General features: G+C 38.4%; 2 protein-coding genes across 3 annotated transcripts; one reads left to right on the top strand and one right to left on the bottom strand.

The window, feature by feature from the left end:
* The first annotated feature begins 22,521 nt into the window (after positions 1-22,521).
* On the top strand, positions 22,522-45,779 carry LOC111924406 (uncharacterized). The gene is made up of 7 exons (XM_023920587.2): positions 22,522-22,764; positions 25,448-25,543; positions 27,353-27,457; positions 27,885-27,980; positions 29,550-29,749; positions 39,422-39,678; positions 42,888-45,779. Exons 1-5 carry the CDS (start codon positions 22,587-22,589, stop codon positions 29,657-29,659), a joined length of 585 nt encoding a protein of 194 aa, XP_023776355.2. The 5' UTR covers positions 22,522-22,586; the 3' UTR covers positions 29,660-29,749; positions 39,422-39,678; positions 42,888-45,779.
* VWDE (von Willebrand factor D and EGF domains) lies at positions 33,643-71,629 on the bottom strand. 2 transcript variants are annotated; one of them, XM_086855819.1, is made up of 31 exons: positions 71,498-71,629; positions 66,010-66,194; positions 64,469-64,700; positions 62,546-62,611; positions 61,516-61,775; positions 60,027-60,116; positions 58,799-58,943; positions 57,914-58,128; positions 57,495-57,568; positions 55,299-55,572; positions 55,009-55,217; positions 53,573-54,558; positions 52,227-52,363; positions 49,063-49,218; positions 48,373-48,477; positions 47,912-48,026; positions 46,288-46,538; positions 45,948-46,167; positions 45,284-45,421; positions 44,632-44,694; positions 42,513-43,193; positions 42,098-42,193; positions 41,916-42,011; positions 41,277-41,372; positions 39,908-40,003; positions 39,476-39,571; positions 38,893-38,988; positions 38,698-38,793; positions 37,297-37,392; positions 36,634-36,737; positions 33,643-35,529 (listed from the first exon to the last, which is right to left on the bottom strand). In XM_086855819.1, the coding sequence occupies exons 1-31, from the start codon at positions 71,583-71,585 to the stop codon at positions 35,509-35,511; spliced, it is 5,583 nt and encodes a 1,860-aa protein (XP_086711945.1). In that variant the 5' UTR covers positions 71,586-71,629; the 3' UTR covers positions 33,643-35,508. The 2 variants fall into 2 exon arrangements, with proteins under 2 accessions (XP_086711945.1, XP_086711956.1); XM_086855830.1 differs by having other exon boundaries at positions 71,451-71,601.
* Positions 71,630-72,089: the final 460 nt, after the last annotated feature.

Below are 72,089 nucleotides of genomic sequence, written 5' to 3'. Positions count from 1 at the left end.
TGCTGGAAATACAGTTTCTACTTTAACTGTCATTTGAGATGCACTGAAAGTGAGTAGTGAAATTAATGTCTATACAAGTAACCCAAGTGTGTTTTCCTGGGGTACCCAGGACAAAGCTTTCCATCTGTTCATGTATAAAATGAGTCTTACAGCCCCACACTGTCCTATTTAGGTACAATTTTTTGTGAATCAGCTGATGGTAGACCTCCAGTGGCTGCCCAGGCCAGCAGCTGGAGTGGGACTGTGAAGGAGGGAGGAATAAACATTAAAACCTTCTATATTTTGTGAGTGAAATATTTGCTACCCACAAAACACATTCACAGACTTGAAGGAAGGAAATTAGAACACAAACCTGTTCCTCCTTATGGGTTTCTAACCTCCCATTTCCCCTCTGTGCTGGGGTGTTTTCCAACAAAGCCATATCAAGACAAATTTTCTTACATTAATTTTTTGCTATTCCCAGCAAAAATAATTGCACTTTTTTTTCTGGCTGGAGATTGCTTAACACATTGCTTTCCATATTGTCTGTTTCTATTTATTCTCATGAATACATATGCCTGTGCACATATCCAGAATACATGACTTATACATCAGATTGTTGTGGAATCTGCAGCAAGAAACCTGAACAGTCTGAGGCCAATAGTATTCATTAAAAGAAATGTTAGCAAAACTTATTTCTACACTTCTGGCAAAACTAAAACATTCAGTTGGAAATATCCTTTTGTGTCACATGCTGCAAATACCAAGGTAAACAGTCAATGCAGAATAATAAAATGTTCATTGCTCTACTAGAAACTAGCTATGGACTAGGTGTAAGCCCTGATACAGTCAGCAGGAGACTCACTAACTGGGATTTTTTGGAGCACAATTTAGCTGAATCAAGGAAATTATTTTTTTTCTAATTTTTTTATGTATTTGATTACATATTTGAAGATAACTTTTATTAGATATCTGATTTTTAAAAACTTTTATTAAGAGTTTTGTGAAGTTTGTGAAATTTTGTTGAGCTCTTTGGTCAAACAAACCATTGTTTGTTTGAAACCATTTCATGTTACTGAAACTTCTAATATAAGTTAAATAAGACAAGAAGCTGCTTTTTTCTTTTAAAGCCAAAAAGAATGTTGTAGATTAGATAAGGAGCTTATTTAAATTTTTGGTTTGTGCAGTCATCACTCTGCTGAGGATTTTCAGGTGATCTGGAAAGGCTGGCACCTCTAGAGCTACGATAACATTTGCTTCCTGCTCAGAAGCAGCATGGAGCTGGGACTGGAGAGGAGTTAAACAGGAGAGGCTGCTGGATCCAAATTATACCCAGAGGTTGTAATGGAATGTGAAGTACTGTCTGGACACTCTGACCCATCCCATTTGCCTGTGCACTGGATGTGACAGTCCTGCTGGACAACTGGAAAATAGCCCTTAGCTTTGTGGTTGCTCGATGTACCTTCAAGCTGCTCATCTGGTGAGCTTGTCAGTCACATTCCCCCGTGGAAATGCAGGGACAGAAGGACAGGGTGGCAGTGCTGGGGTGGCAGTGTCCTTTCAGTTTCAGGTGCAGACACAGTGCCTGTGAGGAGGGTTCTCTGATACATCTTACACCACTTCATGCCTTCTGCCTGAGTGCCTGTGGCTGTCCACACTCTTCTGCCCTTTCCCAGCAGGTGCTCTGAGTGTGCCTGCAGGTGCTCCATGGACCTGGGGTGGCAGGAGAGATGTGCTCTCTTACACATCTTGTGTGCATCCTGCAGCAAAGTCCCTTGAGCCTTTCCTCAGGAAACCTCTAACCCAGTGTGACAAACCCTGCTTGTCAGACCCCATCAGTGTGGGGTTTCATGTCCACAAACAGAAGTTGTTTGTTTATTTAATCTGAATTTCATGCCTGCATTCAAGGCAATGGCTCTGTGCACGTTTACTCCCTCAAATATGCACACTCACATTCTTGTGCACTTGGGTCATTGTGCATTTAGCTGGGAAAAAACACATGTATGGGTAATACACTGCTAATATTTAATCAAACCCTATTAAGATTTCTACCAAACTAATTTTCAGTAAAACTGAACAGGTTAAAAATAAAGGGCAACCATCATTATTTTTTAAAGTCTCAGGTGAACTAGGTTTATATAATATTATATATGATGGATAAAATACTGTACAGAAGATAATCTTTGCCTTGTATCTATATTTTCAGAAATGACAATTGAAAGAGCTGTGGGGGCTTTGTTGTGCAGATATGGTTCCCATGCTGTTTTATATTGTTAAACAACATGTGCTTGGATGAGTTAGTGTCCTGTCATAAATTCAAGCCTTCAAGCAAATTCTGACAAATCCTACACAGAATTTAATTACATTAGGAGGAAGAAACAAAGGTATTTCTCAGATTAAGAGTTTGCAGAGAAATGTAAATTCAATTTCTCCTAGGGCTAGCTTGATGCATTGTACTCACTGCAGCCCCAGCTTGTACCAAGCACTACAATTGTCAGTGGGCTTTTTATCCCAGGTCTCTTGCTGAAAAAGTTACTTTTCTTGCAAAAAAAGTCAGTTATGACTGAACTGTGAATTAACATTGCAAAAGACTGTCTATAGTCTCTGGCTCCTCACTGTACAGCGCCTGTTTGCACAAAGTGTCCTCTGAACTGTGGAAGAGCAGGCTGAATCTATCCACACTTGGACAATAAAAAACATTGCTATTTTTAATTTTGTGTGAATAAACACTTTAAAACACTTTATTACAGCTGATGAAAATGAAAGGAGTTTTTCTCATGTAGACAAGTTGGCATGTCACATGTGTGACCACATTGACTGAACTTGAGATTTCCATTTTCTTAGCCTCATCTTCAGTCTCTCAGGTTACAGATTTCTTCAGATTACCAGGTCTCAGCCACGGAATTGAGTTCAATGCCCAAATTAATCTGCATTTGTCAAAGCACTCTGGAGAGAGATGAGTTTGTTCTGTCCCCAGCTTCCCAGGAACCGGGGTGGTTTCTCTTGGGGTCACACCACTGGTCCTGTTCTCAGCCTGCTGCTTGGCTCATGGGATCTGCACAGAGCATCCCTTTCCTGAAAAAGGTCTAGCAGAGAGGTGAGTCCATCCCTGGCACATCTTCAGGGCATCACAACACCACTTGAGTGTTAAAAACAAGGAAGGGCTGTACCTGAGTTCCTGCTGAAGGGAAACTGCCTAGACGAGCGTGTTTATCCTTTCCCAGAAAGACATTTACCGTATAGTTCCTCTGCACACTAATGACCAAACTTCCTTCATATTCCCTGCTGCTATGCCCCAGAATGCTCTATGCTCTAATGGCTAAAACAGATCATTGCAATGCTGGTCTTACTGTGTTTGCACTTCAGATTAAAGGATGTGGTTTTGACAAGACATCTGCTGAGCAAACCACTTTTTCCTTAATCAGCATGCTCTGCCCCTATCTGCTTAATCTCTTCTAAGTCTCATGACAAAAATAATTGAGCCCACAATCTAAGAAGCCTGGGCTTTTAGGGGATTATTTATGGCACTGACTAATTTGGGATTTATTTCTTAGAGGAATGCTGTGCCTGGAAATCTAGGCACCCCTAATTTTCCTTCCTTTAAAACTTTTATTACACTGTCAGGAACTTTCTCTTTTCCATTTTTTTAACAGTAATTAAGCTGTCAGTTAAATCAGCAAATCCTTTAGATTAGATATTTTGCAACTGGGCCGTTTCTACGTGGAGTCTTCTGTGGTGCATAAAAGGTGGATTTTCCTATAATGGAAGCACTTTTGACATCTCTCTTTTACATGACTATCAATTTTTTGCAGCAATTGCAAAGGCCTGATATCTCAGTTGTCTTCGCTTCTCTGTTTGGTTGGTGATGTTGAGCAGGTTCAAAGACAATAGGCAAGCTGGAGTCAGGGCAGATAGACTGTGTGTATGCTTATTTGGTTCTCTAGAACCAAGCTAAAATCTTATCATCCCTGTTCCATTATGACTGTACTTGTTAGCTACTTCACCCACAGATTTGATTCATGTGATTTTGATTTGGAGATGCCTTGCAAATGGAGCTCTGCATGATGTAGGAGTTAAATAACTGAGTGCCAGGTGAATGTGAGAAACCTGATAATCTCTGCACCACGCCCTGCAGATGAGGGACATGGTCATGAAGGGAGCATGAATAAACAAGCTTATTCATGAAATACACAGGCATCTTTCATCTGTTCTGTGACTTTAAAGCACCAGATTTGGAGCTGGTTTCTGACACTGGCTTCACTGCTGAGTCACTGTGTGTTGGTGGCAGAGGATGGTATAAAAAGCCCCCGGTCCTGTGTCCTGCTCCACAGGTGACTGACCTCAGTGTAGTTATTTGCTCTTTCAATGTTGTAATCTTCCCATGTCTGAAAAAGGAGGGGTGAAAATGAATCCACCTTTCCTGGTGCCTGGACACTAAGGAAGAGCCTTGTGTGAATGCAAGTTATGAATAATTTTTCTTCCATAATGTTCTGATCAGCCTCTTATGGGAAGTACTGACACTTTTTATTCTCTTGGTGATTTTTTTGGAGCTACAAATCCCAGGGGTTGTTAATGACATCACACAGGCAAGCAGATAGTCACACAGACAAACAAAATTAAAGCTAACTTTTCTAGTTTGTCACTGCAGTGAGCAAATATTTGCATGCTGAACTAACTTTAGCTCTGAATTGAGGAGGAGGTAGCTGGTATTTTATGAATCTCTGTGAGGAGAATGGAAGTTGGAGGGTCAAAAAACAGCAGGAATTGACACCTCTCCCTTTGATATGTGTTATCAGTTGTGGAGAGCAGGAAGAAACTTCAACGGTGCCAGGAGCATGGTTGCTGTCCTTAATGACATATTTCTTTGGGGATTGCTGCATTCCTGGTTCATTTCAGAAAAGTGTGGCTCCCTAACCTGCTGTGCACACCCACGGAGTCAGGGGCAGCAGCTGGGGCAGAGCACACCCAGCTCATGGCTCATGCCTCAGGTATCTCAGGAGACCCTTGTTGTGATGCCCTCTGCTTTTCCTTTCTTCTTCCCAGCTGTTTCCATTAAACATATTTCATCTCTGGGCTATGTTGCACTGGATGAAGCCTGCTCTTCATCTTGGCCATGCAAAGCTGAAGTCATGCTGGTCCTGGCATGCTCATCTGTGCCTTTGTGACTGCTCAGTTTATGGTGTAACTCTGTACAGGTGAATTGGTGCTGCAGGCACCATGTCAGCATTTGGATTCACCTGTTTTCCTGGCTCTGAGAGCTTATTGCCTTCCCCCAGAGTGGGAAGGAAAATTTTGTTCCTTGCCACTTTCTGTGCTCGACAGAAGAATTATTTCTAGTGAAAGGGAGGAAAAAAAAAAAAAAAAGTTTCTCAGCTTCTGAAGTGCTCTTACCTCTTAGAAATATGCTTATGAAATGCTCCAGATGAAAAAGCTTTTGTCTACATATTTTATCATTTAGCCAGAAGTGCCACTGTTGTGGAGAGGCTTCATTTATTACTTTGCTTAAGTGTCGAGTCCTCATTTCTGGTTTATTCTGAAGACTATGTCAGACTTGAGCTCTTTGGGAAAAGGAAATGAAAGTGGGCTCAAGAGTCCTTTGTTTCTGAGCCCCTGATTACCACTCAGGAAAATGCTTTTATGCTACAAATGGATAAAAACTACAAGGGTTCATTCAGGAATGTAACATCCATTTAATTGATCCATTCACAATCCCAAAATTAAAGACAGGATTTATTAGGCTTTGACATATGGGTTGAGTATGCTCCTTTTGTTCTAGATGACGTTTTCCTCCTCTCAAATTTAGCTAAAAATGTAATAGCCCCTCAGTTCAACAGATTCACAAACCTCCATTGTCTCTTCTTGGTCAACCATTGACTCTTTGTAAAGCCCAACAAGGAATCACAGTCTCAATGGACAGTCCCACTATGCTGTGGAGCAAAAAAACCAAAAAGGGACTATCATGAATTACTTATAAAGTTCACTGAGATACATCCACTGACAAGAAGAGTAATGACTAGCTTCTAGGCTTAGCTCTTGCGGGCTTTTCTTTCTTTTTCCTTCACAAAAGGCTTCCATTACTGAGCCACAGAGGTGTAAATGGGCTGACAGTTTTTCCTGCATTCATGGAGTGACAGAAAATCTAACAAATGCTGTGGGACATGGACATTTTTCATGGGATCATGTTTCATTTTTAAACTCAGAAATACCAGCCTCTTCAGATAAACATACAGTCTCCCTGAAACACGAAAGATACCTCCTGCTTTCTTCTTGACTCTGCAAGTCAGAGCTGCTGGGCCTGTTTTGAATCCACCAGGAGCCAATTAATCAGCTCCCATCCCAACTTCAGTATTAGGAAGAGAAGCACTAACTAGATTGCCTGGGATGTGTGGGTGAGATTGAAGGAAATATGGGCTAAAATGGGTTTAGGGCATAGCCATGCATTTCCAGTCTGTGCTGTGCTGGGGGGTGAAGCAGTGAGCAGCCCTGAGTAGAGCAGGTTTCTCAAATACACTGCTTACTGTCACCTCTGTCACTTGGACCCTGCTACACAGCCACAAGGACTGTTTCTGCAATGTCACAAGCTGCTCACAGCCATAAATTACATCAGCCAAACCATGCAACACAAACAAAACCATTTTTCATTTCTTTAAGTTCAACCAGATGCAAAAAAATCACGGTTTCAGCACCTTACATGTTGGATTTCTTGCACATCTTTCAAGATAACTCAGTCCCCTCAGACTGAGCTGCTTATGTGGGTTAGGTTAAAGTCCAGATCTCTGGGCTATGATGCTGATGAACTCTCAGAAAAACATCCTCCTATTCTGCCAAAGAGCTCTTGGAAAGGACTTGAGGTGTTTCTCACCAGTTCTGTCCCCACCCCACAGCAACTCATCTCCCCTAGAGGGTTTCCCTCACCTCACAATGAGACTGCCACATGTAACTACATCAAAGTCTCATCAAAGCTGCAGAGGCAGTAAGTGCTAGTGGTGGGCAATATAAATCCTTCTGCAGTTAAAACTGGGCAACTCATTTCCTGATCTCACCTTCATGTTTGCATGGCCCTTCCATTGTTTGGTGCCCAAGAGCACTGATAAGGACAAGGTGAATTTTGTGGACAGCACCTTGTCAATTGCATCCTATTACATGCTGGGGTACAAGAGGCCTCTGCTCCACAGGTGAGAAGCTGTAACCATTTCACAGGGGTGCCGATTCCCAGCGTTACCATCTCAGTTTCTTCTGGCCTCCTAGACAGCAGAGAAGACGAGATTTATTCATCAGTCAGGGACAGCTCTCAGCTTCCATCCCATTACTTGTCCCTCCTGCCGTTGGTAACGTGTACCAAAATGGTACATTCTCTGGCCAAAACCTAGCTCTTTTGAAAGATGTTTGCAACAGAGCTATGGCAGGGAACTCTGACTTCTTGCTTTATTTATGCTCAGTCCTCTAAGTTTTTAATTAACAATGTATCTTTTAGAAACAAGAGCAATCCTTTCAGGATTATAATAATCCTTGCAGATAACCTGATTTCAAAGGCTACATGGGTATTACCTCGTTAATTAAGAATGGCCTTTGCCTAGGACAGCTGAAATAATTTGCCAAGAGAAAACCAGATTTTTCCATGCCTTGCAGCACTGTAGGCAGCAACTTTTAATGAAAAGTGCAAACTTTCCATTGTAGCTTTAAAGTTATTTAATTGGTCTCCACTTCACCATCTTTTTCTCTTAATTTAATATTGCTTGCTTAAAAATTAGCTTCTGCAGGCTTCATTCAGAGGAGCTTGTTCAAAATCACTTACCAAAACCAAACCTTTGGCACCATTACAGGGAAATGCTTGAAGGTCTGCAAACACCTCACATACAGATAGAGGGTGAATATTTTTCTACAGTGTGTGCTTCTTTCTTGTGCTAAAAATGAAGCTAATTTTTGCTGCTTTTACTTCAGAGGAGATATATATAGCCTTATGCTAGAACAAGTAAGGTAAGTGTGGTGGTTGTGAGGTTTCCTTTGATGATGGGGTTTTTTAAATCTGTGTCTGAGGTGACACCGGGATTTCTTTCCTAGCACTTTGCAGGACTGAACTCAAACTGAAGTCTATAACCCTTTCTCTTCAGATGTTGTTGGAACAAATATAATTTTTTTTTAAATATATCCTATATGTCACACTATGGGTGCCAAGTTAAAAGTATCATCCTCTCTTTGTCTTCTGAGGGACTTGTGCTGAGGTTCTCTGAGTTGCTGAGCAATTGAAAGCATAGCTATAGCTTTATATGGATTTCTATGTGAATTGCATATACATGTGAACCCTCAGATGCAGACAATTTAGAGGAACATTTGCTGCCTCCAGAATGTATTCAAATTGCTTGCTTTACCCAGCTATCTTGCTTATAAACAGTTTTCATAATGTTTGGTTTTGTTTTCTCATTTCTTTGCTTTTTAGCAATGTTGGACCTGATGGAGAAACAGATTTGTTTTCTTTTTTTTAATGATTATTGTCTATGCTGATGACTTTTCCCCAGTAAAATGTAGGGCAATTGAGTAATGTTGTGAAAAGTAATTTGTGCTCTTTTGTAGAGCTTGCAACTATTTCTGTGTTGCTTTTATGTTAGGCTGCAGACTGCAAGACTGATTTTAGGAGCAAATCATAAGTGGAATGAATATGTGTTACTGTGAGAAAAGAGCGGGAATTAAAAGGTTGTGATAGACAGTCCAATGGTGCTTTCCTCCTGCCTCTATTTTCAGGTTAATAGTCAGTCTCGCTAAATGTCAGGTCTCTCATTCTTCCACAAGCTCTCTTGTAGATATCTTCTTCCCAAATCATGTCAAGCTCTTAGGTCCCTCTAAAATCAGTCATAATAATAAAGAAACATGCTCTAAGCATTTTTACTACTCTCTAGTCTGAAATGTAGTCCAGACAGAGGCTGAATTTTTGCTGCCAAAACAAAAAGTGTGAGAAGAATATTGTAGCAAATAAGCAACAGTATAAATAATAACTAAATAAATATCCATTTAGATGATACACCATACAAATTGGTGTAAACATTTCTCTATTAAAGTGTTTGTATCACTTTCTCTCACTCTTCTCATCCTAAACCTTTTAAATCTGATGTCGTGCATAATATCAAATGAATGCTGAGCAATTCTTCCTCAACAACATAATGTGGAGTTAATACTTTACACATCTAACCCAGTATATACAAATAGCATATGGCACAAAATTAAACTGCTGGCTGCTGTTCCACTGAGCTAAAAGGGTCTTTCAGTCAGAAATGGACCACAATTGTGGTTTTTCCTGCGTCCAGATCTTAATGCAGTGACATATTAGATAATAGTGTATCTAGGGTAGATACCCCTATGGTATGGATTACGGGATGCTAGGGCTGTAAAGCTACATCTAGATTAGGGTATTAAAAGTATTAAGGTTTGTTTACTGGTAAAGGGACCAACAGGCATGATCTACCCTGCCCATGTAAACAGGCTATAAAACAACATGGTGGGGGCACATGCTGCCTGCTGGGAATGGTCCTCAAGGAGTTCATCCCTCTAAGCGTCCTTGTGGGTGGCCTGTAAGAACACTGGCTCATGTGGCCAGGGACCAGCCTGATCATGTGAACGGTGTCCTGCAGCACAGAATTTATCATTTTCCCAGTAAATGTCCCAGTAATAGTTCCTGGCACTGTTTTAATGCAAACCTACATGTTTAGCATGATCTTAGTGCTGGTTTCATGTCTGTTCTTGCTGTTCACCTATAGACTTGGCTCACCACATCCCAAATTCATCATGTCAGATCCATCTGTGGTTTGAAGGACTAGAGCTGCCACTTTGCCAAGTAGAATGACTGCATGGAGCGGGGGGGGATTCAAAGCTGAACACTGAGAGGCCTGGGTACGCTTTGTCGTTTAAACAGATCAGGAAATAGTAGAGTGCTGAAGTACCACTTGTAATATGTACAGTCAACAAACAATCATCCAATTGCACAGTCTGGAAATAAAATGTACAGAAAACAGTAAAAGGAATAATGAAGTAGGCTAGAACAGGGGATTATGTGGGATAGACATGCTTCTGTTGCCTCCATGCTTTGACTGCCTTTTATCCTGACTTCAGCTGTTTGTTTCTTAGGGTTTTTTTTTCACTGTTTGGATTTTATTTGTTTTCAGTTCATTGTTAGGCATTTACAATCCTCCACCAGTTTAATCAGAAACTCCAGGATAGTTATGTGTGATGACCAGGAATGGACAAAAGGCTTTTCTGCAACCAGTGTTTAATGGAGATTTAATTTTAAAAATCTACAAAATTTTCTTTTCTTTTGTTTTCTTCTGACAAATGGAACTAACACAGGAATGATTTTCAGTGCGATTTATTTTTGGCTGATTCTAAGCAGATTAAATTAAGCACTCATTCTTCTTCGCAAAACCCAACTAAAAATCTCTGCCAAGGCAGTTTGTAGTATCACTGTGAACATGTTAATATGGAATTGTATTTTGGAGTTAAAGACTACAATCCAAGGTGATCAACAACAACAACCAAAAAATCACAATAAGTTCCAAGTAATTTTTCTATGGCTGTCTTTTTTTTTTTTTTTTTACCATGTCAGATAGGATATTGTATGCTGTTTGGATTTAGTACTTTGAAAACGCCTCCAATTATACTCTGGAAGTTTATTTGTTACTAAGTAAGTATAGTACCTATATGCTGGATATGAACAGAACCTAAACAAACAGAAACTGAGGAATTTACTGACAGTGAAGAATAATTATGCTTCTGGTCAGCAAAAACTCTAGTATGTTTTGGAGGGGAAACAAAACCTCAGGGGGAAAGGAAAGGCAGCTAGTTGCCATCAGCAAATAAGTGGCAGGAAGTCATACTTCACATCGAAGTAGAATAACACAAATGACACAGTGAAGCACAAGCTAATAACTGCAGCCATTTTGCTGGGGGCAAGTAATTGAGAGACATGGGAAGCAGTTTTAGGAATGCCAAAAAATACATCATTATTGGCTATTTGATGGGACATGTCAAAAAGGCACAGTCAGCTGAATATTAAGACACATTTGAATAGACATATCTGTAGCAGCTCAGACAATATTCCACAGATGGAGAGCTAGTGCTCAGAAATGACATAAGCAAGGAAGACATTAAGGTATTTACACTCCACTTTAGCTCTGCTGTATCCATAATCTGTGAAGAGCTCACCAAGCCCCAGTGAGACAATGTGATGCACTATGTGGTGCAGATTGCTGGGTCATCTCCTTCTATTGCAAATCCATAATGGCCACTAGCTGATGCAAAGAAGACAAAAGTTCTTACAGTCTCATAGTAGCTCCATTCATTGCACCAGACTGTATTGTGTGTTGGCTTCCATGTCAGCTTACAGATAATAGCTGTAGAGGAGAAACAGCTATGAATATGGAATTATTCCATGTAGGTGTTCTTAGCACTGAAAATAAGAAATAAAACTTGCTTTTTCCAGACTACTATTCTTATTCTTATTATGAAACAGAAAATTAACATGTGCTTCTACGATTTTAATTTTTGCAACTCCCTTTGTTTGGTACTACTTTAAAATCAGTCTTGGTTGGCTTTGGCTATATACTACTTATATTATTTCTGTGATTAGCCTCACTGGGACAATAACAGCAATTCATAAAAACTATATCCACAAGCATACCCAGGAATAGTAGCACTGGCCTATACCCAGGAATATTAGCCAGTACCTGGGCCATAGCACTGGTTTCTCACTGGGGAGACTCCAGTGGGGTGATTTTTGAGTAGGCAGAATGACTGCTACCTGGTTTTGATTGTGCTGTTCTGGATGAGCTGGTGTCCTCCTTTCTTTCTCACAGACTTGGCTGGCAGGAAGCCACTGGTTGGATGTTTCCTTATGATGGGAAACTTTTTCTTCTCAGGGTTATTTAGCTTCTCTAATTTTTCACTAAGATAATTCCATGCAGGTTAAAGCAAATAGAGCTTTGGCAATGTCTTTCATATATTTTGGTTTCTTTCTGAGGAACAACACAATTTTCTCAAGAGGTTGATTTTATGTACTAGGAGTTTTTGTTTGTGTGGGATGCTGGTACTGGATGACTCAGAGAGCCAAGAAGGGGTGCAGTGACCCGGAGTCCTTGGATCTGTTGGAATAGTGCAGGCTCCCATTAGCCTTATCTTCTTCTGGCAGTGTAAAAAACACATCTAACAGTGAGTCAAACGTTAGTGATGTTTCATATTGATTACTAAGTGTAAAGGGCAGTTTGAATTGCATCTGGAACACTCAAATGCCACCCTTGAGCTGGCTGGGGAGAGAAGTGATGGCCACCCATTTGTGATCTGCAGCCTGTGTGCTCCTCTGAGTGCCATTAAAAAGAAAGGGAATTGAAGGAAGTATGATTTATAGAAAAGACCATGCCTGTTCCATCACTTTCTTCCTTGCAAATATATATTGATTTGCACATGCCAGGGCCATTAAGGTGCCAGGGCAGCAGGACACCAGGTTTCTCAAAGCAAGTGACCAACTCTAGAAATTCTACTAGACAGCAAAGAAAGAAGTTTCATCTTTACTTCATCAACCACGTGGTTTATTTTAGCCCATAAGCTAGTACAGTATAAAGCATGAAAATATCAGCCCTGTAAAAATTAAGTCAACCACCCTCTAATAATGATTTACCTTAAAACAGGGTCCTGCAACCTATATTAATTCTGCAATCCACCTTAAAAGGCCCTTAAAATAATTTCATAGAGCAACATTTGACATGCTTTACTGTAGTATTTTTATCACCAATATAGGATCTTAAGACAGAACTGCATATCTCCAAAAATGAGCAAATATGTTTGAGAATGTTACACAATTTTTTGTATGCAGATATGTTACCTTTTGAAAGATTTTGCTGGCAAATACTATTGGTGGCATGTTACTAGTTTTAATTGTGGCAAAATAAAAATATAGGTACAAAATTATTTATAGAAATGAAAACTGCTTCCACTGAGTAACATTCTAAAGTAAGCATGGAGATATCATAATCTAACAATATTAACAAAAGTGTGTTTATGCTGTTTTAATTCTGCTTTGCCTTAGAAAAATTGCTAAGACCCTTAATGAAAGTATGTTAGAAAAAACTAAAAAAGGGGAAGGTCTGTTTTAGTATTGTCTGGTTGTCCTGTTTAAGGCACAGAGGAGGCTAAGTAATGCAGGACTGGACTTTTTCAGCACTAAAATCAGTAAAAAGGATATATTTTGACATTAATATTAATCATTGCAGAGAGGAAGAAGCTACCTTAAGACCTGTTTGTATTATTGAGGCTGGTTTTCAGACTTCACGTTTTAAACTTTGGTTATTCTTTTCTCCTAAAACAAGACAGAGAGTGTATGTTCAGCCTACCTATTAATCTCCAGCCAGCAACATTTTGTTTGGAACCAAAATCATCTTGCATACAAGCAGTGTGAGCTGAAAGTCAGAAGTGCTAAGCAGCTGGGCTTTTATTAGTCTCATCTTCATTAAGTGTACTCAGTTAAATTTGTACAGTCAGTGTTTTGGCTTAAACTGTCTGAAACATTTTTGCTGAGCTTTCTTCTACTGTGTTTCAAGCCAGAGATGTTTTTGCCACAGCTCTGCACTCTTCTGTTCAGCATCTAAGTTTTATATACGTGGAGCAGCTTCCATTATACAGTTCTGGATAGGATCAGCACAGAGATATGTGATCATTTTGCCCATGGGGTGCATTCCATCCAAGGACTTCTAAGTCCCCTAATGGATGGCAACTAGGTGCAGAAAGATGCCTCTTTTATTTACATGGAATTACCAGTTGTGGGGACCACGATCCCAGACTTTGGTATCTGCCAACTATGTCAGTGCTGGATTTAAACCACTTAAGAATAATCATGAATAAAATGAGAAGTTGTGAAAAGATCAGGTGCTAAAATGAGAGTTGTTCTCTCTCCACACTGGAGATTCACGTATCATTTGCAATTGTAACTTTGTAACAAAGAGACGGAAGCTTCCCAGAAGAGATACAGCCTAAGAATTTGGTTTAAAAAAATGTTGAATGTCAAAATCACCTGAGATAATGCACGGGATTTCACAGGTAGTGCTTGCAGATGGAATGTCTAAACCAGCAAATGGAGAATCTTATGTCTTGGAAGTCTGATTTTCAGGACTTTTGGACTCAGACTGTGCTGGAATGCCAGGCCACCTCAGGCTCTGTTTCACAAACATGTGTTCCCAGCTGTGCATATATGTACAAAGCTGCTATTTTTGATTTATAAAAACTGAAATTAAGAACATTGGTACATGCCCTAGTAGTTCAAAAGATGCACACACTAAAATAAATAAATAAAATAAGCAAACAGAAATCATAATGAAGACTTTTATCTGCTTGAGTTTTCTAGGATCACATTCTTAACTCTTAGTCACAAGTTTTAAAATCCAGTCAGTGCAGACAAAAGTGTCCATCAGTGTCCATGAAGCGGTTCAGTTTAAATGGAGCACAGTGGTGTATAAATAAGCTGAGCTGAATAACTGGAGATCACCTATGAAATGTGACATTTAAAGAGGGACAATGACAAAGATGCAGTTTTTTTCTACAAATTTTCTGGATATATTAATTTCCTCTACCTGTTACCTACACATATGAGTCAAAGTAGATTTGAGACATTTTCATTGCTATGAATGATAATTTTCCCTTTTTTTTTGTTTGTTTGCTACCATGAATTTTAATTCAATATCAACCTGCTTGCTCTGAAGTCATTAAGGATTTATGTTAAGGAATTCTCACTTTCTAAATTTCTAGGGCACAGATTCCATCTCTGTTTGAGGTGTGCTCCCTTGACATGCTCATACCTATGCAGTTACAAAAGATGATGCTTGCCAGTGGTTTTTAGATGAATGACAGAGTTCTTTAGAAATAAATTACTATCAGACTTCCTTCTTCTCACATATTAATTTCCTGGCCAGACAACCCCAGATCACATGAAGACACATTTGCACTAGTCATGCTCTCATGTTTCAGTTGTGGACCTAACAATACCACATGTACTTCAGCTTTGCTAGTGCCTCTAAATATGAGTTGCCAAAACACTTTTTGTTGTCTCACCATTTGTAAAGTGGTTCTGCTGTTTAATTTTCCCTCAGAAGTGCTGTGAAAATGAATACAAGCTGGAAACATTTATAATGAATTTTAAACTTGTAAAGGGCTTCTAAACTTCTAAGTATCATTTAATTGAGCTACCACTTTCTTTGTTCAGATGCAGCTATGAAGCATAACAAACAAAAAAATGACAGGAAAACCAGAGAAATATGTTTTGAACCAATTTTTTAACAATCAGCTGCCAAACCTAAGTCTTCTCTGTTGGCAGACAGTAAAGAACTGATTGTAATTTTTTATTTTTTTTTTTTTAAATAAGGGAGTATTCAGAGTGCTGATGCTTTGAATGAATTCCAGCATGAGTAATTACATCCTACCATATTTAAATATCAATTAGATGTGAGGGGTTTTTTTATTCATTTCCTGTTTCACACTGCTGGATAATGTTGCTGTGCCCTGCTGAACAGTAGCCACATTCACCCTAAAGCTGGCAGTGTTTCTGTGGCAGACAAAGTCATATCTTTATGTCTTAAGGATGAGTCTGAATGCTTCCACTCACACTAGTTTTACTGTAGGACAGCTTCAGTAGTGGCTGCTCTGACTTACAGCAGCATAACTGTGTATGGGAATTATGATACAATAACAATTATATAAATATCAAATCATCAATAGTACCTGATACTGCAGGAAATTGATTGTTATAAAGCTGAATTTTGTAAAATTCCCTACTTAATGTTAAAAAAATTCTATCTTAGAGTTTGTATTTAGCCTCTTGCTTTTTTCCTCAAATTAATCATAATTGTGAGTATGGATTTTCCACTTCAGAACATTAGGCCCCTGGTATTTATATTGAGTACAGTAGTGGGATCTGAGTTATACTCAGTTACACCAAGTACTATTCAATAACTCTTTTCACTGAATATTATGCCAAATTTCTTTGAGAGGAAAATATAAGATTCTGTGACCAAACAAACCCCATATTTATTTCAGAGGGACATGGCTGAGAGCCCACGAGTGGTGAGAAAATCAAATTATTTTCATTTACTTGCAAACCAGCTTCACACAATGCAGAAAGAAAAGCAGATGAGGACTATTTCAGCTTGGCTTTGATGGTATTATGAGATACTGAGTCCTCTAAACTCCAGGCCTGAAATAGAAATTCAGGATAACCTTGCAGGTAATATTGCAGTATCATGGCCTTTATTTGCCAGAATAGGGTCTGATACTACAATACTGACAAAAATAAGGAGGTTTCCAGATGGCTCCAAAAACTGGATTTGATACATAAGTGTCTTGCAGTCTTGCTAATCTGGTCCTTAATTTCTGAATATTAATTATAGGTTTGGGGCTCCACTGATGGGTATCTGCTCAGCATGTTTCAGATGGTGCATCTGTAGAATGGAGCTGATCTCAACATCTTTAGGATGAGCAGAAAATCCCTTAATCAAGGTGATACTGGCCTTAGCTTTCAAGTTAAATTGGGTGTTATATTTGTGCAGACATTTGGTCTCTCCAAACCAAGGTGACTTTCAGTGGAATATTAGGGCCTTGTTTTACAAAATCACAATTTTGAAGTAATGCTTTATGCTTGTGAAATCAGATAAAGAGTCACTGGTCTACTGGCTCTGTAGAAATGGAACTAACGGAAACTAGGAATTCAAATCTTAGATGTAACCAAACTATCCCAAAAGATAGAACCAGATCCAACAACTAATTAAGGTTACTGCTAAAAGATGCATTGTTTGCCAAGCAGCAAGACAAACCTTGATATCTTTTGCCAGTGCTCTTCCAATGGGCAGAAGAAATGTTGTTTCTCTTCCTGTCAGGCAATTTACATCCAAGATTCAAAAGAGGGAGTAGTGACTGGGTGACCTTAACTTGCACAGAACAAAGCTTCAAACAGAGTTAAACTGTTCCTAGCGAGCCTGGCTCATTTTGACAATACTCTTGTATTGCTTTTGGTTACCCAGAGTCCACAGGCACAGATTTATTCTGCATTTTAATTGCAAATGCCTACATAAGGTGGCAATCTGACAGGTTTATAACTAATTGCAACGATTGAAGCATTAATTCTGAAATATCTCACTAACATATGTTTTTCATGTTTCTATCTAGTAAGCAAGATACTTGAACAGGAACTTCAGTGCACATTAGTCTTGTTGACTAAAGATCATGTATTGAGAGTTTGATATTATGTGAAGAAAATTATTTACTAGAATAATGGTTTTGAAGTTGCTTACAGGGCTGGCATCTGTTGGGAAGGTAGAATTAGAAAGAATTAATAAATATGACTCTTTAGCCAGAAAGGCTAAGGAAGAAATATAAATGAAAGCACAATTTGAATAATTCAAAGAAACCGGTCTGGTATGCCAGAACACATTCTTTCCCCCAGTAAAACTAAGCTAAGACCCCTCTCCCCAACCCTATAAGGAAAGGTCTGAGGGACCCTGAGATAACTAAAAATATGCAAAAGCAACGATTTCTATAGGTTGCACACAAATGTTACTGTATTAGTATACTTGGAAAGATTGGTTAGTAAAGGAATAGAATATTCAAATGTATAGATTCTATAAGTAATTGTAAAAGAGAGCTCTCTCTCTTGCTATGCTCTCTTGACTCTCTTAGCGCTCTTGTTTTCTCTCGTCTCTCTTATTACGTTCTCTTGCTGCTCTTTTTCCTGCTCTTTCCTGCTCTTCTTTATCCTCTTTTTTCCCGGCTCTCTCACTTCTGTTCTGTTACTCTCTTTCTTAGCTATCTTAAGTCTTGAGCTCATGTAGTCATATTTTACCCCCTTTTGTATCGTTCCCTCTGAGCCTGCTTTGAGCTCTATCTGCTGGCTCATAGCAAGCTCTCTCTCTCTCCCATGCCCTGAAATAAACTACTAACATCTAACTCGATTATAGAGGTCTCTGCCGTGTCCCAGACCGTCCAGCACCCCAAAAGCATCTCTTACAGGCATCATTTGGATTAATGTATTCATTTCATATAAATTAAAATAGGGTTTTGTATCATGTCACCAAGGCTAGGTTCACTAGGGACAATTTGTACATGCAATCCACAGAGGCCCCTAAGTTTGGACACCAAGAAGAGATGTGCCTGGCAGTTGTGGATGAATGTTTGTGCATAGCCTGTACATGTATAATATTCCTGCTCACCTAATTCACACATGTGCATGTTTGAAAATAAACCCATATGTCATTTTCCTTCTTTTAGCAGAACCGGTGTGACTTTCATTCAAACGCCACTGAAGCCCTGGAAGCACTGGAAGACAGATCAGTCTTCAGGCTGTCAATGAAGAAGACTGATGTTGGTCATAAGTCCTATTATCTGGCAGGCCTGATGTGGGCTTGACTTGAGATACAGCTGTGATCAATGCTACTTAACTGTACCATTACCTGATGGCTCATCTACACATGGTAGAACACAGGCCAAATTATTCTGAACAGCACTTATAAATGGGGTTGCTACCTGTGATGTGACACTGATAAACAAAGTGTGGTCTCTGGATGACGCATTTTTCACATGTACTTACATACAGCACCCAGTGCAGCTGCAAAAGTGCAGTGATGATTGTGCCAGAGCTTGGAACTGCACACACTGCACAGGGCTAGTAACGAGGTAGCTGTGTAATACACCTTCTAATATTACCTTTCATTCCAGCAATTCTAGTTGATAACTGAGATACTGACATTTTATTAGATGGTTGTGCATCACCTCTGCACAAGCACCCTCTAAGGTTTTGTATCCTAATTTCTAAACTTATTGTTTTCTTATAAATTACTACTATTGAGAGGAGGTTGTGCTGTATTACAGCTGGCTGGCTCATAAATTCCCAAGGCATGTGAAGACCTGAGCTTGTACTTCCTGGGTATTTTTCAAGCTGTAATGAAATAAAAGTGTTTGAAATAGGCCAGAGACACATGTACATGCTCTAAGCTGGCCAGAAGTGGTGTCTTCCCACAGGGTTGTTGGGGACCCCAGTTTTGTACCTGTTGTGCCTTACATGTACTTCAGATGAGCATCCTTATTCTCACAATATACCACTGCCCAGAGTACCTTCACTGAAATTATAATGGAGAGCTCACTTCTTCCCTCTTTTTCTTTGGACTGGACAGCAGTGTCCCTCAAGAGGCTGTTACATATTGCTATGATAAAGCATCCACAAGATGTTGACACAAAAATGAGCCCGTGAATGTCCTATCGCTAAAACTGCCTTATTTTGGGTTTATTTTGAAATAAAGTACTAAACATGACCATAATGACAAGAATTAATGAATCTAAATTTTCTCTGCCTAACTTTCTACTTAAAAACTTCATTACCTGCTGGGGATCTTTGTTTTGTTTTTTTTTTTAAATCAGATTGTGCTTCTAAGGCTAAAGCATGTTGGATGCCTGGAAGCATTTCTGTTTTCAGTGAGAACCTCTGTTAACATGATTCAATCATTTGTAAATGCAGACATGCGCTCAGCAAATTTGATAAGCCCTGAGATGAATTTAGATGCACAAAAATGGTGAAGCAGCCTAATCCTTCCCACAGATGATAATGTTTAAACAAATTTACTTCATTCAATGAAACACCTGGGCAAGCTTATTTTATATAGTCTTTGCATTTAATTATCCTGTCTGATGGGACATTTGCCATATTTCAAAATACGATTATTTTCTTTGGTATTAATTATTTTAAGATCCTCAAAGGAAACCAGGAGAGAAAATAAAAAAGGGGGTCTTAATTAACCTGAGCCACCAAAAGTCATCTTTGTGAAATAGAGAAGATGGGATATGGAACTGAAAATAAATAGTGCTTTAAAAATCATGAATAATGAAAAACAGCTCTTAAAATCTGAAAAGAATTCTATATGAAGGAGTTGTTGCTAGGCATTAATATCAGAAAGGCACACTTCCACATAAAACTGTCTTACAGAGAAAAGACAGTAATGGAAAAAATATTTCTGTGAAGAAATCAATATGCACAAAATTATTGGCAGAAGTCAAGAAGGTGCAAAATTATGATATACCCAGAGAACAATACAGCCCAGAGTCAGCGTCTTCAGTTCTCTCATTTTGCTCTTGTGGGGATGCATTAAAGAAAGCTATTCCTTTTGGGAAGAATTTATTCCACAATATATTTCTGGCAAGTAGTTTTACTACAAGTGGTATCACTGCATAATCCTATTACTCCTGTCCTTGCAAGAAGGAATACTGCATGTGAAAACAGGAGACCCTGTCCTCTTCACAGCAACTCGAACTACAATAGGAATGGGGATTGGATGTTCTTATTCTAGATAGCAAACCAACACACTATGGAAACTTGTGCATGAGTAATTAAATCACTGGGGCTTTTTGCTTCATCATTACTACTTGAAAGGATATTTGCTATGTGGGTTTGCACAGGACAAATGTAATTGTATGTACGTATCCTCTAAATGTTGCTTTGGTTGTTTAGGCACAAGCAAGAGGGAATTGTGCAGGTTTTAGGCAATTATTCAGTATTGTACTTTCAGGTTACTCTTGTTGAATTGTTAAATGGTATTTTGCTACTTAAAGGTCGAAATGTAGTCTTGCAAAGATAATATGTACCCTAACCTTTGGGAGAAGCCAGACAGTGCCTCACGCTACTGGCAACAGATTTGCCTTGTATTCTACTCCTGCTATGAGCAGTATGTTCCACACTCCGTAGGTGTGAAAAGGGATTAAAACCAGTTTTACAACAAAAGTACCTTTGACTTTTATTCTGTCAGTTACAAGGCAACAGCACAAATTTTAATTTCCAGTCAAAGCGAAAGCAGTTACCAAATCATACTCCTGCTTCATCTGGAAAAAAAATTAAGCTGTTTTATTCCAGTTACAAAAGTAATTCAAAGTCAGTTCTCACAGTTTAAAAGAAGACTTGGTTTTCCCTTAGTGATTCAAAAGGCATGAGGTTTATTTCACTTTTCTGTAGACACTTTGTGTAGGTGCTTATAATCTCTCTTTTCCACTACTGGTCATTCCAACTCATCTAAAAATGCATCATTGGGCTGAGTCTTGTGTGTTTTCTCTGGGAAACTTTTGAAATTTAGGACATGCTTGTGAAATTTTGGAAATAATGAGAGAAAATATGTTTTCTGATCATCTATATTTCTGTTCTTTGCAACAGAAATATTTTCATGAAGAAATTGGAATACATTGCTATTTGTCACAGAATTGTACTTGAGCCATTCCCAGAGACAGCATGGCAAGGAGCAAGTCCAGAGAAGAGCAGTCAATATGCTCAGAGGGCTGAGGTACCTATTCTATAAAGCCAGGCTGAGAGCTGCAGCTAGTCCTCCCGAAGAAAATGTTCTGGGAAGAATTTAGAGCACCTTCTGGTACCTAAAGAGTCCAGAGAAAAGCTGGAGAGGAACTTTTGACAAGGGCATGGAGTGACAGGATATGAGAAAATGTCTTTAAACTGAAAAAGAGTGAATTTAGATCAGATATAAAGAGGAAATTCTTTACTGTGAGGGTGGTAAGGCACTAACACAAGTTGCCCAGAGAAGCAGTGAACCTGGAAGTGTTCAAGGCCAGGCTGGATAAGGATTTGCAGTGGAAGGTGTGCCTGTTCACGGCAGGAATGTTGGAACCAGATGATTTTTAAGGCCCTCTTCAAACAAAGCCATTCTATGATTCTGTGAGATCCATATTCCTCTCCTCTGCCAGGTGGCAGCGAGTTCAGTCCATCAGTCCTCTCTCTGAAATCATCCTTTGAATATCATGCCATGATATTAATGTATGGCACCTTTAAAACTGGAAGTGTATAGAAATCAGAGTCTGCAGGGTCTCAAATGGGGCTGTCCTGTCCTGGAAGCGGTGGCAGGGCCAGCATTTGTTTGGGTGTGCCAGCAGGCAGGGTGCTAAGGTGGGCACCTTGTCCAACACAGTGTGACTACCTGGTGGCTGGTCCTCTGCTGTCAGAGGCCTCTGTGCCTGCAGATAAAATCACAGGATCAGTCAGGCTGGAAAAGACCTCTCAGAAGATTGAGTCCAATCTATGACCGAACCACCACTAAGTCACTATGTGCCATATCCAGTCTTTCATTAAACACCACGAAGGATGATGACTCCAGCACCTCCCTGGGCAGCCCATTCCAGTGTCTAGAAACCCTTTCTGTGAAGAAATTCCCCCTAATGTCCACCCTAAACCTCCCCTGGTGCAGCTGGGGAGTATGTCCTCTTGTTCTTTCCTGTCGCTGGTTTCCCGGGAGAAGAGGCCGACCCTCCCAGCTCCTTTCAGGGAGTTGTAGAGGGTGATAAGGTCACCCCTGAGCCTCCTCTCCTCGGCAGCCCGGGCCTGAGGGCGCACGGTGACCCGCTGGGGTGGCGGCCGCTCGGGGGGGCTCCCACCCCCGGCACGGCACGGGGGGCGGCGGGGCCGGCGCTCGGCAGGAGGAGGAGGAGGAGGAGGAGTGGGAACGGACTGAGAGGGTAAAAGCGAGGGGAGCGGGAAGGAGCGGGGCTGAGAGGGGGGCGAGCGGAGCGGGACGAGCTGCCCGAGCCCGGGGCTGCCCTGCCGGGCCATGGCGCGGCGGGACGGCGGCGGGACGGCGCTGCGGCTGCTGCTGTGGCTGTGGCTGTGCGCGCTGTGCCCCGGCCCGGCCGCCGCCTGCAGCCCGCGCTGCCGGCACGGCGGGCTCTGCCTCGCCGACGGCTCCTGCCTCTGCTCCAAGGGCTACGAGGGCGAGCGCTGCCAGCACGGTAACGGGGGCGGGCGGGGGGCGCCGGCAGCGATGGGCCCAGCGCTGCGCTCACTCTCCCTCAGGCCGGCCCTCCCGCCAGCAGGCCCTCCGGGAAGGTCTGAGGAGCTCGGGTGTGGATCTGCTGTGAGAGGCGGGTGGTGAGGGGCCGGGGAGGACCTAAAGAAGGCGAGGTGGAAGAAGAGTTAAGGCAGTCTTTGGTTAGGCGAGGCAGTGATAGCAAACTGATGGAACACAGCCAAGAGCCAGCGAGAAGCCCTCGCTTTAGTAAGCGGACCGCGCTGTCGGAAATGGCTGTGGGTCCAGAGAGAGCCTTTTGCCTCTGTTGGGTAAGAGGCCACTCGCTGGACAGGCTTTGGTGTTTTATTCCTCCTACCGGTTTAACTGCATGCTTACATACTTCCCTGGAAGTATTGAGGATTCACAGAATCAGTCAGGTTGGAAGGGACCAGAAGGTCATCGCTGCCCAGGCAGGGCCATCCCTAGAGCGCAGTGCACAGGACTGCTTCCAGATGGTTCTTGAATGCTTTTAGAGTCATGACAGCATTCTAAGCCACAGAGTCATTTAACTAGTATCTCTAGATGCAATTAGTCAGGACTAATCAAATGAGTATGTAGAAAGTAGGTTGTGTTCTGGATTTCCTTTTGTTTAGTATACGTTGTGATTGTAAAAGTACTGTCGTTTACTTCCCGGATGTTACCTGACACACAGGGCCATTTGTACATCCCATTTCCATGGCAGGAGCCGTAAAGCTAGGGTGGAGTCTGTTCCTGTTGGTTGCCATGGAGAGACAAAGTATTTTTGAAAATACCACCTAATATGCGAAAGCAAACATCATGAAGAATTGTAGCTTAAACCCTGTTCAGTGTATCACGTTAGATTACTAATTTACTAATTTTCTTGTTTAAAAGTTTAACTGTAGAGCTTGTGGCTATTAAATGCTAAAGAATCACTCAGTATCAGGAGTTCCTTCACTTTACCTGTTGTCCTATGTGAAGAGGTGGTAAAATTGTACAACATTTGTTCTAATTTTCAGTGTCCTTCATTTAAAATGGGAATTTTATTTTTTTTTAAACTCTGAAATGAGATGCTGAAAATTTTATTCAGCACTGTAATCATTCATGGAGAGTTGTTTCATTTTGAGGCTGGGGCTAGCAGGTGGTGACAAGTGATGTATAGCTAATGTACTGTGTAGTGGAGATTAAAAGTTATGCTGTATGAACTGTTCCAAAACCTGTTGGTTCCTAGACATTTTGGGTTTAGGGGAGAGGTGAAATATTGGTGGAGAGGCAGATCAATTCTTGAACTAGAGAAGTGAAGTGTCTGGAATTATTAAGAAAACCACTGAATCCTTGTGCTCATAAGGTCATCAATGTGGGGGCAAAAAAAAGAAAAAAAAAAAAAAAAGAAGCTTCTTCAAGAAAGCCAAACTGAAAATTGTGTGAAATAACAGAGAAACAAAATTTTTCTTAAATTGGGAGCTCTTGTATGGCACTTCCAAAGAAATGAGAGCATCTGGTAAAGCTTAAGGAGAGCTGAGCACTGGCTGGTTTTTTCATACATCTCTGTCCTTTCTTTGCCTGGTAATTCTCATTCTGCAGGTACTAATGTGAAAAGTCCTCTAGTCCTCTATTCTGCAACTGGGTTTCTTAAGAGTGCAATAAGTATATGAGGACAAAATCAGGATGGTGTTACTCGTTGTTCATCTTTTTCATACTTTTCACCCATCCAGTCAAAGAATAAGTAGAGAGCTCATCTCACACCAGCAGCTAACTCAGATGAGACTCCCAGGAACAGATGAGTTTCTAAAACCCGTGTGGAAATAAACGAATGTCTTCTCAGACTGCAGGGCTAATTCAGAGATGATTATGACTAGCAAAGAGTGTATGTGATAGGTAATTTATTTGCAATATGACAGGATTTATCCAGGATTTTGCAAAATTAAGATCTTTATTTGTACCTTATCAAACCTGTCCAAGCTGTCAGCAAGGAAAAAGTTGCAGGATTTGTCATGATCATAGATGCTTTTCTCCCAACACATGATTAGAGTTATGAGAAAAGTTACATTTATCTTGGATGCTTGCTAAACAATCACCATACATTTCAGAAAGGTTTCTGAAAAGCCAGATGAAGCAAAAAAAGGGAATAAAAGAACACGGGTAAGAAAGAAATCCTGACTTCCTTCTGGAGACATTTTAGAGAAGAGATATAAGGAACAGAGCATATAGTTTTTCTGAAGAGGAACGAAGGAATCCAGTGAAAAGTCTGATATTTCATCTTAAAAATCACATGATACCTCTCAAGTTGCAGCATCTTTTTATTGAATCATTCTTATCACCTATTTTCTTACCTGTTATTTCTCCATTTCAGTTATCAAAAGCTTTTTTGGCAGTCCAGCTGTGTTCCTTTTTTTCTATGGGTCTTTCTTCTGCCTGTTCTGTCCAGGCTCAAATCATTCTTTAGTTTTGAGTGCTTAAAAGCTTAGTATGGTGGACCACTTCCTATGCAGGAAAATGATTTCACCTTATCAGCAATGTAAGATGACATGGCAGATGTATCTTAGAAAATATGAAGACAAAATTATGGAAAAATAATAATGTGCAAATTTCTTATGTAATTAAGTAGTAACTTAAGTAAGATTCACCAGGGTTTATTCAACCTTTCTTTGTTGTCTATCTTACAGCTACATGTTATCCAAAATGCAAAAATGGGGGAGAGTGCCTCCGACCTGGAAAATGCAGATGTCCACCTGGCTATGGGGGTAGATACTGTCATAAAGGTAAGAGCCAAGGAAGTGGTAGCTTGGAAAGACAAGGAGTTTGAAAACAGATTAGATTAATTTAGGATGCCTCAAGTTCTGGATCTAAGGCACTTTGAAGTAATGACCTTAATTCTGTAGCTCTCTGACATTACTATCAAGACATGCATGGCCTAGAGCATCTGCATGCTTGCAGGAGGTTGGGTTGGAGTACATGTGCTGAAATGTGTTGTGAGAATCTGAGAGATTTTTTTGCCTTGGAAAATACATTTTTAATGTCCTATGTAAATGTTCCATTTAGCTTTATAACAAATTCTTTCTAAATAATTTATTGAGATGGCTTGTATAGATACATATTTCTGCATTAAGTATTTGAAAATTTTATGTAGTATTTTATGTAGTATCTGCAACATTGAGGGCCAGTCATTGAGGATATGTTTGGGTATTGTTGTGAGTTAATGGGAAATGACAGAGAAGGAGTTGCGAAGACCAATTTTTATGATTTTGTGAAGCTTATTGAACACATGCATGTATTGGAAAAGGCAATCCAAGAAAACACTGTTGTACAAACTTGTGGTGTGAGGCAATGTGCTATTATAGAATCTCACAAAATCACAGACTGTGTGAGGTTGGAAGGGACCTCTGGAGGTCATGATTTCCAAGCTCCCTGCTCAAGCAGGGCTACCTAGAGCTAGCTGCTGAAGTCCATGTCTTCATGGCTTTTGAATATCTCCAAGGACAGAGACTCCCAGAGCAATCTGTACCAGCATTTGGTCACCCTCACTGTGAAGACCTGCTGATGATTTTCCTTAATGCCTGGAAATGGTTTCCAGACTCAGCTCTTGTATTACCTCACTGGGAGCTGAGGTGAGGCAGACCAGCCTGTAGTTCTCTGGGATCTTCTTGCCCTTCTAGAAGACTAGAGTAATATTTGCTTTCATCCAGTCCTCATGCACTTCTTTCTGTCATCATGATGGATCAAATACAATCAATATTAAATACATTAACTTATATTGTGTGACAAAGTAATACGCAAAAAAACACTGAAGAGCTTTTCTGGCTGTGCTGGATTTGACTTGCACGTCCTTGCACATTCAGTATTTATGCCAAAAATCTGTTAGCTGAAACTGTGCTCAGTACTTGTGGTTGAACAAGAGATTTGGATATTTTATCTACAAATTAACAAGCAGACATCCCAACTGTTCATCTTTTTAGTGAAGGATAGCTATTTCTCTTCAATACAGTGAAGATACTATATAATATACATTCATACTTGTGAGAGGAGGCACTTAATCGTACAAAACAGTATTGTGCTTTCCACAGTTGATACCAATCGTATGTCTAGCATAAATAACATTTCATTAACGAGGCCTTCAGGGCTTTGATGTGTAGAACAATTCCGAAATGAGGAGGCCAACTCAAGTATTTGGCCTTTGGGAAGGTACAGCTTAACTTGACTATAGTCATATATATATATATATATATATATGACAATAGTAATTTGTCAAAGTAATATCTTCTTTTCTTCTTGTTACATGTAGGTCCTGTCAGGGAAGGAAATATGTGAATCCTTAACCACGTGTTATTGGCTTACCAGCTGTGATTTGGCAAGTCTGATATGAATATGCATGTTAGTAGTTCTTGTGGTGTAGCTGATGAACAGTGATGTTACTGGTGAGAAGCAGAGCAGTGCCTTGCTCTGAATAGTCAAAATTTTAGTTTCTGCAGATGTGATAAAACAACTAGTTGATGCCAGACAAGCTGTTTAAAGACAATTATTTGAAGTCCTGTGCTGCTTCTGAAATGCCCAGTGTATTCTGTTTTCCACAGTAAGCTGTGAAGGAGGCTGTCAGAATGGTGGGGAATGTGTCTCTGTCAATGGAGTTGTGAAGTGCCTGTGTGCTTCTGGCTGGACAGGATCAAGATGCCAGGAAGGTGCGTGTCTACATTTGTGCAAATATTTATATTAATTCTAAAACTGTAGTAACAAAATAATTTTCAATTATTTTTCAATTTTCAATAATTAGGGATTAATAAGTATGGAAATGTCATTGCATTACTACAGAAAAGAGTGACTTACATTATGGGTACTTACACAGATAAAATAGTGTGAAAATATTTTGCATTAAAGCATACAACTTTTCACATTTAAACCAAGATTCATAACACTGTACCTATTTTTATTTTTTTTTCAATTTCCATAGTCTTAGAAATGCTTTTGGAGTTATACCAGTTGAATATCTGGCCTAGAAGAAAATGTTTTGCCATTTTGACTTGTATCATCCTGAATCTTTCATTCTGTCAGGATTCTTTTACATCAGTTTTATAAATCCTGCTGACTTACCCATTCTTTTTCTTGTAGCAATTTGTCCTCAAGGTTGTCGCAATAATGGAGCTTGTGTGGCTCCTGGGATTTGTAGCTGTCCAGCTGGATGGGTCGGTAGAGCATGTCACTTAGGTAAATGACTTCTGACATTTTTCATTTATTCTTTCCTCTGCTTGTTTGATTTACCAATCAAAGTGTTCAAATCTTCAGGGCCTAACAAAGCTTCCAGGGAAGCTTTGAATCTGATCTTTGAATAGTAACTGAGAGCTGTTTCCACTTACTGGGGCTCTTACAAGTAGGGAGTAGGTGGCTGTTCGTTTTGGTAAAAAACAGAACTTTGCCACTTTGAAAGATTCAGATTTTGGTTGTCACCAAGTTAATTACTTGGTGTGTTTTCTGAAACATATTTCTGAAACATTGTTTGTAAACTGAGACCCCAATATAAGGAGCTGAAAATTACGGAAATACTATTGCTACTGGTGTGGGTTAGAAGCTTCATTAAATTTTATAGACATGTAAAATTGAATCCTGCTTCTCACTTTGGTTGATAGAACCAACTCCATGTGGTCTTAGAACTCTGAAAGCTGCCTATAATTAGGATTAGTATAGACACTCTTGCTAAATGACCACTTCCATTTTCACAAACTTTGCTTCACAAAAGCAGGTGATTATAAAGTCTAATCTATACTTCTTGGGAATTGTATGCTTGCATCAGCACTGCCCTGATGCTAAAGACAATAATCCTGAGACTACAAAAGGAAAGGTTGGGTTTTTTTTGTTTGCTCTGTGGGACTGAAAAAACCCTTATGCAAACATTGGTTTTGAACTGGATATTGTAGGTGCAGGGTCTCCGGATTAAGTCCTCTGCATCTGATACTTCTGCATGTCTGTGGGCATGGCTGTGGCACCAAATCAGCTAGTATTAGTTCTTCTACAATATATATGGTCAAGCAAACTAACAAGTAACATTTTGATATTCCTGTTGACCATCAAAATGCTTTTCCTTTATATTCATCAGTGTACTGAGATAGAGAGTGATATTAAAAGCCAAGTGTGGGAGTTGCAGAGAACTTATAGAATGCTTAACTCCCTGCAGCCACAGTAGTGGCAGAAGTGTTCAGGTTCATAATGTCAAAATAATCACTGTTCCCAAACTAGCTAGATGTGCATCAAGTTTGACTTCTTTTGGTGTACCTGCACATAAAAAAATTGCAGCCCCTGGCTTGTCAGCTGAACTGGTGTGTAACAGGGGACAGCTGAAACTGTGCCCACTCATCTCTCCTCTGCTCTCACGGGGGAAGAGGAGGGCAGAGTGTGAGATACTGCTAGGATTTAACTGTTTTCTCATGGGTGTGGATCCAAGCACTGACTTGAATAAGTTTCAGCAGGAATTTTTATTTTTCTCTCACTTTTATGGGGGCATCCATCTCAAAAAAAGCCAGTGCCTTAAAGAATAGAAATTATAGTATTTTAAAAGGGAAATGGAGCATGAATAAGACTAGACGTAGTGTGCCTGTATTCCAGCGAAGGCCACAATGCCATAAATTGAGAGACATTGCTTTTCAGTTCTTCCATTATGCTTTTATTTATATTGTCCCAGTGCAGTCACCAGGGAACAATTGTGCTACTGCAGTGAGACAAAAAGAAAAATGATCCTGTGTTGTGCTGAAGACATGCTGTGTATCTGGTGTCTCATTTCAGCTGTATGTAAACTGCCCTGCCAGAATGGAGGGAAATGCATCGCTCCAAACGTGTGTAGATGTCGACTGCCATACTCTGGGCCGCAGTGTACAAAGAAAAGGAAGGAATGAAGCAACTTCAGCCAAGATAAGCTGCACTTTTTTTCATGTAACTATACAGAGAGGAAGACTGCAGCAGTGGGTGACCTTAAAATAAACATGGTAACTTGATTTCAGACAGCTTTTTGTTGTCACTATATTAAGTACATACTTTTCTATATGAAAGAAAGGTATTGCTGATTGTAGGAAAGTTGTTAAAATATCCAACTGTGTGCAGCGTATGACACGTTTTCTTCTTTTCTTCATAAGCAGAAATATGTCTTGATACAGCTGACCTTGAAATAAAATTTTCTTCAAATCAAGTACTTCAGAATAGATCTGTGCTCTTCTTTTTGATTTTTCCTGTCCTTTGACTAGACTTATTGTTTTCTATAATTACATTTTTAAAAAGCACATGAAACAAAAAGCCCTCAATTCAGATCATCAGAACTGAATGTTAGTTCAAATATAATTTGCCTTATTTGAGATTAAACAGTTGTGAGAGAAAACTTGCAGAGCTTGCATCTTTCTGGAACATTACCAAACTGCAAAGCATCTTATTTAAATCATGGTTATCACTTTATGCCTGCTTCCTGTCCCTCCCCTTCCAATCTGATCTGGATCTCAATCAGCTAAACAGTATTTCAAAAAAACCCCAACAACTAACACTCCCCCGCCAATACTTGTTCAGACAATTCTGCTGTTGCTTTCTAAAAGCTTAATCCACGCTGATACTCTGAGACCTTATCTTAACTACTTCTACAGTCATATTATCTGATCATCTCTCATCTTCCAATAATTTCTTGTCCTTATCCCAGTGAGACAGGGAAATGCATTTTTCTTCTGGAGCCATTGATAATTCTATGCTATTCAAGACAGTGTTGTTACAGGAGCAGTATAATGGGAGGCTGCAGACTAGCAGTGAGGAAAAGCTGTGCCTGTCACAAATCACATGTGTGGGGGATGTTGACACTTGTCTTCTGGAGATGTGCCTGTTTGGCTTCATTTAAGTTTTGCAGCCTTTTGAATGGGCTGCAGAATGTCTAATGCAGAATACTGAGTCTCCTGTGTTCGTTGTTCCTTGTCTCATTTGTGCTGTTTCTTGAATGGTACTGTTGAGGAAGGTTTTGCAAAAACATGCAAACTGAATCAGTTAACAAATGATACTCGGATCTATTTTTATTTTTTTTGAGAGACTAATTTTAATTGTCTTCTAGATGAAACTGGAATTCTATTTTTTTTTTTTTTTGTGGGAGAATTTTAGCTATGCATTACTTTAGTCCATTTGTTGGAACAACATTTTAACTGTGTTTAACTACCAGAACATGTATCCTTCATGGGCAGTGACTTATATGGACCTGTTTCTCCTGGGATTAGAAGCCACTGAGCAAAGAGGCAGTGGTAATGGGGTCTTCTCAGTTACCAATCTTCCCTACAAGAGAGTGCCCAAGCATGCAGGGGGCAATTGAAAGGCAATGGCTTAGTTCCTGAGACTCCTGTTTACTGTTATGAGCAATTGCTGAGTGGCATTGCTGTTCTCCTGCAATTGCTTTGAAGGCTCATGCCTTTGGCTCAGAGGAAACCTGCTGCAGAGATGTTGTGAAGGATTTCCTGCACGGACAGGGCACAACATAAGAGGAATGCACATTATTTGTGCTGCTTTTGCTGGGATACACTGGCTATTCCACACCTGCTGGTGAAAATGTGATTCTCGTGTACGGAACATGATTTAATCAATGGTTCTGAGGTTTTATAATGATGGTGATGGTGATGATGATGATGATGATGTAATTCTGTGTCACAGTCCATTACATCATGCCATAATTTAGAAATTCAGGAGTTAGGTTGAATATCTAAGGTGACATACTGTTTGCAGGAGAATGAATGAGAAAAAAAATTACTTACACCAGACTCAGAATTTAGAATAAATAATCAGTACTATGTAAATACAAAGAGGCATAATATCTCAGTATTATTACCAAAAAGACTGACTTCTACTAATAAAGACAAAAGTGACAGTAAAAGTGGCTAGAAGCTGGAAGAGATATTGGCATTGTCAGGAGCAAGAGACCAGAAGCAGTCATTGAGAGACCTGTAATTGGTGTTTCTGAACAGGCCAAAACAAATGCTAATTTAGTTTCCTGTTTAGAAATGATTGAAGTAAGCAGTAATTTGATGCCACGCAGAATGCAATGGCATATCTCAGAAATACTGCTTGAAAGCAGCACCATCTACTGGCTACAGTGTTCTTTGTAGGTTTTTTGTTTTGTTTTGTTTTCATTTTAAGAAATATTTCTTCTTATCATTCAGTTAAACTTGAAGTGAATTTAAAAGTGATTCTTCTAGTCAGTTAGAGTCGAACAATCTTAGAATGTGTTAATGACAGTCTGTGTCCCCAGATTATTATTTCCACAGTTAAACATACTAAAAACACTAAAAGAGCTGTCAGTAATTCTTGTCTTTTGTTTGTTTTCTGCTCACTGGAGGATTGAACATACTTGTTACAGCATGTACTTTTTGGAGATAGCTATGTCTTCCTGTAGGGAGATAAGCCATGCATTCAGCTCAAAGGCTGAGAAATGCAACACAGAACATGCTAGCTCCCTTATTTGTTAGGGCTAACTGTAACACCTTATACAGATACCCTGGTTTTCACTTAAACAACTGTAAAAATTTTAGGGGTTTTGCATTTTTGATACTCTCTTTCTAGAGTTTGCATGGAAAGGTGAGGTGTTTCTTCTTTTTGGTGTATTTACATGCACATTTTTATTTGCTTTCTCTCCTGCTTTAAGTGCTTCTGGCAAGAATGTATTTACTTGGTTTAGCTATAAAATATCATTTACTAGCTAAACTGTGGGCAGAAGTTGGGTAAAATGACCTGATACTAGCATGTGGCACCTTTAAATGCCACATAACATTTGCCTGCATAAACAACTTCAGTTATTCACAAAACTTTCTAACCTCTCAATTTGGGTTGGTGTATGTTCCTCAGTGTTACGTTTAGAGAATTTAAATTTTCAGTTTTTCTGTTTGGACAAATAATGGAGTGGGTATAGCAAATTTGTAAATTAGCTTCAGTTGTTACAGCTATTTACTTAAGGGCTTCTGCTGATATTTCTTTGTGAGTTTGCTTTTGATAAATGGAAATGTTAACTTGCTTTCTCTTTTCAGCTATGAAAATATATAATTAACTTTTGTAAAAAGAAAGACCCTTTCCCACTTGTTTTTTTTTTTAAATCATAGCCAGCATGACTATCTGTGGTATCTTCTGTGATACAAACCCTTCAGAGAGCATTCACTGTATTGCAGTTTAAAAGATCTTTTCAAGATCAGGGTCAAAAATCAATGTGCACTTAGAAGAATTTCTGGTGGCCTGCAGAGCAACTGTAGTACAACCAGGTAATAAATAGATGATGTACCTTCCAGCATCTTTAGTATCTAAAGAAATCACACAAGAAAATTCAGCCAAGATACTGGTATTGTGCATAATGTGGTAAGAATCACCACAAAATCTTTAGTTTCATACAAGTTGCCCTTCATTCCTTCAGAGTGGGACTGTGTCGACTCCAACCCTTCTCCCCACTCCAACATCCCCTAACTCTTTTGGGCCTAATTGCAGTTTACAATTTTAGCTGTTCCGTTAACCTCTGTACACAAGCTCTCTATATAAATCCACATCTTGTTACACTGACCAATTTTACTGTATTGTTGCCAAGCGCTTTCTAATTACAGTGAATTCTGTTTCATGTGTATGATGGACAATGTAGTAACAAAATAGTTTCAACTAATCATATAATTAATGGGCAGTTTTGAAGTAGCTGTCTTGCATGTACTAATAATTTTTCTGCACGATGTGCTTGCTGGAAAATAGCAAAAATAGCCCAGCTTAGCACTGAGCATTTTTAGCTACTGTAGCAAAACTCTGTATGTGCTTTTGTTCACACAGCTTGCATTTGGAAAATGTAAAATAATTTCTGCCTTTAAAACCATTGAAAAAAATCAGCAAACACTAACAATTATAATAAAAACCCCTTTATTTGCGCCTGAAATCCTTGAAATGCACATATATATTTTGATTGAGTTTTGTGAGTGAAGGACTGCACAAACTCATTAACCAAAGTACTACTAGCAGTGCTCCAGGCAGATGTTCTCTTTCTTTTTTGCACAGCACCTCTCTAAATGACACATGGAACAGCAGTGACTACAAAATGAGATTATATGATATTGGTGTGTTTTTACCCTAAAAACTTTTTCAGTACCTTGTGTATCCAAAACAGTTCCAAGGGCTAGTAAGATTTTGTTCATCGACATCTTTGTGAGATGTGAGAAAGGAAATGATGCAAGAGGAGTAGGTTTTAAATAATATAATGGTTCCCAGATCATCAGGCTATCAGCCATGTGGATGCTTGATTGAAAGAAACTATGGAAACACTGAAATTTAAAATGCAAATGGGAAATTGGACATTTTTTAAATACACCAGTCAGGCATTTGGAAATCCATGAGGTATCATTCTGGAATAATGCTAAGCTCACAAAATGCCAATTTACTTTACAAGATGACTTAAGACAATCAAAAGGTGAGGAGAAATCTAGGCACAGAGCTTCTAAGAGCTATGATTTGGCAGTCAGCACCCCCAAATGGCAGTAAACTGCAAAATTACCTCTATTTTCTTCCTGTTTAAAATTAGGGTACATAAACTGAATATTGCTTAGGAGAACAGGAAGTCATAATGTTTATTTTTGGCTTAAAAAAAACAAATCGGTAAACTTCAATGGCTTAGCTAAAGGGTTATTGGTGTCTATTACCAGAGCTCACTTTGTTATGGCAGGAACAGAAATGTCTTTTACAGCTCTAGGAGAAAATAGCAGTCCTCTGTAGGAAACTTCAGAAAAACTGGAATTTCATTTTTTTAAAAACTGTCTGGAAGCTGGTAGGTGGTAACAGTTCATTGGAACAACTGGTAATGGAAAAAAAATCCTCTTTGAAGACTTTACAAATACTTTCTGACATGATGAGTATGGATAGAATGATGCACAACAAATTTCCTATTTTAAGATTCAGCATTACTGAAAGCATTGTTAAATTTCTCTAAGAGTCTTGGGAACAAAATGTCCTCATATTACTAACTGTCATCTCAGACGGGCATAAAAGTCTTACAGACACAGGAATAATTCAGTAGCTGGCTCTCCAAATTCATGACTGTAAGTAATGAAGTCAAAACAGAAAAGTTGGGATGTCTTCTGGCTGCAAAGGCCTGTCATAGATAAATCAGAGTCATTCTGCATCTGGCTGACTGTTAACATGACAGTAGGCCTTGCCTTCATCGTTAGCAGCCCAGCCTCAGTTCTGGTTTCCCCTCCTTCCTTGCTACTGGCTTGTACAACACGGCCAATGTAAATACAAAACAAGAAAAAAACAGTTCTGCTTTTCCTTCAGTTGGTAGCCAAATTATATGGATGTAAACAGTGTTTGTAAACAGCAGCTACCATTCACAAGTGCAGAAGTGCTGCCTTCCTTGCTAAAGTCACCCAACAGCTGCTACAGTCTTGTTCCCTCAACAGAAATTTCACAGTCCAGTTGTCTACATGAATAAACTGCAGAATTTTGGGTTCAGTCATCAGATCTTGGAATTCAATGAAGAGATCAGAGGCTGTGGGGTTTGTACATGAGGTAGCAAAAAATTACAGGAATATACATAATTTTAATGACTACAAGATTGTTGTTTTGAAGCTCACCAACATTTGTGATTAATATCAATCTTTAAAATAAGGCTTCTGAATATTCTTTTCATTTAAATGAACTCTGTAATTGCCTTCAACCCTTTTTCTATTTTCAAGTCTCATACATCCATACAGCATTGCAATTGAATTGCCATACATCTTCAACCATGATGTCTTTGCACCTTGGAGAGAGAAAACAAATATTAAAATCAGACTTTAATGAGGCCACTCATTTTTATGATAAAGTTTATGAAACAATTTTAATGAATCTCTTGCCTGATATGCAGAATCACAACATTAACTTAAACTTGTGCTTATAGTTTTGTTTCATTAAGAAAATGTGCCATTTTGATCAATGTACGATACAGCACTGTCTGACTGACAATATACATATTTTCTCGACTAAAAACAGACTAACTCTATGCAGGACATGTATATGAAAACAAAAATCAAAATTATTTCTCTCTTTGTGTCACATTTTAGAAATCTATATTACAAACATTACAGTCTTATTGATAAAGGATGTGTAGTTGCATACTTTCAAAATATGTATGAGCATTTCTTTGTTTCAATTTTTGAAACACATCTACGCCATCTCTCAATTCTGCTGGCAGCACAAATGTGTCTAAATACACTGAAATTAAAAGAAGATAAACACCATAGATGATGCAAGAAGCGCAGAATGCTTTTACTTCAGACATCACAAAACAATTAGTTGTAATAAAATGTTAAATCAAATTACTTCAGTGAGTGAGCATCAGCACTCAAGCAAGGGAATCCAACAGAAAATGGCATGACTAAACAGAGAAATGGTCATCATTCCCTCTGATACAAAAAAAGTAAAGTTATTCCTAAGTTACACTTGATGAACTGACTGGCAGTGTAGTTAGTTGGGGAAAGATCAAGCTTGATGCAAACTAAGAAAGTCATCAGTAGGACACTCTTCCCTAAAATGAGGCTAGATGCTGGAAAATAAAATAATGGCTGTTGTGAAGAGGATAGTTATCAATTCCTACTGCATGACAAGAGACAATCAGCTTAATTTGAAACAAAGCAAGTTTACATTTGATGCTGAGAACAATTCTGTAAGTATTAGAACCTAAAAATTACTGGAAAAGCTCTTAGGAATTCAATTAATTTTCCCTTGTTCCAGAGTGAAAGGAAGAAATTAGACAAAATACACATTTGTATTTGTATAATATCATGCTGCTTCACTGGACACAGGTGGACTAGTTAATTAACACCCAAATCAGTGTATTGTGATGGTGTCTTGTCTCTACATTTACCTGAATTTTCTTCCCACAGAGGACTCCAGTATAACCTGGACGACAAGAGCACACATTGGGCAATACACACTTGCCTCCAAACAGACACTTCTGGCTGCACACAGCTAAAACAAGAGAGGTACATATGAGGCTTTATTCATGGACACATCTTGATGAAGGAGAAGTGGATTCTATCTCTAGATACTTGTTTGTTATAGGAACCACAACCTTAGAAAGTATTTTCACAGGGTAACACCCCTCAGTTTAAGGAGACTTAAAGGTCACATGCAGCCAACAGTGTTCCTATGTCTATCCCATCCCCCTTTTGCTTTGATGCAGATTTCATGTGAAAACATGCTGAGGGCATGAATGAGACTGAGCAAAGAACATGAGTAAGGTGTTTTTTAGCACATCTTGCTATTTCAAGCTATCACAATGGCCTCTCAGGGCTTGTGCAGCAGCACATAGCACTGGAGCAAACCAACATACACTGCCACAGTCCCAGAGTGCCATCAGATCCTGGAGGGCTTCGGAAGGAGTAGAGCAATCCCTACTCTCTACTCTTTATCCTGCCAGATGTGGGTAAACTACATCCAAGGTATAGGAGGACTTCTCTGCACTGTGCATGGCTGAAGCAGCCTGAACTGTGCAGAGACAAGAGGTTTCAGGTTGCATCATTCTTACGTGTTTGACACTGGATTCCTTCCCACTGTGGAGGACAATGACAGGTACTCGGTCCAATACACTCCCCACCATTCTTACATTCCTGAAGACAGATTGCTGCACAAACATCACCACAAAGTATGGTTATATCCCAAGTGGTTACACTGAGTTATTATTCAGATTTCAGGATGCTTACAGGAAGTGGAGTGCTTTTCATACACAAGAGTCATATCATCTTCATTCAAATACATATCTAAGGCCAACGGGATAATAAAGAAGAGAGGCAACTAGAAACAAAAAGCCCTACAACCAAAACGCACATTCAGAGGTTCTGCAGTGTCAGAGATTGCTACAAAAGCCTGAAATACAAAATTAAGAGAGCACCATTAAAGAGCTCAATTTTTTCAAAATTTACCTTTCTAAAGCACACACCTTGGCAAGAGATCTTTTGTCTATCATTCAACTGAACAACCAATAATCAGCTCAAGAATATTTGATCCAAAGTTATTTTCCATGACTCATTTGTCTGCGTGTTTTCCCTGCTTATTAAGCCATGATATAACCTACTATTATTTCCACTCATTCATAGCTGATTATTTGATAATGAAATCTCGCTTCCACAGTGTCCAAGGATATCTTACCTCTGTAAATACTGCTAATATTTATTTCTTTTTCAAAAAACAACCCCTTTCCAATAATTACAGAAAGTAATAACAGGGAGATTTATTTTTCCTCCGTGACATTAGAGAGCTCATTGCTCACATCAGTTCTCAAGCCTTGGGTGGGTACTCTGAAAGACACTAGCAAGTTAACTATGGGATTTTTACCACCCATCCTCATGCTGATTTTCATGCAGACTGTGCTTTTATCCATGCTGATAAAATTTATTTATGCACTATCAATATCTTTATTAAGATACAATGTGACCCACAGATATGCAACCATCACAGTCTTATTTCTACCTGTCCGAAAGAGCTTGTGCCCACTGCATCATTTATTCACAACACATCCAACTGTTTCCAGTTTTCTAATATTTCACTGAACTTCTTTTCCTATTACAGCATATTTCACTGAACTTCTTTTCCTATTACAGCTGTTATATGTCCTACAGCACAAATTTATTTTGCTTTTTTGACTCATCTCTTTGCAGAAATCCAGATGTTTTTATTTAGACAAGAATCCAGAAAGAAACAAATAATATTTGCTATTTCACAGATATTTCAGTCCCATGATTTAGCTTAAGAACTTCCTGGTACAAGTTCTCCATCCTAAATTTTGCTGCCAAGACAACTGGTTTTTTTCAATGTGTATATATTCTTAACTTCTTTGGCACTAACTTTGTATTATTTGTGTGGGCAGAGTTGCCCTGAGTCTCATATTAGTTTTAAGGTATGGCTCTCCTGATAACTGCAAGGTACTTACGAGTATTGCATCTTTTTCCTCTCCATCCTGAAGGACAAGAGCAAATGTTTGGGCCTACACATCTTCCTCCATTCATACACCTTGGCTCACAGACACCTTAAAATCAAAAACATTTGCTGTTTAATACACTTAACTGACTACAGAATAACTTACTGGTTATTTTTGGATCACAGGAAGATTTTAACACTGGCTTACTTTTTTCACATCTTCTGCCTGTGTACCCATCAGGACAAGTACAGACATTATTTCTCATGCAATGACCACCGTTCTTACAAGGAGGGCTGCAGACAGCTAAGACACAGACAGGAGGAAAAGGCTGTAGTTTGCATTTTGATTTAATGATATACTTTTGGAAAATAAGAGTGAAACACTATTGATTCTAACAGCTTGTATGTACATTCAGCACTATCAGGCCTGCCTTGTAAAAATCATATTAATGTGGATTGGTGTAAAAATCAATAGTAAAGACAAAATCAGATAAAAAGGTGTCAATGTTGGCAACTGTATGTGTACAAAATTAACCAGACTACAGATAACATATAATGGAACTGGATGAAAGCTGCTTAAATGTTGAGTGAATACAAGACTAATTTTGAGTCCTCATTCTCCTTGGGCAGTTGTTGAATGAACCATAAAATCTAAAAAATAATGTAATCTATGTTTTACACCACTTCTTCTGAGATATGTGACTTGATTGATTTTGTGTCTTAATGTTTTCTCACAGATTTCCTCATAATGACAACTAAGGAGTGGGGAGAAGAAAAAAAGAAAGCATTACCATTCTGACAGTGGCCACCAAAGAATCCACGTGGACACAGGCAAACGTCTGGCTTAGTACAGGAACCACCATTGAGACACACAGGATTACACATTGCTGCAGAAATAGGGTCAGGAAGAGTGGGAAGCACAACATCCAAATAAAATCTATAAAATATGTGTGTCTGCTTCAAGTACAAGAATAAGCATCTAAGATAACCGCAGGTAATGTCATTCCCATAGAATCTTTACCCCAAATTAAAGGATCAGCATAAGACTTCCCAGAGGTGCTGCTGGTAGCAGAACTAACAAGCAGAGACTCAAGGGAGTGTGGGGCTCTGCAGCAGAGAGCAAGTTCCTGTTGCTGCCACTTGAGCCATGCAGTTCCAAATCTCAAACAGTGGGAGGTCCTATGGATGTTCTCCCAGGAACATGGAAGTTGCAGGGGTATTACCTGTGCTGCAGGTGGGTCCATACCAGCCAGGCTTACACTGGCAGATGTCTGGAGTGAGACATTCACCACCATTTTCACAGTGTCTGTTGCAAACCACTACCAGCCAAGAAGGTGGGCAAAAACATAGGAGAAGGCAGGGGGTAGAAGGACAAGAAAGAGATACATTACAAATTATTCTTGATTTGTTTTTCAGTTATTTCCCAAAAATTAACACTGGAGGTAACCCACAATTCCTAGCTGAAGAGGAATTGCTGACCAGAGTAATCTAGTCTCAAACCTGTAATAGCAAGCACAGATTGCAGATATAATAATAATAATAATAATACTAGCAAGCACAGATTTAAAAAGGTAAATAAAATGTCTTTCCATGCAAATATCCATGATCTAGTTATATTTAGTGTTAAAAATGTGGAAGTTTAAGTAAAATTTCTACACCAAAAGAGAAATGCAATACTAAGAAACAAATGGACTGTGCTACGTGATGCAGCTGCACGCACACAGGAACAGGAGTCTGACAAGCAAAGACATTAAAGTATCATGGCTGGGGAAAACCATGAATCACTTCTTCAGGAAAACATCTCATTCTCTTTAGTACTCCTTCACAAAAAGCAGCATTTTTTGTCAGAACTGAAATTAGAACAAGAAAAACTGAAAACCAAAAGTCCTAGGATTTGAGAGGAGGCAAAGGATTTTCTGAATTAGTGTCAATAATGCAATGGCACATTCAGGTGAACAGTATATAAACAGAATGTGTAAATTGGGATTCTCTGAAGGATACAAATTACCCATGTAAAATCTACCCAAAATTTGGAGTTACCAAATTTCAGCATTTATGATTTGATATGTAAAAGACAATTTATGTGAGACAAAGTAATTCCAATCTTTCATCTATGATCACAGCAAATTTTTCAGTTTACAGGCTAGGCAAAAGGAAAGAAGACACCATAATGTGCTTCTGAAATCAATTTTCCTGTAGCCCAGCCTTTCTGACACACCATTCACTGACCAGCTTCTGAATGTACCCCAATATATAATCAATCTGAGCTGATAGACATTAAAAAGCTGTCAGGACGTATGAAACATCTGTGTGTTTTTCTAAAGGTAGTATGTACTCAATTTTTCCATGTTTGTGAATCATAAAATATAAATTATTTGCAGCTTTTATAGTGCATTATGTTTTTGCAGTTATGTGTAAATATTACCTGATGTTCAAAAAGCCCAGGTATGGGAACCTTCAAAGAGGCACAGGTATTATGTCATTTGCTAGCATTAGACAGAAGGCATAAAAAATTTAAACCATAATTTGCTTCCTTGCTCCTGAATAACAGGAAAAATGTTGTGTATTTTTCTCTTATTCTCTTTTGCTTACTTGTATCACATCTTGGTCCCACAAAACCATATGGGCAGGTGCAGAGATTTCTGGCCAAGCATGTGCCTCCATTTTGACACGGTGGTTTACAGTGTGCTGCAGATACAGAATTATGTTCAAGAAATCACATCTAGAAATATGCATGGACTGGTTATGCTTTATAAAAAATGAAATGTTACTAACTGTCAGTGAGCAAAAAACTGGAAATAAAATAAGGAAACACATGCAATGCCTTTTCACAAGACTAAGTAACAACTTCACTTCAACAGCACAGAGTCCCAACATTGATGGTCACTCTGAAGAAAAGAAAGCTAACACAATTTCCAGACAGGGCTTCCCAGTCTTCAGTAGTGGTTAGCTCAGAGGCAACTACATTCACTGGTGAACTGCCGGACTTAATTTGAAAGCTAAATTTAGGAATATCCAATCATAAGCAACATTTACAGTGTATATCAAGAAAATCAGGACATATACCAAAAGGTAACTGTTAAGTTCTGTTAAAGTGACACTAAAATGAACACACCTTCATGCTGTCAGAACAAACAGTACAAACTGTACTGTACAAACAGTACAGAACAAACAGAGTGGTTCACGGCATCTTCTGGGTAGTTATGGATTTAAAGCAAAAACTGCATTTACCTTCCTCACAGGTGGAGCCACTGTATCCAGGTAAACACTCACAGATGTTGGGCTTAATGCACTTCCCATGGTTTTTGCAATCAGGTTTGCAGAGAGCTGTAAAAAAAAAATCAACAGCACTCTGCAAATCATTAATTTGTGCATATGAGTTACCACAGGCAAAATTAACCTGCCATACTCACCAGCCTGACAGTTAAAACCAGCATAACCAGGCTTGCATTTGCAAATATTGGCTGCCACACACTCCATATTTTTGCCACAGGGTTGTCTACATCTTGCTGAAAGGCAATGAAGAAAACAAAGGAATAAGGAAAATGAAAGTGGCATTTTAGCACATTGTGTCTTGCCTAATGTAGTGAACCAATCACAGAGAATCCATTATGTCACTGCCCATAAATGTGGAGTCTAAGACACATCAGGAAAGTATTTTTAAGTGCATCCATACAACTAAAAGCCTGTAGGCTATGCCAGTATTAATAATGAAAATGAGAAAATTCAATACACCACACTTTCCACTGATAACAATATACTTGCAAGTTATAAAGACATCTCAAGATTCTTTTCTTCAAAGCATTTAAATGCAATAATTTGTAATACCTCTGCAAGTGAAGCCATCTCCATAATAACCGTAAGGACAACGACCACACTTGACACTGCCATCCTGACTTGGCTCACAGGGTACACCAGGAAAACAAGGTAAATCAGAACAGGTCACTGCTTTAGGAATCACTGTTTCACTCAATTCTTCAGGAAGCATTTTTGATGGGACAGTGACTTCAACAAGGGTAAAAGGTAAATGACTTGCTTTATGTTTAGCTAATCGGTGCAGAACTCTCTGAGCATTTCCACCTTTGAACGCTTTGTTTGGCAAAGTGTTTCCTTTGCTTATACTTGCTCTGCTGCTAGGGGAAGTCTTCCTGCTGCTCTCAAAATAGCTCAAGGCCTCAACTTGTGCCCTTGTTTTCTTCTCAGGTAATACAGCATGGCTCCTTGAAGACGCAGCCTTTACAGCATGTACTGAAGAACTGTTTTCCACATCAGCAAGGTGAGCACTGATGGTGCCTAGAGCATGAGCAATGTTTCCAGTAACCACAGGTTGTACAGAAGCACTTCTATGAGAATCAGGTGTCTTCCAGGCAGTGATGGCTTTTACCGTGGAGGCTGGTGGTGTGCTGCTACTGACTATTTCTGTAGAAATAAATCTCTTTGGGACATCTGTAGAACTGGGAATATAACTTGACATGCTTAAAACCTTCTCAAAGGATGATGCTTGAAAACCTACAGTATATTAGAAAGAAAAGGGGGAGAAGTATGTGATTACCATCAGACTCTTTTTCCCTTTGAGGGTAGGGAATGTTTTCTGAACAGATAAGATTCGGTGCTACAGGAAATCTCTCCTTGTGCTATGTCAGAATGTAAATATATAGTAGATCTTAACTGGGAGAATTAGAGAAAATCAAGGTATTCTGATTACAACCTCTCCCACCCTCACCATGGCCTTTTCTGGGCTGGAAGATAAGGACAAAGCACTCTTTATTGGAGGCATGATTTATAGGAGCAGAGATTTTCCCATATTAGGTCAATAAACAGATTTACTGTCAGCAGATTATCAGTTCCATATATTGCTTTCATCAAGGTAACTGAAAGAATTTAAAGAAAATACATTGCATATTGTTCATCAGTGTGTCTAAGCACTAAAAGTAGAGATAAAACCACATGTATGTAGATGCTTATACATATTGATGCACCATGGACAGTATTCTAGGGGAATAAGCCACCAACTTGTAGCACAAGTATTATTATGTTTTATTCTTCAAACTTTTTAATCAACTTTCTTAAACTTTCTGCATGGGTTTTAGTAGTGGGATATTTAAACCATTTAATAAACATCAAAGACTGACTCAGTCTCCTCATACAAGAGAGCACAAAATGATAAATTCTTCATATTCTGCCCAGGGAAAGTGTGTGGTTAGTGGAAAAGTACAGCACTGTAATCTGTAATACTGGTAAACTACTGTATATGGGGTTTTAGTATTATGGGGCAGTGGAGGAATGAAACCCTAACCTATTTATAACTAGAAAATGGTTTACAAAAGGTTAAACTTTACTGAATCGTAATATAGTGTGGTCTCCCACTGCTGAAAAGCATTTTGCAGCTGATGAGTTATCCAGCACTGGCAGTGCAGTAAGAGAGTCTTCCTTCCCCCCAAAAAACAATTCAGAGATAAAGGGAAAAGACACATGAGACTTTCCTACAAAGCAACACCCAGCAGGCACAGACCTGGAAATGGCAGCAACAGCATTTACAGAGTTTTGGAATAAAGACATTTGATTGCCATATCCTTCACCTCTCCTTTGAGTTAAAGTAGGAAAATGGCATTCAATGTAATGCCATAAACTTCTGTTTATCTCATATAACAGATGTCTCTATTCCCTGTGTTATGTATTTTATGTCAGTGGTTGGTCACTAAAACAAAAGGCAACTGTAAGAGTGTCATACATCACGCTGCAAATAAAATCGCTTGACTGACCCAAGGGATTTGTTGATATTGACATTTCAGTCTCATTTTTCAGATCAGAATACAAACCCAGTAATTAATAAATTGTGTCAAACTGAAAAACAAAGTGAGTAGCATAAAACTGAGAACCTTTATTTGCCAGCTATATTCTTATCAGTATGTGAATTAGAAATTCCATTTTCTTCAGGAAAAAATACCTTTATTCCCTCCAATTTCTCCCAAGGAATCCTTCCTTCCAACATCAGTGCCATCAAAACTTTCTGAAAAGGTGCAAAAGTACATTAGTAGTGCACAGAAGTGGCTACAGTTGTTTAAATTTAAATTAAATACAAGTAGAGTTAAAATTTCATTACATAAAAACAACTCAAAATTCAGAAAGTAAATAAAAGTTAAAAAATGTTTCTTGAAAGTTTTTTAACAGAGTATTTTAAAAATACAAGTTATTCAGTAATTGCACATAAATAAATATTTGGCAGTTGCCTTGACTTAGGTAAACAGTTCTATGTTAATCTAATAGAAATATATTTTTTTCAATCATTTATTAATAATTTATCATATTATGAAAATCACGAAGAAAAAATGCCAAAAATATTCCACTGTATTATTCTACTTCCATGTAAATGAATGGGGATGTGTTTTTTATCTGTTTTTTTCTACACTAGAAAAAGCATTTTACAGCTCTGTTGACCCAGTACAGTCTAATATTGCCATCAGCAGAGACACAGCCCTGTTTTGCTGACTACTGAAAAGAGTTCTAAGTTATTGTTAGAAACATGAAGCACAATCAAAGATATTTTATCTGAATGGCAGTAAGGCAATACTGTTTTTCTGAAAATCAAATAATTTTACCATGACATGACTTCCCATCTCCTTGTAGATTATTTGGGCATGGACCACAATAGTAAGAACCAAAAGTATTGAAGCAAAATACTCCAGGGAAGCAAGGACTGGATGCACATTCATCTACATCCTCTTGACAATTTTTACCTGTATTGAAATACAGATTTAATTTTTTTATAATATTGTGTCACTAGACTTTGATGGTGTGTTTATAAACGTACAATGTATGCAAGTGCTGAGAAAAAAACCAGTGCAGCCAATCATTTCAGTACATCTAATAAGAACTGCTGATAAGGTTTGCTAGTCATGTTTTTTCATCTCATAGCAAGTATTTTGCTTATTGTAGAATTTGGAGAAGAAGGGCTGTGTGGGCTACATGCTTATCTGCAGGAGGAATCTCCTGTGTTTTCCTGTGTTGATGAATTTACCTTTGCAGAGGAAAACAATGCAAATTAGCTTTCATAATGAACTAAAATAAAAAACTATTATAGCCATGCAAGAAAAATTTTGAAGTCTATCATATATCTGTACCACAAGACCATAAAGCTTCTTTGTAATACAATAGTAAGTTATTTACGGTGAAAAATTAAAAAAGAAAATTGTAGACATAAAATTAAAAACTCCTATTTATCACTAAACATGAAAAATGCATGGAAATAAAGTAGCAATTTACCTTGAAGTTCATGTGGACATTCACAGTAATAGCTGTTTATTCCATCCACACATCTGCCAATACCACACTGGTTAAGTTTACAGTCATCAGTATTCACTTGACAGAGATCACCTTCAAATCCAGCCACACACACACAAAGATATCTTCCACTTCCAGGTGGGAAATTAATGTTTGTCACACATGTGCCATTATTTAGGCAATCACATGATTTTACACTGACCTACAAGACACGCCCAATAAGACAGTTTTCTTTTTTTTTTTATGAACTAGCAATGAATTCTGTAAATAGATAACTTAGGTATCTTACTAGTAAGTGTCATTTTACTGTAATATTCATTACCTCTATTTCTACCTTAGTCGTTGCATTGCAGTCATCTGACAAAGAAAACGTTAATTTATGGGCATTCATTGACACAGCTTTCCACAGAAGGAGACCTGATGGGGAAAGACTGGCACCTTCTGGACCAGAATCCAATGTGAAATGAATAGCAGAGCCCTCTGGATCTGAAGCCAAAAACTGATATAAAAAATCTTCTCCATAAAATGTCTGTAGCATACCCTGAAAACTTTCAAGTACTGGAGGCTGGTTACCTGTAACAAAGGACATATTTTCCTCTTCTAAGGAAAAGTTGCAATATACTTATAAAAATTAAAAGGAACTTGTCTTTCTACTAAAGAAATCCCATGTACTTATCTCTCTTAAATTCTAATGTCATTTAAATGGCAGAGGAAAAACACTTTATATTTTTTATACTAGCAAGTGACTGCTGCAGGCAGGAATCCACCCACTGTGGCAAAAACCATGAAGGAAGAAGAAGAAGGTGCAATCAGTGTTTCAGTTGCTAAACTCTCTTGTTCCTAACATTATTTGCCTTGCAGAACAGGCTGTGCTCCTTAGGTTTGGAGCATTGCCTCTGCCTTCATTTCTGATTTTGGCTGTATTGAATTCCAGACCATAACATGGCTGTAACATGGAAATCCCTTGACTCCCTGTCTGCTGGATGAGTTTCATATTATTCCTTCCATTCACATCTCATCCTTTTAGAATAGGTCTATCTACCTTGGCTGTCAGTACAAGTTTGAATTGGGACAAGATTCACCAAGACAGGCACCAGAAGTCCCATTCAGACAGGACCTTTCCTAATCAAGACAGAGTCTTGATTTCATGAGCATTTCACTCATGAAGACACTGAGAGAATGCTTGTATTTGTGATGTTATAGACGTGGGTTGGCAGGATAAACTGGATGGCTAATATGAAACCTCCAAAACACATTTGATTCAGTGAAGAGACCAAAGTGAAGTGTGTATCCAAAGACTAAAATCTGCACCAAAAGAGCTACAACTTCTATGTTAGAACTTTGAACTACAGAGAAGGAAAATGAAAAATTTAAGCTTAAGTTTTCCCTTCATACTGTGGTTTCTAACTGGACAGGAATACAACAGCCTTGGATGTACTTGCAAGTATTAAGGCCATGTATCTATGACATCAATGTAAATGATGCCCAGATATTAAGTGTCTAATAAATATGTCATTTAATTTAATTTCTGATCTCCACTTGTTTGTAATCAGAATAATTTATTGAAAAATACCTGTTACACCTATATGTTAAAAACAAATGTATGTGGATGAAGCTGTGCTAAATATCAAGACTCCAAAGTGCTAATCAGAGTGAAAGTTGTTAATTTGCATTAGTTATTTGTAATGGCTACAGCAGGAGAGTCAGGGAAAGCAAATTAAGATATTACATATATGGTCTGGAAACAACAATACAATTTAATACATAATATATAAATATAAATATATAAATATATAAATATATAATTTAATATAATTTTCAGAAACTAATAGAAATGCCCAAACACTTACCTAGTTAAATTTAAAACATACCACTGTTACCATAAATTTAAAAACTTTGCACACTTTCAGCTACTTGATATTAAAAAAGAACTATTTAGAACTTACTTTCAAGAACTGACCAAGTTAATTTTGATAAGTCAGGTCTGCACAGTAAGCAAGGGCTGGTTGGATTTGTGTCTCCTTCACCATAACAGAGTCCATCTATGTTGCACGTTTTCTCCTTTTAGAGAAATGAAAATGTGATACATTAATGCTTTTGGTTATCAAACTGGTTATAAATTTGTAAGTATCAAACAAAATCTAATCATTCTGCACTTCTATTAAACAACTAAGCTTGCTTTTAAATCTAAACAACTGATAGTAAGTTTGGTTTTATGTGGTAATTATATGAAGAGCTTTTGGTTTGATTTTTTACATTTAAAATTGCCTCATCCCAGCTTCTCTTTCTGAGCATTGAAAATCCCTGTTGGAAACAAGAATAAGGTATGTTCTGCTAATTTTTCTACATGTTTTTCTCAGCCAAAAATAATGCATATTTTCGTAATAGAGAGTAGTGAAACACATACCTTTAACATACATAGCCCAGATTCTTGTGGTTCACATGTCTGACAGGCTCCATCATATAATGTCATTGTTTTAGAGTTGCTATAAACAAATCCATCATTAGAAATCTGCAAGGTGATCAGTAAAAATGGATTAACTGATATAGGTATGAATATATCACCCACATGGTCTGCTAGCACGAACTTCCACTCATTAATAGATACCCACATGCAGGTGTCTAAACTTTCACAACAGTCATCAGAAATCTAATCAAGCCTGCCAAGGAGTCTAGGCAGATTTTGACCAACTACACATCAGTGTCTACTTTAAGGTAAATTGAATTGTTTGTAGGGTCTATTGACCTTATTGACTCCATCTGTATGAGAGCTCAGATATCTGCTCACAGGGATTTGTACATGTGGCTGAGCTCAACTCAGTTCTACCAAAGATGGATCCAATGCAATTTGAAATACTCTAGGGTAACTACTTGGCCTTTAACTTCTGCTCATGAAGAATATGTGTCTCCTACAGTCCCCTTGTAGGAGAACACTATCAAACGATACTTGACAAGCTTAGGTAACAAGACTGAGGCCCTAAGTTAAGCAAGTTGACTTCTCCCCTTAGTACAATTAAATAAAGGATAATATCTATGTGATATATTTTCATCTTAATAGGAATATTTGTAAGTGAATAGTTGAAATTTCTGAGAGTACCTTTATTTGCCATCTGGCAATGGGTTTGTCATCAACCACATCCATGACATCAGATTGCTGGCCATCATTCAGTAACTGGCAGTCGACAGTCCTGGCATTTTGGAAGGTAGCTGGCATAGTTAGAGGTTCTCCAGGAATCCACTGTCTATCACTATACTGAATATTAAGCAGAAAATTTGTTTTTCACTGAAATACATCATGAAAACATTTTTACCAGAGAAAAACTCTCCATGTGTTGCAGTGTTTGAACAAGTCCAATGTGTCTGGATTAGAATGCAGTGGCAAATATTAGATGACAGTATTTGCACACACAGATTTTTAACTAAGCCTGCTACTGTGGAGGAGCAGGCAGAGAAGTCTTTCCTGATGCACAGCCCTTTGGCACTGCATTGCCAAGGAGGAGCAGTCCCTCCAGCTGGAAGGTAATAGTGGTAAACAGTGGGTGATCCTCAAACACCACTGATCTGACTCGCAAGGGCCTCTGTTCCACTCCATCGCTGCTCCCGTGCCAGGACAGGCTCTAGTCTAAGGAACACATGAGGGTTTTGGCAGGGCTCAGGAATCATTCTGGGTGTTGGGGGCAATACTGGTAGTTGGCCATTAGCCCTTGTACAAACCAATAGGTTGTTCAATAGAACATGACACTGCTGACCTGCAGACCTTTCTTGTAAACTGCTGTGAGGACAGGGCATCCAAGGATCCATCTTGAGAGTTCATAATAATAGAAAAAGGATGATAACACTATTTGACTGAAGCAATGATGTGGAAGTGGGGATAAGCATATGGAAAATAAATAAAATGAGATAGAGCTAAGAATCCATGCAGACTAAGAATCAAGAGAACAGCAAGTAAAAAGGATTTTGAGCTTGAGTAGTTTTTACTGAGCTGGCATCTTTTTTTATTTACTGGAGCCAATCAAAACATTTTTTCAATCCCAATCCTCACATGAAAAGTCATCTGCTGTATAGGCCTTGCCTTCTTTTTTGTTTTTTTAAATAGAAAAAGAAACACTTTGGCTAAAAATATGTATGTCCTACTTCTGCTCCAACCACACATTTTTTTCTTTCACCTTTTATTTATTTAAGGAATTCACAGCAAAGGTAAGTATGAAAGCTAAATATTTCTAAACATGTAATTGTGAGTACATTTAGTACTGTAACCTTTTAAATGTGATACAGTCTACTGTCACCCTGAAAACTAAGCCTTTTGATCTTGTTTTCGTAACTACAAACATAAGCTGTTTATCACATTCCTTCTAAGAAATGTCCTTTGATGGACATTTTGCATGACCAGTGTGATTGGGAAGGTGGTAACTTAGTTATCCCATCCCTGGTCATAGTCAAGAATCTATAAATACTGGAGTCAGAGAATAAAGTTACTTTTTCCTGTCATACCACTGAGATGTGTTCATGTGAATCATTTCGTGTCCTTTAGCGACAGTCTACTTCATCAGAAACCTTTTGTTAGTAGCTGGAGGCAAGTTCAGATAATGTTTTCAGAAACAGTTTAACCTTTCAAAAGCCAATTAAAAAGCCTTCAGATCTGTAAGTATTCCAGCTCATAAAGTTCATAGAAACCAGAGTTCAATGCATAACAGAAGGAAATAAAACTATTTTTGTTTTGCAGAGATTAAACATACTCTCATCCTTTTACTTTTAAATTCTCCATGTCTGTAATTATAGGTTCCTGTCCATTTTCTACCCAAACCTCTATCAAGTATCTACCCTAAACTGGGTAAGACAGCCCATGAACAATAGATTTGATTTAACATTTCAAAAGTGAAAATATTGAAAAGAAAAAGAAACTCTAAATTCTGTCAACATGCCTCTTCTACAAAATTTTGATTATTTAAATTCTATCTCAAAATATGTGCAGTTCTATATTGTTGCAAGTCTATTGATATTTCCTTACATTCACTTTTTCTCCAGCCTGAAAAAATAAACAAAAAAAGCCAGTATCCCAAACTTCCTTTCTTTCTTATTTTCAAGGAAAAAATTCACAGCTTTCTCCTCAACTGCAGCTAATAGCAGTAAAATGGCTCTTGCCACTAAAAGTGACTAATTAGGAAGTTTTTGTGTTGGGAGCCAAACACAGCACCACCAAGAGAGATTTCAGAACATTTTGCCATGAGTTAAAACTGAGACATTTCAAACTGTGATAAGTGAACTCCCAATAATTGTCTTACTGTGAGCTTGGGCTAAAAGTCTTTTAATATATAGGGACCGTAAACTTAGTCTTGACAATCATTTCAAGCCAACCTGAGTGGATACATATTAAGTTTAAGAAAAATCTATACCCAGCATTGCCTAATCTATCAAAATAATTTCAGCATCTTCTGGAAATAGCTAAGGATATCTATTGTCTCAGGAACAAAATTTCCCGTTGAATGGCTCCCCTTTTGCCAGCTCTCAACCCCTCCATCATCACACCAATAAAATACAGTTTTACTTTTAGCTTTTTTGTTCTCATGTCTAAAATGACATAAAAACTTGTAATTGCTGACCATTTATTCCAGGCTACAACTTGTAAATTGCTTATATATTTGCCTTGAGGTTTTTTTTTTTTTAAGAATGAGCAGTAACACTCTCGCTACACAAATTCCCCTTAAGTTTACGGTGAAACATTTTTTAATCTCCTGTTCAAACCTGACACATATCATTAAATAGCCATAGTATTCTACCTCTGGGAAATGGACAACATATCAAAAACACCTTTATCTTTTCCTAATAGATTTATTATGTTTATAAAAGGCTATTTCAAGCATTAGATTTGAGAGAGAAATCTAGTAATGGCTTTAACCTTGCTGTCCTTTTTCAAAGAAGTGGTACTTCAATTCCTCTCCATAAGCACTTAAAAATACAACGATGTACTGGTTGTTACTAATAGGGCTGCCCTTGCCCTTTTCTGATGGATAGCTGCTGTATGCTGTTATCTCCCTCCCAGCTGCTGAACATTCCCATTATGTTCTGTATTTCTCTTATCGTGGAGGAAATGGCAATCTTGCAAAACTCTTGAGTGTTTGCTGCAAAGTGCTGAGTGCCTTTGCTTTTAGCTTCTACTAAAGCATTGGGTTGTGCCCACATCAATGAATAATATGTTTGACATTTTGTCCCTTGTTCTTTAAGAAGTTTAAAATGCAACTGTCACTAGTCAGGGAGACCTACCTGCAATTTGATGATTTCGCATTTCAGGTTCAATGAGTCTCTGAAGCCATGTCCAAACACTCTCACTGATGTGCATTCATACTGTCGGATATCACACAGCCCAGCATTCTCCAGCTCTGTAATTTCTGGAGCCTGGTCTTGGAAGCAGAGATTAGACAATAAATGCTAGTATGAGAACTCATTCATATGCATTTACATTATGCAATATATTTATTTTTCTATCCTACCATGAAAACTGTGTAAACAAGAAAATCTGGACCCAGCTGAAGGGAAGCATAAACAGAAAGATTTTACATTGTTAAACTGAAACTTTAAATTTAAAGTTAGGCTTCTGTCTTCTCTTGGAACCTCAGTATTAGGAAGCTGAGAAATTTCAACTGATAACAAACACTTGTGAATATGTTTTGCTTTTTCAACTACGGTTCTTTATATCATACTTCCAGAATAAAACTGAAATGAAACTAAGGCCTTAGAAATAGGAACTGAAAAAGGAGAAAGATGTGCAATAATTTGTATAGGGATTTATATAGGGATTATTTTTTATTAAAAACTAAAAACAAAAACAAACCCCAGAAACAACCCAAATCTCAGATGGAAGTTATTTCAGGAGATAAACTGACACACCAGAACACTCAAAAACATTTTTTTGAGCTAAAACCAGCTTATTTTATTCCTCTTGAAGTAAAGTATTTCTGTATTTCTTATTATTCTATTCCCTCTTTTTCTATTTGCTCTTAAATAAGTCGTTAAAACAAAACCACCATTGCAAACCAAAATATTAACAGGTTTCATTTTGAAAGAGTTTTGACTTTGATAGTACTGTTTATATTTTTCCAGTAATTTTTCAACTGAACTTTTAGGGAATATTTTACCTACTGAAAATGAAAAAAAAACCCCTGCCCAGCACTATTTGCTATACCTCTTTTTTCTTCACCACCAATTCTCTAACCATTAGCTTACAGAGATGTAACACAAAGAAGACAAAACCATCCCACTTAAGAGTTAATAAACAGGATTACATAAACTATAGAAACCTAGGGGAGGAATGAATGTGGTATATTTTCCCTGAAGGAGATAGCATGTGGAAACATTGCCAGTCTCTTGGGGCTACACTCTGCATTGCAAACTGACTTTTTTAACCTGACCTATTAGAAACTAAGCTCATGTTTTGTCCTTGGAAACAAGAAGGCTGAATGCAAAATAATTACAGCTGTAGTAAACTGTAACTAAATAATTGAGAGCCCTTGTCCATGCACAAGATCAGGAGAGAAAGGCAGCAAAACAAATACACTTTGCACGAATACTGACAACATTATTGGGGTAACTCTCATTTTCTCCCCACTTACCAGACAGTATGCTGCAGTCATATGAGCTGTAGCCTTGAAAACATGCACAGCCCCATTCTGTACATTCCCCATTACCACTGCAGAGACTGGGACACTTCAAAGCAGTAAGTAGACTCTCAACAGACTCTTCAAGTTCCTGTGGGTTGTAATTTACTTCTTCTAAAATTCTTTTCTCACATTCATTCTCCAGCAGAGCTACGGAAGCTTCTGCCCAACCGAGGTCATCTTTCAGCAGCAAATCTTTAACACACATATCGATGGCATCCCCCGTTCGCCTGCCAAGGAGGGCACCACAGGATCTGCCTATGCTGGAATTAGCTACTGCCTGCTGGCACAGGAACAAAGCACTAGATTCAGTGAGGCCTGAAGGTGTGGGCCAAGAAGGAAGGAGCTTTTCGTCTGTGTCAGTGGCATGGTCCTCTGGGAAAAAATAACTATATCCCTCTAAATCTGTTTGGCTGAGACTTTGGAAGACAAATACTGGATGGTATTCATAATAATTTTGGCGCTTCCTTCTACTTGTAGCAGATTGACTTTTGTGAAAGTGACTGCTGTAATGGTGAGAATTTCTCCTAATGTATAAGCTTGAACTTCCCTCTCTGTCTGTACCTGTATCTCCCACTGAGGTGGCAGAGAGATGCGAGTTTACTAGTGATGTTTTGTGAAATTTGGTTTGATTATCCTGCCTCTGCAGAAGTGCAGATGAATCCCTTTCATGTGCAGATGAACGTTTCTTTAAGCCCCTGACAAGATCAGCAGGACCAAGATACTCAGCAGTGACATCCAGTCCTGGTATCAAAGAAAGAAATCTACCATTTTCACTTTCTTTACAAGACAGAGGAAGTTCTGACTGAGTAACTGTCTGCAGTTTGTTTGCTGGTTGATATAATCCAGCATCTTCAAGTGTACAGTCACAGAAGAAAACTTTTCTAGAGGATGTTAATGAAGCAGGTGTCTTGTCAAACAAGCTTTCTCCTGGCAAAATTCTAGTGAGGAAAGGAAAAGGTGAAACTGTATCATCTGAACTATTTTCTTGTGTTATTAAAGTATTAACAGTTTTTTGTTCTTTGTTGTTTCATATTTCTACAGCATAAGTCTGCAGCACACAGCTGTATTTAAACACCAGTTAAAAGACAATACTGCAGGAGTAACTTATAAAAGGATTGAGATGAGTGGACATTTTCTGCATACCTTGGTACTTTTGTTCCACACCTAATCAAACTAATCTTACAACATAATGCTTAAATACTTACTTGGCAATTAAGTTTCAAATTTGTCTTAAATTAATTACAGAATGTAATTATGACATTCTAATATTAACTTAAAAACTTAAGGATAATTTTTCAATTATTATTTTTACAAGTTTTTAAGAGCGTGAAGGAAAGGTAGAACCAAAAATGATGGCAATTGATCTATCAACAGAAGCATTTTGTTACCTCCATTCCTTAATAAAAGACAAAGGAACATTAGCATTGTTTGGGATTTCCATGCCACTCGCAGTGTGATAGTCATTCTCTGGATTTCCATCAAAGGTGCCACAGAGTCCCACTGTATGTCTGTAATCTGAACTGGGTGCCCTAAGTGTTATGCTCATTCCCCATTCACTCACATCAGCACGAACAAAAGCTCCGGAAGAAAACAAAACCTAAAAAGAGTTTGAAGATAGCATCATGAGAAACACAACTTTTTATTTTACCTGTTCTGTAAGCAATTATTTACCACTTACTGTTACTTTTCTTCCTAGGTATGATTCAGTGATTCTGACATTGCTTCCTGTTGTGTCTCTGTTTATTACAGATAAGTGTGGCTGTGATTCATGGAGCTGACCACTGCACATGTCAAATGCAATTATATCACTTCCTTCCTTAGCAACAAAGCCACAGTTGCAGGATGCTGGGTAGTGAAGACTTCCACAGTCCCACTGGCGAACATGAACTTCAAAATCTCGAGATGTACTCTTGTAGAGAACAAATGTTCCTGTTTTAAAATTGTCATAGACTCTAGAATCAAAAGAATAACACGTGATATCACTTTGGTTGTGAAATAATTGCATCACTCCATGTCAGCAACTTTATTTTCAAGCAGATTTCTAATATTTGGTGAACATTGATACTGAAACTCATTTTCCCAAGTCAGAAAAACCAGTACAGCCCCCAGAGCAAAACACAGCTTTATCCTGAGCAAACATCTTCATATCTTCCTCTGAGTAGCTATAAATTAAAAAAAAAAAATTAAAAAAATTTAAAAATTTTATTTTTCAGCAGAAAAGAAGGATCATGAGTGGAATATATGTAGACAATGGCTATGAATGGAAACATAAGCATGAAGCCACTGCTATTCTTTGGTTTTAACAACGCATATGGAGGGTACTTCTTAACCTTTGTGTTTCTACAATGGTACACCTATGCAGCAAGAGCAATAAGATGCATAGCAGTGTGCATGTGGGGGCAGCTGCTGTAAACTGCACAAGTACCCTTGACAAAATGATTTAGAAAGTCACATCCTTTTCAAAAGGTCTGCTTTATTAAGATGGAGATGCTTATTCCCAATGATCATTTAAGATGAAAACCATAAATAGCAACTTGCTTTTTTTCCTTAGGGTTAGCCATCTGTCCCCTGAAGCAAGGTTAAAATAGCCAATTTAATGATTCAGCAGCAAGAAAAAAAAAAAATAGAAAAAAAGCAGAAAGAAAACCCCCAAACTTTTGCTGTAAGTTTAATAGCCTCTTGGCTATAAATGGCATTTGACAGTTGATTGTAGACTGTCAAATTGCTTTGTGTATTATGGGCCAACAGACAAACTGCAGATGGCTGCACTACTGGGACTGCATCAGATTGTCCATAATTCAGTAGGTAATTCGTTTCCTCAGTTTGAAAAATAAAATAGCAACATAATTTATCCTTAAAAAGAAAGCTATTTCTCTGCAGCATCATGCTTCCAGACAGACCACATTAAAGTAAAACACTGCTTCAAGAGAAAGCTTAATCACAATGCTTCCATGGTTACAATGCCCAGTTAAGACATCCCTAAAACTTCCACTGAAGGAGAAACTGCAAGATAAGGATAAGCCCATTGACTTTATTAGTAGTAGTAAAATTCTATCAGAGAGCCAGTCACAATTTTGATTTCCCTTTCTGTTATCATGTGTGGGCTGAACATCCTTTTTTGGAGGCAACATATCCTCTTCTTCCCACCCTGCCACCTGAAATGTGCTTCTGCTGAACAAAGAATATAAAACTCACAGGTGTAGAGCCTGTATTTGTTCAGACATCCTTTGTGAATCAGAAATACCTTGTAAGAAAGAAGCACACCAAAACCAGCTGTGGCTAAAAAAGCTGTTTTCACTTCAAAAACCTTTTTGGCCAGTGATGTGCACGTGACAGCAGTAAATAAACTGCTTTCAATGCCACTGATAAATGCAGCAAAATGCTACCCAGACAGCAGACAGCTGCTTGTAATTTTATCCTTACAAGGATTCAGATACTGACACACAGAAATAGGGAAACTGTGCTTTTGTTTGGAAACATCACTGCATTAAAAGTTTTGTTTACTCAATCATTTCATCATGGTTCATATTTAATATATGAACATTTATATTTTTTGAATTCAACAGACTCCACAGTTACCGCTCCTCTTGTCCATTTGCTTCATTCTCTTGCCAAAACCCCAAAACTTGCCTTTTGAAATGTAAATATTACAAACCTCATAAAGCACATTTATTGTCAAAAAAAAAATTGTAAAGCACTCAGTGCAATTTCAGGAAACTACAGCTTACTTGTATCACCAGGACAGATTTAGAATAAATACAGAAATAATTAAAGAAATAAAACAAACTGACCCAAAAAAATAAAACAAACCCCAAAACCCACCCAAAAAAGCTCCCAACATGCTTAAAATTAAGAGCAGCAAGCCAGTAATTACCTTCCATCAAAAGTAATTATATGAGGGTCAGTAAATGAGTAGCAATAGCTAGTGGGTAGATCCTTAACTGTAATCTTCAAAAGAAAGATAAAAATTGTAAAACATGTCAGGTTAGGATATAAATGCACTCGGGCACATTATTTACCTTATGATAGTGGTTTAAATTCTAGTAAGTATATTATATTATACTTTTAAGATTAAGATTTAAGATTCATCAATCTTAGTAGTTACTTCAATATTAAAATGTAAAAAAAAAAAATTCTAATGAAAACACAGAATTTCAAGAAAAAATAAAGCAACTAAAAACCACCACTTAGAAATCTTGCTGTGAATCAGCAAGTCAGAACCAAGATAAAAGCTTCACTAACACCAGCCACACTTCTGAACAGTTTACAGATCTTAACACTAAGATTTTCAACCTGTGTGCTTTCTGGAACATAGCCATTCCACAGGAAATTCTCACTGGATATAGGTTCGACTGCAATTCTGGTAATCCTGTCTCCATCCTGCATGAAGTCTGTCACAGCAGTGAAATAAACTACAGCTTGACTACAGATTCCATTACTGCAGGATTTCTGGAGAAGATCCACATGACAAGAAGAAAGAGCCAAGTTTAGACCTAATTGCTCTTTACCTGTTTTAAAGAAAATACATCATTAGTGAGTTTATCCTCTAAATAAGCCACATTCACCATACTAGTGTTAATATAGATGCTAACTTATTGACACACACTTCTATAAATTAAAATAATCATGCATTTTTCTTGGGTTTGGTTTGGTAATGCAAAAAACCTCCTCTCTAACTCTTCATACACACACCCAAGACAATGTTTTTGCATTCCCCAGTTTGATAGACAAATGAAAATCATAATAGGCTTGAGAATATGAAAAGAAATGGTTGTCTGCATAGGCAAGGCTCCTCCCAGTTCACAGGATTTGTGCTTGAGAAAATACTATAGAAAATGGCTACAAGAGTGAAAAACTATGACTTTGTGACTGCATATACAATATTTGCAATGCAACAGATAAACAAAATTACCTGAATTATAAACTTTACAAGGAGTACTCTGTCTATTCAAATTAAAGAATGTGGCTGTAATATCAATGTCTACCAATGCATCTGCAAACTTTAACAAGTAATTGTTTCATATTTTCAGCAGCATTATATAGACTCTGAAAACTTGAACATTTTAGGAAGTATTTTGCAGTATAACAACTTCTCCGTAGAAGGAAACCAACACAGTATTTATAAAAAGATACAAAAATATAATTAAATAAACAAAATGTAACAAGGGCAATACTTACCTTCATCAACACTGTTTAATGTTAGTGAGATTTTGCAGTCTCTTTTTAGCTGGCTAAATTCAGGACAAGGAATAGGAACGCTACTTTCTATTGTCAGTCTGTATTCCTTCCCATCTTCTGATATATCATATGTTTCTGGATGCATCTAGCACAGAAGAAATTGTACTTAAACTGTAATTTTGTGAGTAAACTGCAGCACTGCTTCCTAATCAGTTAGGAGTGTTTATTTACACGGTCTGAGGAGCAGAGCATATTGAGGAGAGGATGCAGACACAGCAGCCATAGTCTTGAAGAGGTGGGTAAAGGGGCAAGGATAAGGAAAAGGCAAGAAAAAAAGTTAGCTAGAAAGGAGGGAGTTAGCAATACACATTTTCACCACAAACCACATTTCACCACCTTGGAAGCTAAGATACAAACAGCTTTGTGTACAGTCTGGGTGGGAGGAAGGAAATGGGAAGCTACCTGAAGGTAACAATTCAAAAATAATTTGGAAGCACCATATTTCTGCTGGATTCCTCTCTGAAAGCTTACAATACGAATCACCCAAAACACATAATCAAAAATTCAATTAGAGACCAGTAACAGGAGCCTACAGCTGATCTTGGTAGGCTGGATGGAGTCCTGAATGCAACCTCACAAGGAAACAGAGAACATATTGCCTCTTTGCAGGGTACAATGCAGAACTGCACATGAGAGAAATCCAGGCCCCGATTCCACAGAAACAGGCTCAGGCTAAGTCAGCAGGACTACACCCAATATGTAACTAATGACATGTAGTCTGTCTTTATGGAACTGGGGTACCATTCTTGGCCAGCAAATGGGTCTCTGTAGCTGTACTGTTCCTCACAGTAGGAACTAAAACGAGTTTGGTGCTTGGCCTGTGACCAATAAGCACAGCATAGCCCAGCCCACCTTCCAGCTACCCCCCTGCAAGCCCAGACCAGGCTGGCTCAGACTTGGTGAGCACAGCATCAGTCATCTCCAGCTGCTGGAAACCAAGGCCTGCACTGTGTGTGCCAGGTGCCAATTCAGCCTTCCTGCACCTTGAGTACGTGGGGAGCACACAAACCACTGCGACTCTCTTCCTTCTGGACAAATTTAAGTCCACCCCAGTCAACAACGGGCTCTATTAATTCACAATTTATACATTTTAAGTACCTTCTAGTCAGAGGACTGACTGCTAGCAATACTCAAAAATTCCACCTACATTATGTTTTTACAAAGTTACCTTAATTCCAGCAAAAAATTCCTTGCTTTCAACTGAAGAGCTTTGTATATCTGGCTTCTCCATGAAAAAAGAAGAACTGCTACAGTAGACCTGTAGGGTAAAAACAGAATAACAGAATATATTTTTGGTATGAAGTGGTCACATGAAGACAAAATTTGGCCACAATGGTCAGTTAATTAATAATGGTGAATTATGGCTAGTCTTCCAGTTGCACCAGAAGGTAGCAGTTGCCCAGTGATACAGTGATACAGCTAAAGAAAAAACACAGAAACAGACTGAATATCCTGGAACCTTTTCCTGGCATATTCTACCAGTGCTGCAGAGATTTCTTCAACTAATGGCTGCAAACAAATAATATTTAATGAAGACTTTAAAAATATTTTCTGAAGCATTTCTGCAACCAATGATATCTATGAAAATGCATTTTATACTTGTTTACATGTTATTTACTTATTTTTTTCCCATTTCATAGTTTTTGCCTTTTATTTAGGAACCATCAGTTCTCAGATTATGTTTTTCCTGATGTTATAGACCTGGATAATCTCAAGATGAGGAATTCAGTCTGATTTCCCTCCACTGAACCTGTTTCATGCTACTAGGCACTGTGGTTTTGCTTTGGCTTGCTGTTTGTTTTTGTGTTTATTTTTATTTTGCTGTATCCATTTTGAAAGGTATTGACCACACATGCAGTATTTCCGATCCCAAAAAAAAATAAAGTGATTCAGTGATACCTCAAAGCAGGAGGTAGCTTATGATTGTGCCTTCCCTTTTGACTGTCACCAAGCCAACACTGTCAGGCAAGTTTTCACAAAGTCCCCATATGATTTTTGGGCAGTAACATTGCTATCCATAAGCCACCCAGGCAGCCTGACTTTGGTTTCAACATGTATATGCATACCAACCATGGGGTTTTTTGTTTTTTATTTTCTCCAGGAAAAATTAACATATATTTTGGTATATATAAGTAAAAGATGTATTGATTTTTTTCTATGCTTAGGCTTCTCAAAGTTACTATGAGAGCCTAAGTCTTCTTCTGGTGCAGTGGAATGTAAGGCTTTTGATGACAGAGAGTAAAACATAAATCCTAGACACAAAACCAGTAAGAAGCAACTCATCCAAAGGAAAAAATACATATCTAAGGAATCAACAACACAGCTTTTCACAACCTCTGGCTCTTACTGCCTCCCACTGACATCAAGTTGCATCCAAAAATCCTCTCAATTTACATTATTCAAATAAAAATTTACCTCCTGGAGGAATACTGCACTGTATTGAGACAATCAGTCCCAAAACCTCAAAGACAGTGGTAGTTATATTTCTCTGGTATTTACACATTCATATGGGAAGCTGGAGTAAATAAGTAGACGCAGTAGGGTTCTGCTAAGAAAAACTGTACAGCAAGGTGCTGGACCTCTCTCTAAAAACTGCTAGTGTCTACTGAGCCAGATTTACAAATATACCAAGAAATCATAATAATGCTTTAACATACTCTGTCTCCAAGTCTGACGTTTATCCCATCTAGTTCTAGAAGTGAGAAGGTATGAACTGCTGTTTCATGTGTAAGTTCTTCTTTGGCACCTTCAGGAGAAAGTCTTGACCAAATTACAGTGAATCCAACAGAGCTGTTTACAAAAGGAATGCCAAATGTACACCTTAGGTAGATGCTGCCTTTGATCATCTCTGCTACAACTTCAGGAACAGATGGAAGTGGTGGTGACACAGATGGAGATGGTATAGGAGCCAGGTTACCTAGTCAAACAAAAGTGTGGTCTGTGCTTTTTATTCTGTGTAAAATCAATATTGGATGTAATGACATTGACATCTTCTGCCAATTAATACACTAATAATATTTACCTTTTTATATCTGAAAATACTACATAATTTCTTAAGAGAATCAAAGAAAAAATGTGTATCTTCCTTTAATAATTATTAAATGGAGAAAAAAATCTTTATGAACTTTTGATTCTATTCTAGACAATTAGAAGGTGCTAAAGAGGAGGAAAAAACCAATCCAAATAAACCTAAACCAAAGACAGTAAAAATAAGCAAGAGAATAAAATGCAATTAAATATTTCAATAGGCAAGAGAGAGCAACATGCAAAGGAATGTGCCTTACAGAAGACTAATTTCACTATTAATGAAAAAAGTGGGGGAAAGAAAAAGCAAAAAGGAAAAAGAAGAAGGCTATTTAGAAAGGAACAGAATAAGCAATGATATGATTTGTAGATACCTCTTATATAATCAAAGTAATCTGTCAGTCAGCATCATTAAAATTACTTTTTGACATTTTGATAGCTACTCAAAATATTCTGTGAAAGAACTTTTGTAAATCCAAGTTTATCTGAAATTACCTCCAAAGTGCTCATTTTGCAGCAAAACAAGCAATGCTGTTGATAACATGAACACGTTTTTATTATTATTAATTATTTGGTGATATTCAAGTCAGAATATCAGTAAATGTTGACTTTATTGGGTCACAGATGCACAGAAAACCTTGAAAATCAAAACAAGATACTCACTGCCACAGACGCCTTCAACTTCCATTCCCTCAGGATCACAGGTCTGTGGCCTTACATCTGAAACAACTATAAAGTGTTTTTACATTGTATATTCACACACATACAGAGTACGAACACCAGTGCTCTTAGATCATAGACCAAATATCACAAAACACTAATTGAAGTGCAAGTTTTCAGAATAGAAGCAATCTTGTAATTGAATCCATGTACAGCTATGACAGCAGTGAGCACAATGTTTTGTGCTGGAAATCATCTAGGAGGAAGGGTACAGAACATTCTACTACAGCTTTTACTGCTGATGTGCTCAGCCAATACTTATACATGTTGGCAGTGAATAAAACAGAATTATACTATTCTCTGAAATATATATTTTGTCTCTCCAAATTCTGAACACTTATTCTTTAACTGTAACCCTGGACAGTGAAATTCAATGCAGACTTGCTTTGAAAGAAATCACCTTTCATGCAGAAGCCTAGGAAAAAGTGCTTGTGGACTGCTATTGTTTTGTTTTTGAATGCTATAGGAAAATAAGTGGAATTTGACTTAAACATGAAAATGCCAGTTAGTCACTCTACTCAAACTACATCAGAAGGGCAGCAGCAACACTGGAAATCCCATTCACCAAAAGGAATGAAGAGCAGACTTTGCTGTTCCATGCTTCAGTGGTATAATGCCTGAATTCCTTAGCATATAGAGGACAGGTGAAAAGTTGCATCAGGTATTTACAGCTGTTATGTTTTAAAGAGAAAAAACATGGTAACCTAGATACAAAAAGCAGTACAACAGAACGATGTGCTTCACATGATAACATCATCTTGAATATGTGCATTTAAACTCAAAATGTGTTTCAGATTTACAGTGTTCAGTAGAGGCAAACAAGAGTTATGCTTTTTGCCTGCTTTGTTTTGAGGTAGTAAAAATTTGCTAGCTTGCTGTCTAGCTATGGTTTTACATCTTCCTTCCTCATCATGTACCAGGATCTAAAGTAAATGCAAGTCCTATTGTGCAGGAGTTCTTCAATGTTTCAGGCACATGCTCGCTGAACCCTTAGAGAATGTCTTAACAATTCTGTTAAGCAGTTGAAAGTAGCCAGCAACAGAGAACATGACTTCAAGCAACACAGCATATGATGCATGAAAATACTGCTAGTATTTTCATAATGGTGTGTTGAGCTAATAAGAATTTCCTACTACACTAATTTGTCACTGTTTCACAGTATTTATAACTGTAAGGATTTAACCTTGGCTTGCTTATCTGAAAAATCTGTCATGAATAACGAAATACTGAAGTTTTGAGCTCTGAACACCAACATACTTTTGCAGCACAAGCGGCCAAGACCATAGAAGACATTGTTATAAAGGTCTCCTTTCTCACAGTACTAATAGAATGTGTATAAGTAGAGCATTTCTGTGTTGGATTTTCTTCTAGCAACAATATGTATGCACTCCAGAAGGGTGATAAGAATTACAACAAAAATACTCCTAACAGTGCTAAATAATAATTGACAGTTTGATCAAGTTCTTAAGAAAAAATTTTTCTGATACATAATCCTATGCATGTTCAGTAATGGCTATTTGGACAATCTGAGTGCCATGAATTACACTGAATTTTGACTTCTAGATGTGTCTTATAACGCCACCCCATTATATGGAAAATTGCGATGCTTATGTTTCTAATCTTTGAAAATTAGTCAGACGCTACATTTAAGTTTAAGAGGGGTGAAGTGAACCCACCTCACCATTTCAGATCATTTATTCTATCATATCAATAATAAAAGTAAGGATTGCAAGAAATTTTAGGTAAAATTTCTAGGAAATTATATTTCCTGACATTTCTACTCCACAAAATATCAGGCATATATAGATCAGAAAAGCACTTATAAAACACACATACTTAGCTGAGTTGGAGCATGCATTTTCTCACCTTCTGCACAATACCCCATGCATCCTTGGGTGGGCTGCAGTAAGTAAACAAAGAAGCCTCCGCAGTTCCTCACCCTGACAGGGATTCGGAAAAGACAGCAGTCTTTTGAAGTGCTGAAGAAAAACTGCCACGTAGCACAAGCTGTTAACTGCTTGATCTCACCAGGTCGAGGCATGGATTCTGACTCCCTCAGAGACAACCAGACAGGGGCTTGAGTCCCACAGTGATTCATCTTCAGCACCGGAGAAAAACATGAGGAAATGGTTAACGCTACATCAAACCGTTGCTGTGCTTTAAATGAGAGGTACGTATGCAATTAATTTATTGCATGAGCTTTTAGCAAAGTTCAGCCAGTGTAACAGAGGGATTGCTGACTTTCCTCCTCAAGGTTGGATACAAATGCACACAGAAGAGACTTAAGTCCTTTATTCACCCTAATGAATTTGTGTTTGTTTCCAAAGACAGGCTATAATTTAGTGCCCAAAGAACTTAACTGAAAGCCACATCTGAGTGTTTTGCTCAGAAAAGCTCACAGCTGTGTTATGGCTTAGTGAGCTACTTTGCACCATTAACCTACAGGAAGTGACTGTGTGGATGCTATCAGAGCACAGCCAACACACTGCAGAGCAGAAGTACACTGAGTATCAACTAAAGGAATTAAAGCTGTCACGTTTTATCTGCCCTTTGCCACCAACTGAAGGCTCAACTAACCTCCTGGATTTCTTCTAAGAAGTGTGGGCAGCTGATGCATTAGTATGTTAGAATTATTTTATATTCATTTAAAAGCACTTAATTGATTGGATTTTACTTTTTTTAAGAGATTGTGACAAGGAAATTTCAATTCATTAGAAAAATCAAGGCTATGATATTCTAACGACATTTTCAGATTTTTTAAGGAAGGAAATGTTTTAAAAAGGGGAAACTAAAAAGATCTTAGAATATAACAGAGCTCCAAAATAAAGCTACAAATAAGATCTGAAATAAAGAACTAGACATCTGAAGTATTAAATATTTCCAGTAATTCTTGAGTCTTTGGAGGCTTGCAGATGACGAGGCAACTAATATTCAATTAGCTCTGTTAGTTCAAGTCACTTTAGAAGTAATCTCTTTTCTGTGACATGATGACTTTAGAAGCTCCACAGTTACTGGCTTCATGCAGCTGCAAGCCTTTATACTGCTCTCACATGGCCTTCCTAACACACTGACCATCACACAGCTCCAGCTTTACAACATGATAGCTCTGCTATGCTGCCACTGAGAAGATTTCTTTACCACTGAGTGGAAATTACAGTTTTCAAGTGCTCTAAAAGGGATTTAATTTATCATCCTCTGCTACTGCCTATTCAGTGTAAAATTTTCAATGCTTAAGACTTAATTTTGCAGTTAACACATTTTGAATATAATCAAGTATTTAGACAAGATAGGAACTTTGTATTGTCCCACATCAGTCCCCACAATCATACACTTTTTCATACCTATCCTACTGAAAAATTCTTCACCAAAATATCTGTTTCCCAGAATGAAATGATTTGTAACAATACCTCCACACACTTGGTTGGCATCTCAGCAGGCTTATCAAAAATCATGAAGCGATACCATCCTGGTGCTAGGGAATGGTCACAGATTAAATCCTGAATAGCTGATTGCTGGAGGTGGGATGAATCAAAATCCACACTTCGGTAAGGGCTCTGCAGGATCTGATGTCCACCAGGAGAGCATTCAAGAACTGTGGAGCAAGAGTTTTTCAAGTAACAAGGTGGAACGCCTAACAAGCATTTTAGAAAAGGTATTAAGCATTTTTAAAGGAAAATAAGGATATTTTCCTTTAAAACTGATTTTATGGAAGAATATATTGATGTCTTAGTAACAACAATTTTGCATGTTAGCACTCTGAAATTTAATAGAATTCTTTATGTCAAAACTCTCCTTCCTTTAGTGGACAATAAATGCAGTAATAACCACATAGTCATTTACCCTGGATGCAAAACCAGTGGGAACACGTTTATACATTCTACCTGGATTTTGATTTTTCTAGTTCCATTGATTTTTATGAAACCTGAATACAAATGGGGTGTCAGATATACAAGAATCGAAAAAACTTACTTCAGGAGGAGTAAGGTTTAGCCAAAGGTATTTTCAGAATAGATTACCACTTTATAGAACACCTCTGCATGAAATTAAAAGTTCCCTCAGATGGATGAGAGATAGGTGGATAGTTGCATGCAGTTTGTATGTATACATGCAGAACATAGCAAAAGTGTGTATTAAAATGGGTAGATACTTGATTACACATTTTAAGTCAATTTGCATGAATGACGTACTAAATTATAATAAAGAAAATACAACTGCCAAACATATTTTTTCACACCTAAGAGACCTTGTGGCCTCAAAAATCTCTCAAATTTTCTGATAGATAAAATGAAGGATCAGAATCTGAAGAAGTCTTTATCACAGTTTTTCTGGCTTTTTTTTTTTTTATTTTGTTGTTTTTGTTGTTGTTGTTTTGGGTTTTTTTGTAAATAAACTCATTTAGAAATAAAGCAGAATGACAGAATTTCTGAGTCTGATCTGGCAGGTGAGTTGACTTCTGTTGAAGACAGTATCAACAGAAGTTCTGGCTAATGGCATATTTACATGTAACATACTGAATAATCATTCTTGTTTAGTATTGTGCTTGGGAAGTGAAAGAATGTAAAAGTAAGGGAACGTTTATATATAAGTGACATTAAAATTATACCCATCTATTTACCTTGCTTTTAAAAATGATGCTAACTGATGCTAACTGTGAACATTTCATAACAAATGTGCAAATTTCATAACAGAATTTCTTGTTATACTGAATGATACACTAAATCTTGATTTTTGCCTTCATTATACTACTATTGAATTTAAAGATGCAGCTGTAAGCAGAGCTGTCTAATGTTACATTTGGAATATGAATGCTCTGATCTCCAGCTTTTGGTCCCAGGTTTGTCTGTATTTGTTACATATTTTGCAACACAATGGTATAATTGTGTCATTGATTAGAAGCATTTTGGTTTATTAATATAACATAGTTTACTATCTTCCACATTTTTCATATCATTCTAAATAACCACAATTATAAAACAATTTCAAAACCAGGTAATTCCCCACCTTTAAATGGAGAAGATGCCCTAATAAAAGAATAGACTTTATCTCTTTTAGCACAGTATGAGAATCCTACAGTCTTTCAAAGACTGAAGATTTAATCTGATACAGCTTTAGGCTACCCAGGCAGGTAACAATAGCTTTATCTTCTATCCTCTAAGGGCAGCTGGAAGTCAGTGTGATTGACTGTGCCACCACTGTGTATCTGAGTTTCCTGTAGTAGCCTGTAGGCTATTCATGCCCATACAATTTGACCTTACAGGGAACTTACCCTTCACTGGAATTTAGAGAAAAGCCCTTGAAGAATCACAGGTCAGTCATGTGTGTTATTGAAATGTTTTCCAAGCAAGCTACAGCACAAGCGGTTTACGAACCATGATGGAAGTTTCTTCCTGTCCTCTAATTTTTACTGGAATTCTCCCTTTCGTACAGCACCCTCATTAGTTTTCTTTCCTGTAACTGAATCACTCCTGAAACAATTAATACCTGTTACCTTCTCCATTAATAAATCAGGCTAGACATGAGACAAGTCTTTATTTTCTTTTCCTCCACAGTTTAATTAGATCATCATTTGATAGATCTTTAAAACAGCTGACTGTAGTCACTTGTAATAGGGTTATAAATCCTACTAAAGATCAAATTATAAGTTTCTTATTATTATGCATATCACTTTAAAAGGCCATCCAGCTCTTTATGAATCCAGTGTATCCTTTTCTCCTTTCTAGGAATATGCTAATATATCCATAGCTACTGTTTGGAAATATTATGTTGTGTAACACTGGTTTGTTTTCTTTATTCTTTTTCATTCTGCAAAACAACTAAAAATACCTGTCATCATCAGTAACACAAATAAAACCAACTTTTTTTTACACAACTGAGTGTAACCAAACTGCTGTCTTACTTCAGCAACAGCAGAAACAAATAAATTATATTTATGGACAGACTCACAAAAAATTAATGTCATGTTCTCTGCCAAAACATTACCCCTGCAGAACAGATCTGTTCCAACCAGAAGCATTTAAGAGGGACCTGGCTACACTTTCCACTGAAATAATAATTTCCTTATTCAGGATGCCTTAAATAAAAACAGATTTTGATATAAGCATTCTTTCAAATATTATTCTCAGAATGATGAATACTGACTTTGCTGAAATGCTCCAGAAAAGCTTTGCCTGTGTCTAACACGCAGCAATTTTACAGAATCACAGAGCAGTTTGGGCTGGGAGGGACTTTAAAGACCATATAGTTCCAACTTCCACCACACAAACAGGGACATCTTTCACTAGATCAGGTTGCTCAGGGCTCCATTCAAGCTGATCTTGAACATTTACAAGGATGGGGCAGTCACAGCTTCTCTGGGCAACCTGCTTCAGTGCCTCACCACCCTCACAATAAAGAATATTTTTCTAATATGTAATTTAAACCTACTCTCCTTCAGTCTAAAATCACTTGCCCTGTCACAACACACCCTTGTAAATAGTGTTTTTCCATCTTTCTTGTAGGCTTCCCAATTATTGAAATCTGACAAAATTATAAGGCGCTGATTCTGACAGCTTTAAATTATAAGGAGGTGAAAACAGATTCTGATAGCTTTAACCTTTAAATTAAGGTTAGTCACAGAGCAGGCTTACTCACCAGCTCTGTCCAGGATGTCAGGAACATTAAATTAGGGGAAGACTTTTGTGCTACTGGTGACTTGACTTCACCCACAATCACAAAATATCCTAACATGTTCTGACACAAAACACAAAACTTATGTAAGTTTTAACAAAATTCAGCATTTATTCATGATTGTTCTTGACAAAATCCTTTCCATAAATATGGAAATATTCTTTTTAATTATTTTTATTGGCCTTTTAATGTATTAGTGATTTAATAACTTTCCTTTTAAATATTTGCTATAGAATAGTGAAATTCCAATTATAAAATACACTTGAGAAATAAGACCATGATATCCAGTCTCCTTTGTAGATTGTGCACCTGTCCTTTCACTTAAACTCGAGGAGATGCACACAAAAGGCTATCAGTAGGTTATTACGAGACTTGCTTCTAGAAAGTTATAACTCTCCCATTCTGTTTGAAGGTCTAGATACTCTACACTATCTGCTGAAAAAGAAGTCCATCCTGGGAAAATATGCAGCTATTTCCCTAGCATTTGATTTTACTTATCATATTCTGTGCTTCTTTCTACAAACACCCTATATATACTGCACATGGCTTGGTACTGTTCTTAAATTTGTGTCTCAACACACCAGGAAGAATTTGATTCCATATTCACTTTTTCCTGACTCTCTTCAGGGTTAGTGCAGTGGGCTTTGCTTTGATCCATCCTGGAGTTCCTTGGTCCTGATGGATACTGAGAAATGTGACCCTAAACTGCAACATTTTAAACACGTGGAGAGCCTTGTGCTAGAGGATGAGCCTTTTGGGAGAGATACAGATGAAACCTTTGCTAACACGTTGAGGTTTCTACCATGGCTGCTGTAAACTGAGTCATGTAATAGGTCCTCTGAACACCTTAACCAAAAGTCAAAGAGGTTCCTGAAGTCAACACAGGAGCTCATTTGCCACAAAAGGATATGAAATGGCTCTTGATGACTATCTCTAAGGCACTCAGGTGGAAAATGAGTTCCACAAAGGAAGGGCTTCTCAACTTGCTGTTCACATCTCTATTCCATCCATGTGCAAAGAGGGGTCAATGATTTTCCACCAGTCCAGAATGTTTCAAACCCCATGGAACAGTAATGAACTGAGGACTGCCAGGTACAGTCTGGAGTAGAGAAGGGAAAAGGAGTCCCAGCAGAGTACGATAGGCAAGAGTACAGAGTGGCGGCACTGGCAATCCAGTTCCTCAGGCACAAAGAGCTCGTGTGTATGTCCTGCTGCCCAAAGGCTTGGGTCTGGCAAATGACCACTAATAAACTAACACTGTCTTTAGTAAGTGCCCACTGTGAGAGTGAATGTGCTTTTTCTTGCATCTGCTGACCGTGAAGTATGCAGCATACCAACATCCCAAGGCAGAAATTAGAACTGTGACTGAATTTAACAAAAGCATTTGTGGATCTAAAATCTTCCAAAATAATAAAATAGAATAAAGTTCACTTTTTTGGAAGAAATTATCCTGGAAAATCTCTTCAGAATACTACTTTTAAAGGAGAACCTAAAAATTACTGTAACTACCTAAAAATGCCATTTTCTTTGATGAGACCTATAAAAGAACATGAGCAAATTGTAGCAATGACAGTATTGCAATCCCATGGAACAGGAACATAGTGACTCCTATGCACGGACCAATGAAGAAAATCCGCACACACAAATTAATACATCTTTACAAACAACCTCATTAGACTGGGTGTTAAAACACTTTGCAACCACTTTTGTTCACACCCTACGAGACGCTTTGCAAGGGTAGTAAATAATCGCATAACCTTTACGAAAGTGTAAAACGCATGGTTTAGAGAACGTTTTCCAGTAGTTCTCACTGCAATACGTTATTGTATCTACACCTGATGTAGGTTTTCTATCCGAAATTTTAAACTGTACAGACACGGGTTTAGTGGTCCCGGGTAAGGATGAGCCAAGACATTGCCTGTGCTCCAACACGCAGGCGAAGAGCGCCAGGAAAAAAGCGTGGGAGACCCAGCACGCCTGGTCTGGGAGTTCCTCTCGGCAGGTTTTCCCCGCAGTGCGCTGTGACGAGCGCAGTTCCCACTTCGGCAGGTACAGAGTTCAGCCTGTTCCGGCCAAGTTGCGGCCCGCAGCCTCTGCGCCGGGCGATGTGCGGGCCCGGGGAGCGCCCGGCGCTGTCGCTGCCCCTCAGCCGCCGCCCGCCCTGTCCCTCCCGCTCGCTCACCTGCCGCCGCCGGGGCTGGCCCGCTCCCTGTGCCCGGGCTCCCTTACCTCGCCGGCGGGCCCCGGCCGCCGCCAGCCAGCCCAGCACGGCCGCGCCGAGCCAGAGGCGCGGGGCTGAGGGGACGGCCCCCGGCATGGCCCCGCCGCTCCGCTCCGCTCCCCTCGCTCCCAGCCGCGCTCGCTCCCGGCCCCTGAGGCGGCTCCGTGCGCCCACCCCGCTCCTCCGCGCAGCCCCTCCCTCGGGGGCCTCGGCCCGCCCCCCTGCCCGACCCGGCCCGGCCCCGCCGGGGTGGCTGAGGGGGCGTCCGTGCCCCGTCCCGGCTCCGGGACCACCACAGCCGGGCGCTTGTGCCCGGGCCGCTGTGGCATCCCCTGCCCGGGCTCCCTCGTGGGGATTCTCTACAAGAAAACGAAGGAAACAGTCCTTGGTTCTTGTCGGGGGCTCTGTGAAGATGCTTGTCCATATCCCAAAGAGGTCCTGTCATCCTGTCCTGACAGGTCCAAACAGACCCAAAGAACGTCGGCATCGCGAGCAATGTCCTATTGCCCTCCAACCCAGAACTATATTTATTTTCTGATGTACAGTAAAATGCTGAAGAAGAGCTGGTTTCAAATTGGTCGTTGGCTAGATCACCAAGAG

Source organism: Cyanistes caeruleus, chromosome 1 (genome assembly GCF_971803275.1).
Source record: "Cyanistes caeruleus chromosome 1, bCyaCae1.hap1.1, whole genome shotgun sequence".
NCBI lineage: Eukaryota > Metazoa > Chordata > Aves > Passeriformes > Paridae > Cyanistes > Cyanistes caeruleus.
Note: the sequence above shows the minus strand (reverse complement) of the source record. Positions and strands in the feature narration are given on the sequence as shown.

What these genes read in the sequence shown, in the direction of transcription:
- VWDE (XM_086855819.1), bottom strand. Translation starts at nt 71,585, where the DNA reads ATGCCGGGGGCCGTCCCCTCAGCCCCGCGCCTCTGGCTCGGCGCGGCC. An exon ending in TGACTGCAGCATACTGTCTG is followed by an intron (nt 52,364 to 53,572) that starts GTAAGTGGGGAG and finishes TCTGCTTCCAAG; the next exon opens with ACCAGGCTCCAGAAATTACA. An exon ending in TGGTTTTAACTGTCAGGCTG is followed by an intron (nt 42,012 to 42,097) that starts GTGAGTATGGCA and finishes TTTTTTTTACAG; the next exon opens with CTCTCTGCAAACCTGATTGC.
- LOC111924406 (XM_023920587.2), top strand. Translation starts at nt 22,587, where the DNA reads ATGGCGCGGCGGGACGGCGGCGGGACGGCGCTGCGGCTGCTGCTGTGG. An exon ending in GGGCGAGCGCTGCCAGCACG is followed by an intron (nt 22,765 to 25,447) that starts GTAACGGGGGCG and finishes TCTATCTTACAG; the next exon opens with CTACATGTTATCCAAAATGC. An exon ending in CGGTAGAGCATGTCACTTAG is followed by an intron (nt 27,981 to 29,549) that starts GTAAATGACTTC and finishes GTCTCATTTCAG; the next exon opens with CTGTATGTAAACTGCCCTGC.